Source organism: Macrotis lagotis, chromosome 3 (genome assembly GCF_037893015.1).
Source record: "Macrotis lagotis isolate mMagLag1 chromosome 3, bilby.v1.9.chrom.fasta, whole genome shotgun sequence".
NCBI classification, from domain to species: Eukaryota; Metazoa; Chordata; class Mammalia; order Peramelemorphia; family Peramelidae; genus Macrotis; species Macrotis lagotis.
In genome coordinates, this window is record NC_133660.1 from 135,502,025 (window position 1) to 135,574,113 (window position 72,089).

The 72,089-nt window shown below is 33.9% G+C and overlaps 1 long non-coding RNA gene across 1 annotated transcript; it reads left to right on the forward strand.

The window, feature by feature from the left end:
• Positions 1 to 23,090: 23,090 nt before the first annotated feature.
• On the forward strand, positions 23,091 to 59,798 carry LOC141516251 (uncharacterized). Its single transcript, XR_012476651.1, has 3 exons — positions 23,091 to 23,688; positions 24,616 to 24,719; positions 59,727 to 59,798. It is a non-coding gene; the product is annotated as an uncharacterized LOC141516251 (long non-coding RNA).
• The last annotated feature ends 12,291 nt before the right edge of the window (positions 59,799 to 72,089 follow it).

The following is a 72,089-nucleotide window of genomic DNA, read 5'->3' on the forward strand; positions in this document are numbered from 1 at the left end:
TTTGTTTTGTCATCATTTTTTAAATCATTTTCAGTTATGTACAACTCTTCAGGACTTGTTTCAGGATTATCTGCACCAAAATACTGGAGCAATTTGCCAACACTTTTTTGCTTTTCAGTTCATTTTATAAAGGAGGAAGTGAGGGGCGTCTAGGTGGTGCAGTGGATAGAGCACTGGTCCTGAAGTCAGGAGTACCTGAGTTCAAATATGGTCTCAGACACTTGGGCAAGCCACTTAACCCCATTGCCTTGCAAAAAAAAAAATGAAGAATTTAGGCAAACAGGATTAAGTGACTTGGCCAGTTTCACAAATCTAGTAAGTGCCTGAGGCTAGAGTTGAAATAAAGCCTTCCATACTCCATGTCTGATAATCTCTGTTCCCTGAACCACCTAGGTGCTCACTTAAAATGTGTCATCTGAATAATTTTAAGCAATTGATTTTTTTGAGTACTATAATTCCATCTATAAATTAAGAATTTTGAAAAACTTAAAAGATCCTCAACTCTAATCCTCTCTAAATTTTGTGATAGTTATGGAGTATAACTTTTTCCCCCCTCCTTTATTTGCATGCCTGGTCAGTGCTAATGTAAATTAACTAATTACATGGACACTGGCTTAATAAGTTTGACAATCTCAAACTTGCAAATCTGGACATATAGATTCCTCTGACATTTTAGGAAGATAAGGGGGAAGTAAAATTTAAAGTGTCTCATAATCTTTCCATTTTTGTTTCTATGTATACAAATTCAAAATAATAGCAAAATAAAACAATTAATAACTCATATGTTCAATTGTCTTTATCAAAAGAAAACAAGAAAGACTTGTTTAGAAGACCATTTGTGGTCTAATGGTCAAAAATGGGATGATATATCTAAGAGTCACATAGGCTAGGCAAGGATAACATGACTGTAGTCTACAACACTGGAAGTGATGGCATAGCAATGGCTTCATTTTCAATATAAAATTAGAGAAGACATCTGAAATAGAGGGGAAAATTCGTTTTATGAACATTTTTATATTTTTTCTAAAGTGAGCAATTGCATTTTTTGTTGTAAAAATCTTAATGCTATATTTTGATTCATATTATTTTTAGTTTGTTCTTGTGAGATCACCTACTAGCAGGGTGGCCCTGGGTATTTCATTTAGTCTTTTTTGGCTTCAGTTATCAATAAAATGAAGAAGTAAATATCATCTACCTCACAAGGTTGTGATGAGAATCAAATGATTAAAATGAATGAAGCACTTTATGACCTTCACAATTTTCTTTTTGTCAAGTGTGGTGGTGATGATGATGATGATGACAACTATGATAACTTAATCTGATTGTCACATGTGCAAGATTCATCCATATATCAGTTTACTTCAATAAAATCTTTTTTAATGGAATAGTTTTGTAACTAACATTATAGAAGCACAGAACAAAATGTAAACATATAAGGTTAAATACCATGACATTATGCATTGTAAATAATTTGATTATTAGCAAAATATTGGGTTTAGACCTTTTTCAAAAAACATATATATATATGTATATATATATAATATGAATAATTTTTACCTTTGACTAAATTGATAGATGTCTGTTTTCCAAAAGAAGAAAGTTTCAAATTTGATTATGCACAAGAAAAAAATGTTCCCATTATCAAAATTCTTAACCAACTTGTTAAAATTCATAGAAAAATTTCCCTTCTTCCTAGATGATAGAATATATTAAACTAATTGGCCAAGTAAATGGATTTTCAAAATGTGTAGTGTAGGCAAATGTGAAAAAGATTCTTCCACTTTCCTTTATTTGCATGGAAAATTTGTCCTAAAGGGTAAACACATGCAAAGACAATGAAAGATTATAGGAAAATAAGGTATCAGGCATTTTAAATATACTTGTCATAATTACTTGCCTACATAACAATTTTAGGTGTTTTATATCTGTTTTTATTTTAAAATAAAGTCTTAAGTATCCTTAGAGGGGCTGGGTACAAATTGTTTATGATGTGATGATACATATAACCCTTGAGAATTGTATTTCTATTGGGACAGTTTAAGGAAATATACTTGGCTAGAGGTTGGAGGTATAAATTTACTGTGATGGGATGATACTTTTAGTTCTTGAGGATTGTATTCTATTCAGACATTTCAACAGGAGTAGACTTGGACAGAAGGATTGGGATTAAAATAAAAATTGATTATATGATGAAGCTTTTGGCTCTTGAGAATTGTCTTTCAAATGCAACATTTGAGCACAGCATACTTGGAAAGTGAGTATGGGTATGAAGTGATTATGATGTGATGATGACACTTATAATCCTTGAGAATTATACTTCTATTTAAAGTAGACTTACAAAAGGTATGGGTACAGGACAAGAATAAAACAATCAAGACAAGAGAAAAAAAAGATTATAGTGGGAGAAGGAGGAGGCACTGAAGAAAAATAATGGCACATAAAAAGGCCCAAAAGATCTATTATATTTGTGGGAAAGGGGAGAAGCAGGAAATATGATCTTAACTCTCAAGAGATTTGGCTCAAAGAGAGAATTATATACCTTTCTGATTAGGCTTAAAAATTTTTCTTACCCAAAGTGAAGTAGGATGAGAAAGGGGAAAGAAAGGGGGAGGATCTAATAAAAATGAGGGGAAAGTAACTGTAACATAAGTAAAAAAGTAAAAGCAAAAGCTGAAAAGGAGAGAAAAGGGAACGGGGTTGATAGACAGGAAGGCAGATTGAGGGAGGGAGTAGTTAGAAGCAAAACACTGTTGATGAGGTTTAAGCGAAAAGAGACTGAACAATACAAATGGGAAGATAGGATGGGGAGAAATACAGAATTAGTAATAGTGATACCTTAAATCAATTAAGAGAACATAGGATTTTCTATCAGCCAGATCTATGGTGAGGGGAGGAGTTTATGACCAAAGCAGATAGAAAATATTATAAATTACAAAATGGATAATTTTAACTTTATTAAATTAAAATGTTTTTGCACAAATAAAATTGCCACCAAGATTAGAAGAAATGCAGAAAGCTAGAAAACAATTTTCACTATTCGTGGGACTGTGAACTGATTCAACCACCATGGAGTACAATTTGGAACTATGTCAAAGGGTATCAATAAAACTGTGCATATCCTTTGATCTAGCAATAGAACTATGAGATTTATCTTCCAAAGACATCATAAAAACAAGGAAAAAACACTACATGTGCAAAATATTTATAGCAACTCCTTTTTTGTAGGGCCAAATAATTGGAAATTAAGGGATGATCATTAACAAGGGAATGACTAAACAAGTTATGGTATATAAATGTGATAGAGTACTATTATTCTTTAAGAATTCCCGAGTGGGGTGCAGGATTTAGACACAAAGAATGACACCATAGATAAATTAATAGACCAAGAAATACTATATCTATCAGACATATGGAAATGGCATAAATTTATGACCAAAGAAGAATTAGAGCACATTATAAATTGAAGAATGAATGTTTTGATGATATTAAATTAAAAAGGCTTTGCACTAATAAAATCAATGCTGCCAGAATTAGAAGGAAAGCAGAAAGCTGGGAAATAATCTTCACAACTAGAAGCCCTTATAAAGATCTCATTTCTGGGGCGGCTAGGTGGTATAGTGGATAAAGCACCTGCCCTGGAGTCGGGAGTACTTGGGTTCAAATCAGGTCTCAGACACTTAATAATTTCCTAGCTGTGTGGCCTTGGGCAAGCCACTTAACCCTGTTTGCCTTGCAAAAAAAACCTAAAAAAATCTCATTTTTAAAAAAATATAGAGAATTGCATCAAATTTATAAGGTCACAAGTTATTCCCCAATTGATAAATAGTCGAAGGATATGAACAGACAGTTTTCAAATGAAGAAATTAGAACTATATATAATCATATGAAAAATGCTCCAAATCATTTTTGATTAGAGAAATGAAAATTAAAACAACAATGTGGTATCCTTTCACACCTATTAGATTAGCTCAGATGAGTAAAAGGGATCAATGCTGGAGAGGTTGTAGGGAGATTAGGACATTGATGGATTGTTATGAATGGAGTTATGAATAGGTCCAACTTTTCTGGAGAGCAATGTGGAATTATGCTCAAAGAGCAATAAAACACTTTGACCCAGCAATTTTAATTCTAGGTCTACATCCAGAAATTTTATGAAAAAGGGAAATGTCCCACATGCACCTCTTTTTGGTAGTAGTTAAAGAATTGGAAATTGAGGGGAATGCCCATAAATTCCCCAATTTATGGATAAACAAGTTAAGTACATGAATACTATGCGATACTATTATTCTATAAGAAACCATAAATGGTGGACTCTAGAGAAATATGGAATGATTTGTTGATCTAATGCTGAGCAAAGGGAGGAGAACCAAGAGAAAATGTACACATCAAAAACAACATTGTGAGATGAACAACCATTATGGATGGAAGTAGCTCCTCTCAGTAGTTCAGAGAGAGCTAGGACAATTGCATTAGACTAGCTCATCTGAAGGAAGAAAAACAAAACAAAACACACACACACAAAACAATCCTTTGAATCTGATGAACACTTTATAAAAATTATTACTTATGCATCTCTTTACCTTAACCTAATTTCTCATATCAAAAATAACTAATCTGTAAACATGCTTATCAAAAGTATGCATGTAAAATATGAACTTGACTTTGGTACTGAGGGGATGTGGTTGGAAAGGGAGGGTGGAAGGAAATTTTGTAACTTGAAAACATGCATGTGCAAATGGATTTAAAAAATAAATGAATGAATGAATGAATGAATGAATAGATAAAATAAATTTTTAAAAATTAAAAAAGATAATCATAATTGGATGAACTTTTGAAAAAAGTTGCCTGAACTGATGCTGAGTGAAGTGAGCAGAACCAGGAGAACATTGTATACATTAACAGCAACAATGTGTAGTGATTAGAGACACATGAAACTCCTCTGAGTGGTTCAGTGGTGAAGGAGAATCCTGCTAGATGTCTTAAGGAAAATGCTATCTCATCCACATCTAGTCACATGGAGTGTGAATGAAGAATAAAGCATTGTATGTTCATTTTTAAAACGTCTTTGATAGTTTTTCTTTCCTTCTCTAGGTCCCCCTCCCACCCCTTAGTGCTAATTCTTCTTTGAAAACATAACTAATATGGAAACACAATTGTACAAATACAACCTATATCACTTTTGTTCATTACTATGGGGAGGGAGGAAGAGAGAAGATCATAGAAATATATGAAACTCAAAAGTTTGCAAAACAATGAATGCTCAAATCTATTTTGCAAGTTATTAGGTAAAAAAGAAAATAAGATAAAATAAAATATAAGCTTATATTCTTTGCTTCAGATAAAAAAAATTATGAATTTTCAAATAGAACAATTTTAGAGCATTCTTATAAAATTCTCTAAAATTCTTTTCACTTTTTAGTGACTAAGGACAATTGTAATAATTAATATATGAAACTAGATAATCTATTATTATTATTTTATCACTATAATCACTATAGACTTCCTTTTGTGGGTTTTAGGGTGGATAACTGTATTGGTACCATATTTGCCTGCAAAGAGCAGAATGATCACTTGGGGTATAAACTACTGTGATATGAAATCCATTTTCTGAATTCAATAGTAAACTACCTTGCACAAGGGCTATTATATCACATATCACTCTTTAAGAGTTTGTTACTGCACTTTTAGGCCAAGATCCCTGCTACCATATTGTCAAGCTCGATAACAGTATATCTCAAACATGTAATTTTGTAATTGTATATAGTGAATGCAAATAAAAACAAAGATTTGTTATATAGGTACTTTTATCTTATCTACTTATTCATGAATGTCTAAACACACCAATGAAAATGGTAATACTAAAATATACACATTTGACTATACAGTCTGGCATATGCACTGACAACTGATTTCTTACTGATGAATTATTCATGGAATCCAAATGCTAATTTATACATTGAAAAGGAGAAAAATGTAACTGTCTTGCATAAATCTTTATTTATGGACAGAAACCTAAAAAAGATTTATAATTGTTAGATTATGAAAAGGTTCTATGGAATGATATATTAACTTATAACCTTACCTTTCACTAGAGAAGCTTTGCGATGTTATATAAATCATCCAACATATCCATTGGAAGAAATCTCAAGGGAGTCATATTGTGCACAATGCAAGGAAATGGTCTAGATGACCTGATAGAGCTCCTGTCCAGCCTAAAGGAGATTGTGATTCATTCAGTTAGTGAGTAGTTGTTTTCCTATAGTAAGGCATTTCAATGTATGGTAGTTCTATTTAAAAATAATTAGATGGTAATTTGAAATATTGTGGAAAATCTGTATCAAAGACCCATAAATCAAAAAAAAAGTTTAGAAATTTTTCCCATTTGTCATTAATAATTCAACATAAGTGGTAAATATGGTGAAAATCTCTTAGGAGGAAAAAATTATTATTTGACAGTCATTACGGCAGGTGGCCTTCAAGAGCAAATTCTTAATGCCATCTATTACAAAATCTATGCTAAAACTTCTCTGTTTTAAGATTTTCTTCCTTTAAAATCTGGTCTCCTTGGGAAGATTTTTCTCTATTCTACAAGGCAACATTTTTTGCTTCTTCCTTTTTGTTTAATCAATATGTTTGGAGTAAATACAAATTTTATATACTATATATCTATAGCTATTATACACAGCTATATATGTTCATATATAATATACTATATATTCTTTAAAATGAATTATTTGAAAGTCATGAGCTACGAAGATTTCTTTTCTACCATGGATGTATTCTTCATGTTACTCATACTCTGCATCAGTTTCCAGTCCTTAAGTCAGAGAGGAAAAAAAGGGCTATATGTATTGGACTATATGAGAAAGGATGATAGTTTTGTTTCTTAGTGAATGGAAACCAAATAGCTCTCCAAAATGTAAACCCTACAATGCCTTCTATAGTTCAAGAATCTGCAGAGTTCAGAAATTTTATTTTTCCCAAGGAAAAAATATTCCCCTGAGATGTGTCCAGCGCTGGATTCTTTGAGGTATGAGACCATTCAAAGGTCACAATAAGGTGGTTTATTGTATCCACTTTGGAGCTATGTTTCCTTTTACATAGAAGAATGAAAATTATTTTTTTTCTTTTTTCTCAACATATTCCTTGCATCCCTCCAATCTCCTTCATCTTTCTTGTTTTGCTATCTTCTCATTTTTCTTTACTTTACTTTTTTGCTTTAGAGGCCAATAAAAGTTGTGAATTGAAACAATGTTTTGGTTTCTACAGGTGAGGGCATATGTATTTTTTTATATTATAATCAGGCAAAATAGATTAACCATTTAAACATAACATTCCAAAGTTCCAAATAACAAATATGTCTGCATTAATGACTAAGCAGAATTAACTTCAGTTTTATTAATTCATAGATTGTGTGTGGACTTAAGCAGCTTTTTTTCTCCTAGCCCAATATAGGAAAATATCTTCCTTTTTTTAGACCACTCTAGGGTAAAAATAATTTGTTCCTTTCCATTTAAAATTAATGAAACATTTCTAAATACATCCAAATATTTCTAAGAAGGACTAGTTACATAAATTTTAGAGTGCTAGACTTTTTGTCATCAAGACCTGATTATGAAATCTGCCATAGTCACTACCTGTTTGCTTCTATCATTAATTTTCCCAGCCTCAGTTTCCTAAATTGAAAAATGGGAATAATAGTATCAGATTGTAGTGAAGACTTCCAGTCATGAGAAGTCAGGTAATGATTAAGGTCTCCTGGATTTCCCTCAGGAGTAATATGAAATAAGCCTCTTAATAGAATTCAAATCCACAAAATCCAGAGCACAACAAAGGAGAAGAACATCTACTACCAAGGTCTGTCTCAAGGGAATGAGGCTGAGCTAGAGACAGAGAGATCTGGACTAAACTAAGGACAACTGTGGAAACTTTTGGCTTTGGAATAAGGCATGATAGCTCCAGTGAGGATGGAGGGAGAACTCCAGCATGGCTATACATCAATCCAGTCAGCTCTGCCAGCCTGGATGACCAGGGTGGAGTCCTCATGTTTCCAGGTAAACCCCCTGCATCCCTGTGAATAAAAGGAACTTTTCCCAGAAGAAACAGTAACAACCTTCCCACCCCCACCCCTATCCCTAGGATCAAGTGTGGGCAGCAGATCAATTTCAGTACTGAGTGAATAATAACATTAGCTACATAGGCATAGGGTCCAGCTCATATTGTTCAAAGGTAATTCATACACTGCTTCTCCCCTCACCCATCTAAGGCATAGAGAGTAGGCAAAAAATCAAGGTTACCGAGAAAGGCTCTACCTTCCCAAGTGCTTGGCCTACTTGGAGTTAATAAACCCAGGAAAAAAAGCCTCTAGGGTTTTCAAAATCAAAGGTCTGTGAACCAGCCCCTCCCCCAACACAAGCTCTCAAGAAAATGATGTTTAAAACTACAGTTGGGAAATGTAAAATTCTTTCAAGACTAGAATTGATCAATTGAAAAATGTAAATGAAGAAAATTCTTCTTTAAAAAAATAATGGAATCTGTAGAAACTAGTGACTTCATGAGACAACATGAAGTTGTTAAACAAAAAAAAATACTGAAAAAAATAGAAGACATAAAATACCTCATCAAAAAATATAGTCACACACAGAGAACAGATCCAGGAGAGATAACTTAAAGAATCATTGGGATTCCTGAACATGTTGAAGATCAAATCTTGGTCTCAATATTTCAAGATATTTTGAAGGAAAATTGCCCTGATATCATGGAACCAGAAGACAAAATATTTATTGAAAGAATACATTGATCCCCTCCTAAAAGGGATCTCGAAATGAAAACATCAAGGAATATAGTGGTCAAATTTCAGAATTATCAGATCAAAGAGAATATCCTACAAGCAGCCAGAAAGAAAAAAAAATAGTTACTGAAGAACCACAGTAAGGATTACACAGGACCTGGGTACATTAACATTAAAGTATCGAAGGGCCTGGAATACAATATTTTAAAGAGCAAGGGAGCTTGGAATGGAGTCAAGAATTCACTCTCCTCCAAAACTGAGTCTTCTTTTTTCAGGGGAAACAGATGGACATTTAGAGAAATCTTTTCTGAAGAAAAAACCAGAGCTAAACAGAAAAATTGTACATCCAATAGGAGACTCAATAGATGCATGAAAAGGTAAAAAAAATCAATCTAACAGAAAAAAATGTGCTATCCAATAAAATGAAACTGGCTATGTTTGCACTTGGTAGGAAGATTCTTATAACACTTGAGAGTTTTAACTGTATTAAAAAGAATATATTTATCCAGAAATAATGGACACTCATGACTTCTCTGTGACTCAATGATTTAAAAAATCATCTACTCCATCCAATCGCCTCCATCCTCCCTTATCTTTACTGTCTCCCCCTCTTTTAAGGAGACAGTAAAGATAAGGGAGGATGGAGGCGATTGGATGGAGTAAATCTCATTACATGAGGAGATACATAGGACCTATTGCAATAGACAGGTAGAAGGGAGGAGGGGGAAAAACTGCCTGAATCTTTCTCTCATCAGAGAAATGTCTAAATCCTCTATTTTGGTCTAAGTTATGAGGTATTGGTCTAATCCAAGTTTCTGACATACTAACTTCCAATTTTCTCAACAGTTTTTAATGAAGACAGAATTTTTATTTCAATAACTAGACATTTTGAGTGTATCAAACAGCAGATTCCTATAATCAATTGCTGCTATTGCACCTCCTAGACTATTCCACTGATCCAACACACTGTTTATTAGGCAATACCAGACAGTTTTGATGACTGATGTTTTATAATATAATTTCAGATGTGGTAGGGCTATGCCACCTTCCTTTGCACTGTTTTTCATTAGATCCTTGGAAATTCTCAACTTTTTAATTCTCCATATGAATTTACTTACAATTGTTTTCTAAATCATTAAAGAAATTTTTTTTTGGAATTTTGATTGGTAGGACCCTAAATAAGTAGGTTAATTTTGGTAGAATTGTCATATTTATTTTATTAGCTTGACCTCTCCAGGAGCACTTGATATTTGCCCAGTAATTTAAATCTTATTTTATTTGTGTGAAAAGTGTTAGATAATTGTTTTCAAAATGTTCTGAGTCTGTCTTGGCAGGTAGACTCCCAAGTATTTTATTATTTTATATTTTCTGAAGTTGCTTTGAATGAGATTTCTCTTTCTAGCTCTCTCAATTGCATCTAATGATATATATATATATATATATATATATATATATGTATATATATATATGCATATATATATATAAATCTTGAGGACTTATGAGGGTTTATTTTATATTCTGTGACAGCTAAATTTGCTAATTATTTCTAGTAGTTTTGTAGATGATTTTTTGCAATTATAGAGATATACCATATTGTCATCTGCAAAGAGTGAGAGTTGTGACTTTTCCTTCCCAATTCTAATTCCTTCAATTTATTTTGCTTCTCTTATTACTGAAGCTAAAATTTCTAATAAAATATTGAATTATAGTGGTGATAATGGGCATCCTTGTTTCTCCTTAATCTTTTTGGGAATGCTTCTCATCTGTCACCATTGCATATAATGCTTGATGATGATTTCAGATAGATATTGCTTATTATTCTAAGGAACAATCCATTTGGTCCTACACTCTCTAGTGTTTTAGTAGGAATGGGTGCTGTATTTTGTCAAAATCTTTTTGCAGCAACTATTGATATAATCATATGATTTCTGATAGGTTTGTTGTTGATATAATTAATTATAATAACATTTTTGCTAATATTGAACCAACCCTGCATCCCTGGGATAAATCCTACTTGATCATACTGTATTATCCTAGTGATAACTTGTTGTAGTCCTTTTGCTGAGATTTTATTTAAGATTTTTGCATCTATTTTCACCATGGAGATAGTTCTATGGTTTTCTTTCTCTGTTTTAACTCTTCCTGGTTTATGTATCAGCACGTATTGGTGTCAGAGAAAGAGTTAGGCAGAGTTCCATCTTCACCTATTTCCAAAGAAAAATTTTCACATAGAAACAGCTGTTCCTTAAATGTTTGATAGAATTCAGCTGGGAATCCATCTGACCCTGGAGATTTTTGCATAGGGAATTCAATAATGGGTTGTTGTATTTCTTTTTCTGAGATAGGGTAATTTAGGTATTTAATTTCCTCTTCATTAACCTGGGCACCTTACATTTTTAGAAATAATCATTCTTTTCACTTGCATTATCAAATTTATTGGCATAGAGTTGGGCAAAATAACTCTGTATTACTACTTTAATTTTCTCTTCATTGGTGGTGAGATCCCCATTTTCATTTATGATACTAGCAATTTGGTTTTCTTCTTTCATTTTTTAAACAAATTAACCAGAGGTTTATTGGAATTTTCATAAAACCAAATCTAGGGTTTTTTTATTACTTCAATATTGTTGCTTCTGATTTTATTAATTTCTCCTTTAATTTTTAGAATTTCTTATTTGGTATTTAATTGGGGGTTTTTAATTTGTTCTTTCTCTAATTGTTTTAGTTGTATATTTAGTTCATTTATTTCTTCTTTCTCTAATTTATTCATGCAAATACTTAAAGATATAATATATACCCTGAGAGTTGCCTTGGCTATATACCATAAGTTTTGGTATGTTGTTGCATCATTGTTGTTATCTAGAATGGTATAATGAATTTGTTGTTTGATCCACTTTTTCTTTAAAATGAGGTTATTTAGTTTCCAGTTAGTTTTGGGTCTAAATCTCCCTGGCCTATTATTGTGAGATTTATTGCATTATGATTTGAGAGAGATATATATTCACTACTTCTGCCTTTCTGAAATTTATTATTAAGTTTTTATACTCTAGTACATGGTCAATTTTTGTGTAAATGCCATGTACTGCAGGAAAAACATATATTCCTTTTTATCCCCTTTCAGTTTCCTCCATAAGTCTATCATGTCTAGGTTTTCTAACAACCTATTTATCTCCTTAACTTCCTTCTTGATTATTTTATGGTTAGATTTATCTAAATTTGAGAGTGGGAGATTGAGGTTTCCCTCCAGTAGAGTTTTGCAGTCTATGTGTTCCTGTAACTCCTTCAACTTTTCCTCTAAGAATTTTGATGCTATCCCATTGGTTGCATGCATATTCAGTCCTGAAATTACTTTATTATCTATGGTACCTTTTAGGTATAGTATAGGAGGGTATATTTTCTTTCCTTATTTCTTTTAATATTATTTTTGTACTTGCTTTGTCTGAGATAAGGATTGCTACCCCTGCTTCTTTTCCACTTAAGCCGAAGGAAAATATATTTTGATCCAACCTTTTATCTTTACTCTATATGTATCTCTCTGCTTCAAATGAGTTTCTTGTAAACAGCATATTGTAGGATTCTGGTTTTTAATCCACTATGCTTTTTACTTACATTTTAAGGGAGAGTTCATCACATTTTCATTCAAAATTATAATTACTAACTCTTTATCACCCTTCCTGCTATCTTTCCTCTGTTTGTAGTTTCCCCCTTTCCCCCTTTATCCATATTCCCAAGTATTTTGTTTATTAATACCACCACCTTCAGTGTCTTTGTCCTCCTATATCAACCGCCTCCCCTTTCTTTCCCCTTTTCCTTTGCCCCTTCTTCCTTCCCTTTCTTCTGTTAGTTCCCTTTTCCTCCCCTCCCCTTTCCCCCTTTTAATACATGAAAGGAAATATAAATTTCTTATCTCAACTGACTTTATGTATGTTAACTTTAATCCAAATCCGATGAGAGTAAGATTCAGACATATCTCACCTTCTCTCTTCTTCCCCTCTGTTGTACTAGGTCCTTTGTACCTCTTAATATATTGAGATTTACCCCCATTCAATGTCATCCACCATCCTGTCTCTTTACTGTCCCTATTAGGAGGTACTGATTTTAAATCATGCTATCCGAGTCATAGAAATGTCATGAGTATCCATCACTTCTGGCTAAGTACATTCTTTCTAATAGAGTTATAAGTCTTGAGAATTTTTAGAGTCTTTCTCCCAGGTATCAATATAGCCAGTTTCATGTTTTTGGATAAGTTTTTTGTCTTTAACCTTTTTTCCCCTTTTCATGTGTCTCTTGAGTCTCTTCTTTGAAGTTCAGATTTTATATTCAGATCTGATCTTTTCATCAAGAAAAGTTGGAAGTCTCCTATTTCATTAAATGTACATCTTTCCTCCAGGAAGGGAAGGCTCATTTTTTCCACATAGTGAATTTTTTACTGGATTCCAAGCTCCCCTGCTTGTCAAAATATTGCATTCTGGGCCCTTTGGTCCCTTAATGCTTATGCTGCCAGGTCCTGTGTAATCTTTACTGTGGCTCCTTGATTTCTAAATTGTTTCTTTCTGGCTGCTTGCAGTATTTTCTCTTCTATCTGATAGTTCTGGAATTTGACCACAATATTCCTTGACATTTTCATTTTGGGATCCCTTTCTGGAAGGGATCGATATATTCTTTCTTTCTTTTTTTTCCTCTCAAGTCAATGGGATTAAGTGGATTGCCCAAGGCCACAGAGCTAGGTAATTATTAAGTGTCTGAGGCCAGATTTGAACTGAGGTACTCCTGACTCCAGGGCCAGTGGTCTATCCAGTATGCCACATAGCTGTCCCTGATATGTTCGTTCAGTAGATATTTTGCCTTATGGTTTTATGATGTCAGGGTAATTTTTCATCACCAAATTCTGCAATCTTAATTCTGCAATCTTTCACTTTCATATTTCAGGGAGCCCAATGATTCTTAAGTTATCCCTTCAAGTTCTGTTCTCAAGGTCAGTGGTATTGCCGATGAGGTATTTTTCATTTTCATTTATTTTTTTAAGTTTTTAAATTTATTTTTTAAATTTTTGTTTAACAGATTCTTGTTGGCTCAGGAAGTCATTAGTTTTCATAGACTCCATTCTTTTTTTAGAGAAAAATTTTCTTCATCTACCTTTGGCAACTCCTTTGCCAATTGTTCAGTTCTATTTCTGAAACAGTTTTCCATTTGACCAACTGAGATTTTGAGAGTATTATTTTCTTTTTGCATTTGTCCCATTGTATTTTCCAAGCGTGTGTTTTCTTGTTGCAAGGTGTTGATTTCCTCTCCCAAATTTTCCAATTGATTTTTAAACTCCTTCTTGATTTCTTCAAAGTAGTCTTTCTGTGCTGGAGATCATATCGCATTCTCCTCATAGTTTCTAGATCTCTCTGTTAGGGTCTTTTACTTCTAGGTCATTTCCTCTGGCCAAGAAGTTTAGTGTTGAGATCCCTGTATGCTTTCCCTGATGAGTTTAATAACTCTCAAGTGGGCTGGCCAGTATGGGTTGCTAGAGGCTTTACTCACTGGGCTGATTAACTCCAAGTGGGTCAACAAGTAGGAGATGCTGATTGCTTTCTCAGGAGTGTCTTTAACCTTGATTTGAGACCCTTTACCTTGGTCTGGAGGGTATGAATGGTTCTGCTGAATACTTTTATCCTTGAACAATGTGGGATATGCTCTGGTACAAGGTAATTACTCTCCCTATTCAGCTGAGGGATATATGCTGCACAGGCCTGGGGGGAGGGGAGCTGTTTCTGTATTTGTTGTGGGAAGAGGACTCTGCTGTAGTGAAAGAATGGACTCTGAGGTTCTCCAGATCAGAGAAGACCAGTGGATTGATGTCTGCAACTATCTACACTAGAACTTGCCCTTCAGCTCTAACAGAGTACCCCAGACTGTCAATCCCATAACCAATGCCTCCCTGCCCCAGTTAGCTCTTAGACTGGTCCCAGTCTCATGCCTTCCTGGAAGACTCTCTGCTCTCTATCTCCCAGCTCTCCTATGGTCCAGGAAGACAGACCTTGAGGTAGATGTTCTTCTCCTAGTTTCTTTTTCTGGGTTTTGTTGATTGAATTGCTATTAATAAGATTGCTTCATATTATATATGAGGGAAGATCTGGAGATTTTGGCACAATGCCTGTCTTCTCTCAGCTGGAAGTAGTTTGCTAACATTTTAAAACATACTAGAGCTATCCATGTATACCATGATGGTGTTCGATATTCAGTGGAATCATTCAACATCAGTCAAAAAGGTAATCAAAATAGGTTTTCTTTAATTGAATTATGATACTTATTGATACAAGTTGGAAATGTAAAATTTTTAAAAATGCAGATAAACCTATATCCCCAAAAGATTATTCTAAAACAATTGAAAAATGAACAACAAAAATGCTATGAATGGATTTAGTTTTGTTAGCAAGGTAGACATTCAAAAAACAAAAGACAAAACTTCAAAGGTTCTCACTTTGGTCAAACCAAATCAATCTCGGTCATTTCTGAGGGAACAAGGAAGTGATCATCACTATTCCCAATTTGCTTTTCAACAATTATCCCAGGACCATTTCTAGAAACTTAGACAAAAAGAGAATTGATTTTGGAGTGAGAGGTCCTTGGTTTAAATTCTGGCACTGCCACTTGCATAACTGATGATTTGTTAATCTCTCTCTAAGCTTGAATTTCATCTGTAAAATGAGGTAGAGAGACTTCATGGGCCTTATATCTAATGAGAAGTTCCAATTTAATACTAGATAGTCATGAATGAAGGACACATCTCCTGATTACTGCAACTATATTTCCTATGTTTAAATAACATCTAACAATCAAAAAATAGTTTAGAATGATAAGGTCATAATTCATTTTTCTTATAATTTGCAAATTGATAGACAAACAAAAGTTTAGAATTTATTAATATTATAATTTAAGTAATTCACATTTCCACACAAGGGCTCTTGATGTGGGTAGTACCCATGCATTTCAAATTTTAGTTTGAAATCATCACAACAAAGATTACCTGATGTTTAAGAATTATGGCTTATCATGAGCATACAATTTAGTACTGTTACATTTTATAACACATGTACAATTTCTTGTTAAATGTTTCTTCCACGAAGCAGAATGTTTCTCAGCTGGTATCTGTCTATAAATCATGGTTATCTAGACTCCATTTCCAGCCATTTTCAGAGTTATCTATAAAATAAACCTCCTGTGAAGTCTGTCTAGATCAATGTGATTCACTACATGAATCCCTAATGAAGTATAAATAAATTTGATGTTAATATTTATGTATATCAAACCTTTGGTAAAATTTTACTGGAGATATGATAAAAATAACAACTTAAATAGATATTCCTCTAATCCCCAAACAGTCTTTTATTTACAGATTTATAGAGCACTGGAATCAGATTGACACATAGTCAATATCAACACATTTCATTGCATTGTCTGCTTCTAATGGATTTGTTCCTAGAAAGTTTATTTACTAATAGAACTAAAATTGAAGTAGAGGAAACAATTTTCAAGATATCCTTCTTATATCCTCAAGGTTACCATAATGTTTAGATAGTTCAGAATCTCTTCTATTATATGTTGTGCTTGCAGCTTGCAAATAGCATTCCAAACAAAACTCAAAGATTTCCATTTAGCTTCTGTGAGAATATTAGAAAGATCAATTTTATTGAAAAAAGTAACCAAAAATCAGCAAAAAAAAGATTTTCTTAACATCTTTGAAATATCTCTGTCTTTATTTCTTTCTTTCATGGTTAAACAGTTTTAAACATAAAGACTCCCTATGCCAAAATTTGCATTCAAATTAATGTAACTTCCCTGACATGTCAAAAGATTTGAAAGATTAATTTTAAACTCTGTTATGCTTTAAACCAAAGCTAGTTTATAAAATGGCAGCTGAAAAAGAAAGCAATTTACTTTGGAGTTAAAGAAAAAATAAACTTCCTGAATTGTTTTAAAAAAAGCTAAAATGAATTTGGGTATGAAGACTGAATGATCACTTGTTAGCGGTATAATAGCAGGATTGCACAATTGTTTATGGGTTGTTTCTAAGAAAACTCTAAGATCGTTTGCAATACTTAGATTTGGGAAATTTAGGCATATTTCAATTTATTGCACATCATTTTATTTTGCCTCACAGATATTGTATTTTTACATTTTTTGGTATTTTATTTTCCTTTTTTATGCAAAGATGAGTTTCAGCATTCACTATTAAAGCCTTGAGTTTTGAATTCTCTCCTTTCTTCAAACTCCAATGCCCCTCATTGATAAAGCAAGTTTTTTGATATAAGTTAAAAACATATAGACATGAACAAACATTATCACAAAAGTCCCAGAGGATCTAGGTGGCACAGTGAAGAGAACACTGGCATTAGGGTCAGGAGGTCCTGAGTTCAAATCCAACCTCAGATACTCAACACTTACTAGTTGTCTGATGTTGGACACGTCATTTAATCCTGATTGCCTGCCTCAAATTCAGGGCCATCTCCCATCACTCTGATTCATATCTGGCCACTGGACCCAGATGGCTCTGGAGGAGAAAGTGAGTTGGTTCCTTATCATCGAACCCTCTCCCTCAAATCCACTTCATGTGCTTGTCATGGCATTACCTCCCTGATGTCATGGTCTTCTTGAAGAAGCATAAGCATCATCCAGCTCCCCCTTCCCCCCCACAAAAGAGGAATCTCAAGAAAAATAAACTAAAAAAATATGTTTCAATCATTAGTCACACACCATTAGTTCTGTCTTTGGGGTGGATATTTCTTTATCAAAAGTCCTACAGAATTGGCTCAGCCTTGCTGAGAAAGGCTGTCATTCAAATCTGATCATTCTATATTAGTGCTATTACTTTTTTATATAGTACATTTTTCCATTGCCATGTTCATGTAAGCTTTTTTACTGAGAGCATTCTGTCCATCATTTCTTATAATAGAAGAGCATTTCATCTTAATCACATACAATTTATTCAGTCATTCCCTAACTGATGGGCATCTTCATAATTTCTGCTTCCATACACCAGAAAAGAGCAATAATATACAAATATAGGTCCTTTTTCCTCGTATTTTTCATTTCTTCTGGAATATACGCCTAGTAGTGACATTGATAGATCAAAGGGTAGGTAAGGTTTTGTAGCCCTTTGGTAGAATTTTTGAATGCTTTCACAACTCTCCAATGATATACTGTCTCATTTTTCCAATATTTCCTCTAACATTTGTAATTTTCTCTTTCGGTACTATTAGCCAATCCAAAAGGTATAAGGTAATGCTTCATAATTATTTCAACCCACAATTCTCCTGTCAAAAGTGGGCTAGAAAATTAAAAAAAATGATTTAAGTAGCTTGCATTGATAAACTCATATGAAAACTGCTCATATCTTTTGATCATTTATACATTGGAAAATGGTACTTATTTTTTATAAATATGACTCTGTTTTCTCTTTGAGAAATGAGGTCTTCATCAGAGAAAATTGTTTCAATATTTTTTCCAATAGTTGCTGCTGCTAACAGTATTTTCCTCCATCCTATTCTCCCACCCCAATTTATTATATTCTCTCTCTCTTTTTACCCCATTCCTCCTCAAAATTGTTTTTTATCTGACTACTTCCTGCTATAATTTCTTTTCCCTTCTATCACCTACTCCCACCCTCTTTCTCCCATAACTTTACTCCTTTCCTCCAAGGTAACATATATTTCTGTACCCAGTTAAATATGTATATTATTTCCTCTCTGAGTCAATTCTGAAGAGAGTAAGGCTCTCTCACTCCCCTCCCCCTTCCACTCCACTGCAAAAGCTTTTTCTTACCCCATTCTACCTCCCCCTTTTCTTTTCTCCTAGTACATTCTTTTCTCAGCTATTAACTTCATATTTTTAATTTATCTCTTCAAGTTCAAGTTCTTGTGTCTTGTCTATATATGATCCTTGAAACTTCTCTAATAAATGATAAAATTCATACAAGTTCAATTCAACATAATTAAGTCTCATGATTTGAGTTTTCTATTTCAACTTCACATAAATCTTGGGCAACTAGGTGGTGAATTGGATAGAGCCTCAGACACTTGCCACTTACTAGCTGTGTGACCCTGGTCAAGTCATTTAACCCTGATTACCTGATATTCACAGTTGTCCTGATTCATATCTGGCCACCTGACCCAAATGACTTCAGAGGAGAATTCAATTCATGTTTTTGTCTTAACATCATCTCACTGATGTCAAGGTTTTGGAGAGTGAAGGACGAAACATCATCACATGAATCTTGTTCAGGTCATTTCATCAGGAAAGTTTGAAAGTCTCTATTTCATCAAATTTCCAACTTTTTTCCTTGAAAGAGTATGTTCAGTTTTGCTGTATAGTTGTTTCTTGCAATCCAAGCTGTTTTCCCTTCTGGAATATCAAATTCCAAGCCATAAGACTCCTTAAGTTAGAAATTGCTAAATTGTGTATTATACAGACTTCACAATATTTCAATTGTTTCTTTTTGGCTAATTGTAGTATTTTCTCCTTGAATTGATACCTCTGAAATTTTGACTATAACATTTATGGCAGTTTTCATTCTGGCATGACTTTCAGGGGTTTCTTTGAATTTCTGTATTTAGCCTCTGCTTCTGAAATATCATCGCTGATAATTTCTTGAAAAAATCATACCTAGGCTATTTTTTGATCATTGCTTTTAGGTAGTCCAACAATTTTGAAATTATCTCTTCTGGATCTGTTTTCCCGGTCACTTGTTTTTCTAATTATATATTTCACTTTTCATTCCAATGGTTTGTTTCATTGTTTCTGGATTTCTCACAAAGTCATTAGTAGCCCTTTACTCCATTCTATATTTTAAGCAATTATTTTCTTCATTGATCTTTTGGATCTCCTTTTCCATTTGCTCAATACTTAAGGCATTTTTGATCATCTTTTTTTTTCCATTTGGCTTAGGCTGGTTTTAGGATATTTTTTTCAATAATTTTGTTTTCCCTTTATCAATCTGCTGACTCAGTTTTTTTGACTTTCTCATATCACTCACATTTCTTTTCCAAATTTTCCTCTACCTCCCTTATTTGATTTTTAAAATCCTTTTTGAGTGCTTCTGTAGCCTGAGCCCAATTCATATTTTTTCTTGGAAGCTTTGGATGTAGAAGCTTTGACTTTGTTATCTTCTGCACACATATTTTGATCTTCCATAAGACCATAGTAAGTGTCTATAGTTGGATTTTCTTCTTCTGTTGTCTATGTCTTGATTTTAACTCTTTGTTAAGTTGGAGGCTCTGCTTCCAGGGTGGAAGACATACTTGGTAAGATTTTGAGGGTTTTGCAGCTATTTTTCAATTACTCTAGGTACCTGAAAGTTTTCAATTCTTCCAAGGTCTTATGAGAAATTATGACTACTCTCTTGGCCAGTGCTCTGTTCTGTGGGTAACACAAACATTCTTTTCTGACTTGAAACTGTGAGAAGAGAATCTGCTCCACTGTGGCAGTGAGCTCTGTTATGTTTCCCTTTCTTTTTATGGGTAATGGAGCCCCAGTCTTTGTTCCAGATCTGAGTATGAGCAAAGCAACAGAGTCTTGCCTCAGTGATAGCAAAGAGTTCCCTGTAATCTCCATCCAATCCCTTACCCTCAATGGGCTGAGAGCTCCTGAAACTAAATCAGTGACTCCAGAGGCCTGTTCCTCTGCTCAGATTTGTGCTTCAATCTCAGTCCTGTGTGGCAGAGATCTCCTGCTTACCTTTCAAATTATCCTTGCCTATCTTGGGGCTGAGAGCTTTGAAAAGCCACCACCATTGCTATTGACCCAGTCACTCAACTTCTTGACCCTGGATAGCTGCAGCTATTTCACTCTGATGCAGCTCACTCTGGTTTCCTCTCACACCCTGGTGCAGCAGATCCTTTCTGCAGATCTTCCAATCTTGGACCGGAAAATTTTTTAGCTCAGTCTGTTGGTGAATTCTGTCACTTTTATTTTCTTAGAGTCATTATTTAAAAGTAGTCGAGTGGTTTAGGGGAGAACTTGGGAAAATTCTTGTCTTTCCTCCACCATCTTGACTCCTATTCATTGGAATTTCCATTTTTTCAAATTTGAAAATATGTTTACACCATTCATCGAATAAGTCTATCAGTGGCATTTTTCCAACAGCATGTGCTCACATTATGATCCTCTGTCACATTTTGGTAATTCTAACCATATTTCCAATTTTTTCATTATTGTATTTGTTTGCGTGATCTTTGATCAGTTATCTTTGATGTGATACTTGTAATTGTGTTGGGGCTCCATAAAGTGACCTGGTATAAGATGATTTATTAATTGAAAAATGTGCATATTTTGAATTCTCTAACAACTGGCTGATCATTTCTACTACCTTAGACATGATATATTGAAATTAAATCAGTTAACAACATTACAAAACACTCTAAGTATTCCAGTAAAGGGGGTGCTAGGTGAGACAGTGGATAGAGCACTGCTGCAGGAGTCAAGAGGACCTAAGTACAAATAGCACCTCAAACATTTAATAATTACCTAGCTATGTGACCTTGGGCAAGTCACTTAACCCCATTGCCTTACAAAAAACAAACAAAAATGCATTCCAGTAAAAAGATGAATCAATAAAAGGAATTAACTGTTTTCTTCATTTAATAATTTGCCAGAGCCAATTCAACTTTCTGCAGCCACCACCCTGAGCAGAGCAGCCATCAAACATCAAAACAAAACTCTAATAGCAAAAGAATTATGATTTGCTGAGGGCTCAGATAATAGAATTTTTTAGCAATTAAACATTTTAAGCAAGTTACATACATTATTTTAGACATAATATTAATGTACTCTTCATAGACTATAGTGTAGTTATGGACATAACTTTAATATGTACTAGGAAACTAAAAAGAATCATGTTGGTCACATTATTGTGGTATTTATTATAGTGCTCTGAAACTAAACTTGCAATATCTCTAAGGAATCTGTATGTGTTTTCTTAAATTTTGTGCAATTACTTAGAGAAAGTTTGTTAGTATGACTTGGATTAATTGCTATTCCCACAGCACAGTCAATATAACAGGCATGGGACTAGAATAGAGACAATGATATGTTGATCTCATACACTAAATGCAGAGAAATGTTTCCATTATTTAACTCCTTCCCAAAGTATAAATAAATTATCTTTGATGGAATAAGAGGATAGTTTATCATGAGCTAGCTCCAGATTTACTGTATGACTGTTGATTACTTTTAAAAAATCATCACATTCTCTAAAGTAAGTTGACTCAGATGAGCTCTGAGGAATGTGATCCCTGGAAGGAAAGAAAATACATAGCTCTGGAGGATGATGCAGAACTTGATAGATCACTCTGTGTTTTTTTGGTAATTTCTTCATTTTAAAGCGACAGGAAGTGAGAGGGTATTAAGTAAAGATAACATATTCTAAATTCATTGATTCCTTGTTTTTTTGTCATCATCATCATCATCCATAACATCTTACAGTGAGAAAATTTACCCAATAGTAGATGCAATGATCAATAGGAGGGTAAGACAAAGCTCAGAGAGTCAATTCATTCAAAATAAGTTCTGTAAAATGAATCTCCTATTGGAGAAGAGAGTAGGGTATGAATTTAAATGACAATTATTCTTGATTTTTTGAGAGTTGAACTTTAAAGAGGAATAGGTTGAGATGAATCTAATTGAGGAACCAAGCCAGTAGAATTACAGGCAGACAAAAACTGCAAAAGGATCATGTGGTTTTGGGGTATTGAGAAATTGAAATTCCTAAAATAATTTATTCTGTTTTTCTCCATAACATTTTATTTTATTTTCATTTATTTATTTATGTGTCTTAAACAATGAGTGACTATAATAATGTTATTATTGGTTGCGTACATTTGTTTTCAAATATGTCCAACTCTTTCTGACCCCATTTAAGGGTTTGTTGACTTTGATTATTTTTTTTTTGTTAAAAATAATGGAAAGGTTTATCATTCCCTTCTCCAAATCATTTTACAGAAGAAGTAGAACTAAACAGGGTTAAATGAATTGCTCAGGGACACATGACTAGTAAATATTTGAGGCTGGACTTTAATACAGTTAGATGAGTCTTTATGACTCCAAATCCTGCACTCTATCCATTGTTATCATCTAGCATCCAAAATAATAACATACTAAAACATTTCTGTGATAGGGTTAAATGAAAAGTTTTTCATTTTTTAAGGATTTTTATAATTAAAAAGATACAGTAATAGTGTTTTTCCTTATTATTTTGGACCAATATATTGTGATGGTGATATAAACTACATCTGATAATGACCAGATTTACTCTCCATTCATATAACACTTGCAACATTCTTCATACTCTTTACTCATGATTAGAGCTAGTTTAACTGAACACATCTGACCATGGCATAGATGCAAAGGACTAAAGACATGTAATAGAAATAGTGTTAAACTCAAATACAAATGGATGCCTGTAGGCATAGAACTATATCTCACACTCTATACCAAGATAAGGTCAACATGATTTAAATACAAAGAGTGATAACATAAGCCATACCTTATGATTTAAATAAACGGTAATACCTAGCTCTTTTAAGAGAACAAGGAATGACTGGCATTCTTCTATGTCAATGGCCTAGCCAAGGCTGCTTGGCTATTCTTTTCTCTCTCTCTCTCTCTCTCTCTCTCTCTCTCTCTCTCTCTCTCTCTCACACACACACACACACACACACACACACACACACACCCCTTTCCTATGTCTTGTAACTTTTTAAATAAATTTTTGTTTTATTTTCACCCATGCTTTCCCAGTTTGAATAATGAGTCCTCACAGGCAGAACTGAACCCAGGTAGCCAGCAGCTACATTTTGATGACCAACAACGGAATTCTCTCTGCCCAGAGTGGGAAATTGGATCGAGCTCCATAGGTGAGAAGCACACCACCATTTTCCTAAGTCCTAGATTTTTAGGAAAGTAGGAAAATTACTGGACCTCTATCCCTCCTTCTGTGTTTATCTTTTTCTGGAAAATGGAAAAAGGTTGAGTTTGTGGGTTGTCGGCAAAACTGAACCCACGTGGTGTTTGGCAGTAGTACTGGTATGGTGGTTTGGGCCTGACCTGTTTTCAGACCTATAAATTGATGAGAATTAAAAATATGGAAGAAAATCTGGTACTAATACTCCTCCCCCAGCTGTGTACTTGCTCCTTGGAAGGAATTAGATTTGACAAAAGCAAAACATCTGAGATCCTAGAAATTATCTTTGGGTGAAACTCTCTCTCTCTCTCTCTCCCTCCCTCCCTCTCTTCTCTCTCCTCTCTCTTCTCTCTCTTCTCTCTCTCTCTCATTCTCTTCCCCCCCCTTGCAGAGGGAGGGAAGGAGGGAGAAGGGAAATCTTCCTTTTTTAGCTAATAACTAATTTCTATAATAGAGTAACTGTGTTGGAACTTAATAAATATATGCGTACACATGAGTATTTAAACATTGATGGGACATTTTCACACCTCTCTACTGCTCTGGAGAGGTGGGAAAATGTTTCCACATTCTGAGATCTGGTACTGGTCAGGGTTTCAATATCAGCTTGGTAAATTTGATACTAACGAGTTGTGTCTGTATGTGTGTGTAATTCAGATCTGAAATAGTTACAGTTCCCTGAGTTAAATGTTACTCCTTTTAGTTTGGTTTTGAGTTTAATTGCTTAAAAAGGTTTAATTTTAAGGAATGAATGATGTTGGGATCAGAGCCTATCCACTTATAACATTTTAAAGTTTTTAAGTGACAAAGTTTGAAATGATTTCAACTGTGAACTAAGTTTTTGTTGACCTAATATATTAACTGAAGGCTGTATTCAATTTAGGTTAATGAAGACTTTAAAGATTTGTCCCTACCCTCAAGAAGCTTTGAAAAAATTGCCATAGGAAAAGGTCACCACCTTGTTTAAAAAGAAACTGAGAGCTAAATGTGAGTAATTTAGTCACCTAAATTTTGTAACAAATCTTGAGAATTTATATGTGCTATTAAGAAGGAAAATATAATTGGAAATTTGGGAATATTGAATCATATATATATATATATATATATATATATATACACTGATTTCTTTTGGGAAAGACATATTGTACTAAATCTTGTAATCTGATTTGTTTTGATGTTAAATAGATATATTATGACCAATCTCACAAGGTCTTTTGTTGGTAAAGGAAGAAAGTTGTAATCTTTGTCTCATCATCTATCATCATGTTTATGAAAGGGAATATAATGTATTTATCAGTTATGTGATATTCTCTTGTCCCTTCAAAGAAATGCTATTTAAATGTTGTAATATTAAAGCATGGAATTAATATGTAATTGTTTATAAGGGATGGTAAGCGAAATAATACAAATTATGACACCCCCCCCTTCCTGGGATAAATCTGTGGATTCATGCATAATAGCTTATGTTGTTAATTGACTAGAGTGCCTGGTTGTTTTTACTATTTTATTATATTGGAATTAATAACATATGTTAGAAATTTAAAGATACCTAAGATGTTTTATTGGTTTTAAAGAATTCTGAAAGTAATAATTTGTATTTTAAAGATGGCTAGTAGTTAAAAGTTTATGTATAGATATTTCTAGCCATATAAGTAAACTTGGATGAAACTGGTTGTTTACTTTGAGGGAAAAGCACCTATGTAACATGAGGAATATAAAATGATGATGATAATTTGAGATTTTTCCCTGTGGCAATCTCTAGCTAATTGTTACATGAGATGTATGGAGATGATGGGCAACCTTCTAGCCAGAAGGGGATGTTTAGGTCTTTTAAACCTAGTTAATAACTAAATGGATCCATTGTAAAAAAAAAAAGTTGATTTTGAAAAAAGTATGAATTAGGATTATTTTTACATCTCAAAATCTGTTTAATGCATTCTATTTACAGTACTGTCCTTAGCCACATGAGAAACAATTGAATTATGATCTTTTTCCTGTATCTCTTATACCAAATTACAGCCTGGCACACTCTTGGTTCTCCTTAGTGCTCAAGCCACCTGAAGCTCTGGTTATAGTTAATTGCTATATTACCAGATATTGATCTGTCTGGTATCAGGTATGATAAAAGAGAAAGATAATATGCCAATGAAGCCATTTAGTTTGATGTTCAGATGGAGTAAGTGACCTTTTCAAAGAATGACTCTAGCCTCAACTAGGGTAGGATTCTTTTAAACGTTCCCTCACCCTACCCATTGAAGAAAATATTGTCTGTAGGCTTTCATAAGGGAACATGTCCTCCTGTCCCTCTCTTCTCTGAAATAGCAAATTGCCATGATTATTCCAGGTGCATAATAATTAAGTTTGAGAGTGAACCAGTGGATCAGGATAATGCCTATTGGCATACTTAATAGCTTTAAAGGAGAGGTCCATTCTTCAATTAGAATTTTTGTTCATTCTAAAAGCTAAAATAGAAAATTTTCTTCCAAATTACTTTTTGGACATGTTTGAAATGCCTTTTCAGTACATTTGTTTATAGTACTTTTGAACTTTTGTTTACAACTTATGCAGCAGCCATCAATGAATCTGTTATGTCGGAACCCATGTTCTTATCAAAGGTATTTTGATACTGCCTTAGGATTATAAAGTATTTGCCCCTTATAGACCTTCTAGGTTTTCCTAATTATTAGACCTCTTTTAAATAGCCCTTTCTTCAAGTAAATGTCCTTCAATTGGAAAAACACTGTACAACTAACAGCAACATGCAGGTGATGGTCAACCTTGATAGACTTCCTCATTCCATCAGTGCAAAAGTTAGGGTCAAATTGGGGCTGTCTGTGATGAAGAATACCATCTGTATCCAGAGAAAGAACTGTGGAGTTTGAACAAAGAACAAGGACTATTACCTTTAAATTAGAAAAACAAAACTGATATCTTATTGTCTGATCTGGCTATCTCTTATACTTTAAGTTTCTTCCTTAAGGATATGATTTCCCTCTTATCACATTCAATTTGGATCATTGTATACCATGGAAACAATGTTAAGACTGGCAAATTGTCTTCTGTGGGGGGTGGGGGGGAGGGTAGATCAGAGGAAAAATTGTAAAACTCAAAATAAATAAAATCTTTTATAAAATAAAAATTCCTTTTCTGTCTTTTTTGCTTGCTCAATTTTTTCCCCTTGAGTTTTGTTCCTCTTAGCTGTATAGTTCCAAGACCAGTCTCTGCGGGATACCAACCATCTGTGCCAGCCAATCATTCCTTGGTGCCTGCCTCAATGAAGCACTCAATGTAATACTTTCATCTCTAAATGGACTCTGAAAGGCCCAGAAGATTCTGGTGCTAAAATGATTGAGGGGGGAATGATACAGGGGAAGATGAAGAGAATTTGAATGTAACCAAGAATTTGGGTAGAGATGTAAATTGACTATTCAGATGTAAATTGACTATTCAGAAGTAAATTGACTTGAAGTGTAGAAGAATAATTGTAATCTTGGATGGGCACCCTCCCCATTCTTAAATTACCATTGTTTAATGTAAAATTTGTATCCTGATCTCCTTGGGGTTTACCCTGAAGAGAGTTCAGCTTATGCCCTTTGGATGAGAGGTAAGACATAAAAATCTGAGCTGGACTCCAGTTCAGGGCTGGCAGTCTTCTCTTACAATGGTGCAGCTAAGGCTCCTTTGCTGTTCTTTTATCTCTTTCTCTCTCTCTCTCTCTAGTCCTTCCTATGTCTTGCAACTTTTTTAATAAATTTTTGCTTTATCTTCAAAAGAAAATGAGAGTAAGGAATAGATTATCTGATAAATATATGGAAAGAGGATGAATTAATGACTAAACAATAGATAGAAAACATTACAAAATACAAAGCAGATAAATTTGTTACATTAAATTCAAAAGGATTTGCACAAAGAAAATCAATGCAGCCAAGATAAGAAGGAAAACGGAAAATTAGGAAATAATTTTTGCAATCAGTGTTTCTGATAGAGGGCTCATTTTTAAAAAAAAGAACTGAGCAAAATTTATAATAGTCATTTTCCACTTTATTAATGCTCAAACGATATAAGTAAGCAATTTTCAGATGAAACTAAAGCCATCTATAGTGATAAAATGTTTTAAATAACTAGTGATTTAGTGAAATGCAAATTGTACCAACTCTAAGATACTACATCATATCCATCAGATTAGCTAGTATGACAGAATAAGAAAAAAGATAAATATTGGGGGGACTATAAGAAAACTGGAACACTAATATATGATTAATTAAGTTGTATACTATTCCAACCATTCTGGAGAGCAATTTGTAACTATGCCAAAAAGCTATAGAACTCTGTGTGCCCTTTGATCAAGCAATATAACCAATTGGTTCATATTTCAAAGAGGTAATGAAAACAATTGTAGCAGATCTTTTTGTTGTGGAAAAGAATTGGAAATTGATAGAATGCCCATGAATTGGGGAATGACTGAGCAAGTTGTGATCTATTAATGTGATGGAATATTACAACACTATAAGAAATTATGATTGGAAAGATTTCTGAAAAATCTAGAAAGTGAAATCAACTCATCCTGAATGAAGTAAGGAGAAATAGAAGATTATTTTATACAATAGTAAAAACATTAAATGTATATCAACTATGATAGATCTAGTTTTCAGCAATACAGTGATCAAAGACAATTTCAAAGCTTGTAATGGAAAATGACATCCACATTGACAAAAAGAGCTATGGAGCCTGACTGCAGATCAAAGTACACTATTTTAATTTTTTAAATTTGTTATTTTTCCCTTTCATGTGACTTTTCTCTTTTTTCTGATTTTTTATTTCACAATATGACCAATATGAAAATATGTTTAACAAGTTTGCATATGTATAACATATCAGATTGCTTGTTGTATTGGGGAAGGGGGAAGAGGAAAAAGGGAAAAAATTCAGAATTCAAATCTTATAAAAATCAATGTTGAAAACTATGTTATTAGAAGTAATAAAATACTTTTATTTGAAAAAAAAGAAATCCATGTTTAAGGGATGCATACTGACTTAGGAAACCACAAATTAGCACTATCTATATTACACTGGATTTTTACTTTCTTAAATATTTTGCTTTTAAATTATAGTCTATTATGGTTCTGACTGAATATGGTAAGCTTGTAGCAGTGAGTCTGACACCTCTAATTCAGAACATTTCAACATTGTTATAACTGACTTGTAGTGCTTGCTAGAGCACCTAAAACTACCAAGGAATTAATTAATTATTAAGGCTTAGGGCTTTATAGATAGTTATCTTTGCAATCTTAGAAATAACTTCCAATTTTACTTAGTTTAATAATATTTTTTGTAGTTTTTCTTTTTTCAAATTTTTAAAATCTATTTTCATCCATATGCACATGCACATTTTTAAGTTACAAAATTTACTTCCATCTTCCCTTCTCACTCCCCATATATATTTTGATAACCATGGTTACAGATTAGTTATTTTTGGTATGAGGAATTAGGATTAAGGGAAAGAGATACATGAAATAATTTTTATAAAGTGCTCATCAGATTCTGAAGGGTAGGTTGTTATTGTTGTTGTTGTGTGTGTGTGTGTGTGTGTGTGTGTGTGTGTGTGTGTGTGTTTTGTCTTTCTTCCTCTGGATGGGGATAGCATAATCCATAGCCAGTGTAATGTAGTTTTCCTAGCTCTCTGGACTGATGAAAGGAGTTGCATCCATCAAGGTTGTTCATTTTATAATGTTGTTGAAGTATACATTTTTCTCTTGCCTCTACTCCCTTCATTCAGCATCAGATCACAGAAGTCATTGCATGTTTCTCTAGAGTCCAACCATCTATGTTTTCTTATAGAACAATAATGTTTTAAATATTCATGTATCATACCTTATTTATCCATTCCCCAATTGATGGACAACCCCTCAATTTCCAATTCTTTGCCACTACTAAAAGAGCTGCTATGAATATTTTGGAACATGGAGGACTTTTCCCTTTTTTATATTTTCTTCTGAATATAGACTTAGAATTGGGATTGCTGGGTCAGAATATGAACAATTTTATTGATCTTTGAGCATAGTTCTATATTGCTCTTCGGAAAGGTTGGATCCATTCACAGTTCCACCAGCAATGACATCAATTTCCCTATCCTCCCACAACTTCTCCAACATTGATCATTTTCCCTTTTTCTCATCTTGACCAGTCAGATAGTTGTGAGATAATATCTCATTGTTGTTTTAATCTGAATTTCTCTAATCAATAGATTTTGAGTATTTTTTCATATGATTATATATAACTTTAATTTCTTCATTTCAAAACTGTCAGTTCATATCCTTTGACCATTTATCAATTAGGAAATTAATTTAACAATCTAAGAAAATGAAATATGCAAAAGGGGATTAACAAATCCTTTAATGAAATCCTTCATCTCTCCTATATACTCATGTGTTATATAAAAAAATAGGCTGAGAGTTTTAAAATCATATACAAGACAATTCTAGATTGGAATATTTTTTACCCTAGAAAGAAATTTTAGGGAATATAGCCCATCAAGGAATATTAACCATTTTATGAACAAAAATGAACACTTTGCTGATTATGAATGTATGAAGCACACTGAATTTCAATAAAGAGAACATGCTTTAGAGCTATTTAAATCTATTTACAATGAAGGTAAGTCTTTAGGCAGGCATGTCTAATGAAGACCTCATGGTCTAGTTCATTCAGCTGTGTCTTGTGCATAATCCTACAAACCACAGCCAAAGTGGTCTGAGAGAGACTTTTTCCTATCCTCTTTCCATATAAAGTTGTTGACAAATTCCCTATCAGTGACCATCATCTTGAAAACAGTGATTTATCCTAAGTCTTTAGTTGTTGGGGTTTTTTGTTTATTTGTTTATTTCTTATGTAAATTGAAAGGCTTAGACTAGATATTCCTCTAATGTTCCTTCATGATTCAAATTGATGCACATTCATAAGGTGATTTAAAACCCTCTTCTAGTAACAAATTACCTTTCTGAGATGTTATTCTTTATTTTTAAGTAAAGAAACAGACTCTGATTGGCAAATGACTCACTTTATACACATAGTTTGTATCTTTGGTGACATTGAAACCCAAGTGTCTCAGTTTCAAAGTGAGAATACTACATATATATATATATATACATATATATATATATATATATGTATACATGTATACATTATGGAAATTTGGGTAAATGCATTGAATTTTAAAAAAATAAGGGTATTTTCATTTTTGAAGGGTTTTAAAATTTATACATGAGCTTTTAAAGATCAAAAAATAATTTATCATGTATATAGAGACTTGTAAGCTTACCTCTCTGATGATCCTTTTAGCCTTCCTTTTTTTTCTTGGTCTTGCTATGATGATAAAATGGAGTAATGCTCTGTTAAGTGGAGATTACTTTCACCTATAAAAGAATTTCTCCAGTTCTTTGCCTCTTTCTATTCAATGAATGCTGTTTGATAATGTATCAACTGGCGTGCTATTTTAGATACTACCATTGCCTCATTTAAAGAGAACATTTAAATGTTATCTCATCACCAAGATGATAGAACACTTAGAAACAATGCAATGAGCTTCCTCCCACCAATTTCTAATAGATCTAGAAAATGTGCCAAATTAAATGTCAATTGAAAACTAGAAAAATTATAATTCATCCTTTTTTATAGACTTGTTCAGAGTGGGGAGTTATATAGACATTGGAGACTGTATGGACCAGGAATGTGCTACATTATACACTCAAACTCCCAAACTTATCCCAAGAAAGAGGAGTTTTCATGTGCAACCTGGGTACTCCTAGACCTTCAATTTGGATGGGCAAGAAGGAGACTTTCTGGATAGTGATGTTCAGGTTACAGAGGCTCTGGACCATATATCAAGAATTTGGTTCAGACTGTTGGAGCAAATCAGAGACTTATTTATAATGTCTAGCCTAGCCTATAGAGGGAAAGAACCAATAACAAAACAACCAAAAATGGGGGGGGATACCTGAACAAAGGGGAGCCTATAATTCTTCCACAGAAACCCAATAAAACTTGTCCATTGACTCATAGATACAAAGTTCAGTAGCAAACTACTCATGTTTAGACCCAGTTCTGGGTAAGGGACTTGCAGGACTTAAACACTTATGTGAGGGTAACACTTAGACCACTTCTTTCTTTTCTGCATTATGATCCCTTGGTTACCTCTATGTTGTTATCACCGGACCTGATACTGTGATAACAGCAGTAGCATTGAGAGCTCTCAGCTCAGAGACAGAAAGAGAATTGGAAAACTCATCAGAAAGATATTATAAGGCTGCCTCTGGACCCAAAACTTGTTGCTTTTTGGTGACCTCATTGCTCAATTGTGGGTCACATTTCTGGTGTGGAGATGAATGTTTCTATTTGGTCACAAGGGAGCAACAACTCTGTTCAGTTCCTGAGCAGAGAGGAGCACTAGAACTTGTGCTTAACTGTAGAGGAACAAGGAACCTGGTCACAAACCAGAGTCCAAGATATAAAAGGTTTCTTCTTATAACTGTAAGGGAGCATAGATTGTTTATGACTAAAGATGAGAGAGCAGCACAAGAGAACAGTAACCATACCTCTCCCTGAATCACACCACCTAGGATACAACAAAATACCTTTGGAGAGAACTAACTTTGAAAAAATTCAAGTGAAAATTGAAACATTACTTACCTGCCTCCAAGTAAGCAGAACCCAACTTTAACATAAAAATTCCAAGTTAAATATATAGTCTAGAGGAAAAGTGAGGAAACAACATAAATGAAACTGAGCACTACTATGTATTATGGTGACAGGAGGAATAAAGATACTCGGAAGAAGATGATGTTAAAACAGCTATAAGCAAAATTTCAAAGAAGAATGTAAATTCAATAAAAGAGCAACCAGAATTTTTGGAGGAATTAAAAATATTTTCCAAATCAAAAGTGGCAGGGAAAAGCATTAGATAAAGAAATGAAAGTAATGGAAGTAAATAATGAAAAGACAATAGTTTGTGATAAAAATTGTGAAGAAAATAACACCTTAAAAAAAAAAACCAGAATATACCTAATGGAAAAAAGAGGTGCAAAATGACATAGCCGAAATTACCTAAAAAAGCAGAAATGCCAAACTGAAAAAGAATTACAAAAGTGATCTCTCTATACTGCTGCCTTTAGTCTGACTTCCTTTTTGTCTCTTCTCAGATTCTCATATCCCCTTCCTTCCCTTCCCTAATATATTGTTGGGTTAAGATAGGCTTGAATGTTCAACTGTCAACATATGTCTATATGTTTCTCTGTGTGTATGCCACATTCACTCTTGTTAAACTTTATTTATTTCCATCCATATGTACATGGATATTTCCAAGTACAAAATTTTCCTCCACCCTCCTATCCTACCATTCTCCCCTCAGCAAAGAATAGTCAAGTTAGAATTTTACATATATATTTTATTAATATAGTTATAAATTCATAATTTTGGCATGAGGAATTAGGATTAAAGGATATGCATAAGATAATTTTTATAAATTATTCATCAGATTTTGAAGGGTTGTTTTGTTTTCTGTATGTTTTGTTTTATCTTCCTCTGGTTGGGGATAATAAAGTTCTTAACCAGTCAAATACAATTATCCTAGCTCTCTGGATTGTAGAGAGGAACGGCTTCCATCAAGGTTTTTCATCTCATAATGTTGTTATTGATGCATACATTGTTCTCTTGGTTCTATTACGTTCACTCAGCATCAGATCCCTAAAGTCATTCCAAAGTTCTATAGAGTCCAACCATTTATGGTTTCTTATAGAACAGTAGTATTCCATCATATTCATATACCCCAATGTTTTTAGCCATTTGACAATTGATGGGCATCCCCTCAAATTCTAATTCTTTGCCACATAAAGAGCTGCTATGAATATTTTGGATCACATAGAGCTTTTCCCATTTTTTTTTAAATAATTTCTTCTGGGTAAAGACCAGGAATTCAAATTGCTGGGTCAAAGGGTATGAACAGTTTTATTGCTCATTGGACATAATTCCATATTGCTCTCTAGAAAGGTTAGATCCATTCACAATTCTACCAATGATGCATCAATGTCCCAATCCTCCCACAACCTCTCCAACATTGATCATCTTCTCTTTTTCTAATCTTGGTTAGTCTAATAGGTGTGAGATAATACCTCATTTTCATTTTTATATACATTTCTCTAATAAATAGTGATTTGGAGCGTTTTTTCATATGGTTATATATAACTTTAATTTCTTCTTTTGGGAACTGTCTGTTCACATCCTTTGACCATTTATCAATTGGGTAATGACTCATATATACTCTTGAAATCAGTTTTGAGGAGATTTAGGCTTTATCCACTATCATGTTCACCATTTCCACCACCAATGTAAAATCTTTTCCTTGAATTCTTTAGCATTAGATAATTCCCCTTAGTATTATTTCCTTAGTCATTTCTCTCAACACATTCCTTTTTCACTTCTACTAATTCTTAGATCATCCCAAAATGATCAACTCCTATCCATGTCTTCTTTTTTTTTTTTAGGATTTTTGCAAGGCAAATGGGTTTAAGTGGCTTGCCTAAGGCCACACAGTTAGGTAATTATTACGTAATTACTAATTACATAATTACTGGGCCACCTAGCCTATCCCCATGTCTTCTTAAATTCCTGTTGACTGACCTAATAGTAATATTGCTCATAGAAACTATGAATTTGATAAAATTATTCCTCAAAGGATATGAATAGACAGTTTTCAAATGAAGAAATTAAAGTTACATATAATTAGGAGCAGCTAGGTGGATGGATGGCTAGGTGGCTTAATGGATAAAACACCGGCCTTGGAGTCAGGAGTACCTGGGTTCAAATCCGTTCTCAGACAATTAATAATTACCTAGCTGTGTGGCCTTGGGCAAGCCACTTAACCCCATTTGCCTTGCAAAAACCTAAAGAAAATACATAAATGAAGTTACATATAATTATGTGAAAAATGCTCGAAATCAATATTGATAAAATAATTCTATAAAAAATGAAATTTGGCAAATGAAAACTAATAACTGCATGGAAGATTAAGAAACAGTGAAGATATGAATGTAAATCAATCATTTTGGGATGATCTGAAAAAATAGTGAAGAGATGAGAAAGGAATGGAGAGAAGCGACAAAAGAAAGGAAGAATGGGGGGGACTATTTAATGAAAAAAATAATTCAAGGAAAAGCCTTTATATTGGAGGTGGAAATGCTGAACCTATTAGTGGACAAAGCTTAAATTTCTTCTCGAAACTGATTCAAAGAGTGTATGCGAGTATATTCTTATTTCTCCACTACGATGTACTCTATTTTCTCTCTCCTTCACTCTGACTCTGCTGTAGGGTAGCTGAGTGGCGCAGCAGACAGATCTCTGGTCCTGGGGCCAAGAAGCCCTGAGCCCCATACACCCCTTATGCCCAGAATCCACCTGGCCCTGTGGTCCTGGGCAGGCTTTCCAATCCCAGCCCCTTGCAAGAAGTAAGAAGGAAAATGTGTTATATCTGGTCACTATCCCCCGATGGTCCATCCTCTCCTCCTTTATTTACGTCCACACCCATTCCCCCTGCTCCCCACTGCTTCTTACTCCAGATGTCTATACCCCATTGAGTATATTTGCTGTTTCCTCTCCTAGCCTTCTCTGATGAGGGCAAAGGTTCCCTTATTCCCCCTTGCCTCCGCACTTCCATATCATTGCAATAGCTCATTGTAATAAAAAAAAAATCTTATGTGAGATATCTTGGACTATTCCCCCTCTCCTTTTTCTTTCTCCCATTCCATTTCCCTTTTTTTTCTATTGACTCCATTTTTACACCATATTTTATCTTCGAATTCAGCTTTCTCCTGTGCTTGAACTATAAAAGCTCTCTCTACCTGCTCTGTTAACTAAGAAGATTCATATGAGTATTATCAGTGTCATTTTTCTATGCAGGAATGCATGCAGTTCATCATCATTAAGTCCCTCATATTCCGACCCCTCTCCTCCCATCTCCATGCTTCACCTGAGTCCGGTATCTGAAGATCAAACCTTATGTTCAGCTCTGGCCATTCCAAAAGGAACTTTTGAAATTCCCCTGGTTCATTGAAAGTCCATCTTTTTCCCTGGAAGAGGACATTCAGCCTGCTGGGTAGTTCATTCTTGCCTGCATTCTAAGCTCTTTTGCCTTCTGGTATATTGTATTCCAAGCCCTAGGAGCTTCCAATGTAGCTGCTGCTAAGTCCTGTGTGATCCTGACTGCAGCTCCACGATATTTGAACTGTGTTCTTCTGGCTGCTTGTAATATTTTCTCTTTGACTTGGGAGTTCTGGAACTTGGCTATAATATTCCTAGTGGTTTTTTTTTGGGATCTCTTTCTCTGGGGGATCGGTAGATTCTCTCCATTTCTATTTTGCCCTCTGCTTCTAGAATATCAGGGCAATTTTCCTGTAGTAATTCTTTGAAAATGATGTCAAGGCTCTTTTCCTGATCATGACTTTCAGGTATTCCACTAATTTTTAAATTATCTTCCCTAAGTCTGTTTTTCATATCAGTTGTTTTTTTCAATGAGATATTTCACATTTTCTTCTAATTTTTCATTTTTTTTGAAGTATTGATTCCTGATTTTTGTTAAATTCATCAATCTCCCTGAATTCTATTCTTTGTCTGAAGGATTTGTTCTCCTCAGAGAGTTTTCTTAATTTCTTTTTCCATCTGGCCAATTTTGTTTTTTAAAGCATTCTTCTCCTCAATAACTTTTTGAACTGTTTTATCCATTTGACCTAAGCTGGTTTTTAGCATGCTATTTTCTTCAGCATTTTTTTGGATTTCCTTGACTAAGCTGCTGAATTCATTTTCATGTTTTTCCTGCATCTCTCTCCTTTCTTTTCCCAGTTTTTTTCCAACTCCCTCATTTGATTTTCAAAGTCTTTTTTGAGGTCTGTCATAGCCTGAGCCCAATTTCTGTTTTTCTTGGAGTCTTTAGATGCAGGAGCTTGTGCTTCCTCATCTTCAGACTGAGTACTTTGATCCTTCTTGTGCTTATATGCAAAATATTTCTCAATGGCCTTCCTCTTGTTTCTCTGCTTGCTCATTTTCCATCCTTGGCCTGGTTTTGGGGTGCTTGCTGAGCTTTTAGCACACTCCCACAGGGGTCTCAGTGTGTGAGGCTCTGTCCTCCCTCCTGGTCTGTGAATGACCATAAGCACCTCCCTCTGCCATGGGGCTGAGGTAGGGGGGGCCCTGCTGTTCTATGGGGGGGCCTAGACTGTGATCAGGATCTGAATGTGGGCAGAGCCCCAGAGTCCTGTTCCAGAGGCAGTGGACAGAGCTTGGTAGTCTCTCTTCACTCCCCTCCCTCAGCTCAATGGGCTCATGCCCTGGGGGCTCCTGCTTACCAGCTCTGCCTGCTTCTGTTTCCTGGATCAGGGCTGGGGAAAGACCATGCTGCTAGCTGTGTGCCCTGAGGGCTGGGTTCCATGTGCTCACTCTGGCAGAGGTCCCCCACTGTTCCCCCACTTTGTGCCCGGTGCTCCTCGGGGTGCACCTCAGGAAACTCCCCGGCTGCTGTGAGCTGAGATTCCCAGTGCCCTGGGGCTGCCTCCAGTAGGCTGAAGTTCTTTGGCTCTGGTGGGCCACCCCTCTGGCCGGCTGCCCCTCTGAACCCGGGGAGCAGAGCCTTTCTGCTCTTTTCCAGGTTACCTTGAGTAGGAGAACTGCCTCACTGCGTCCCTTTGTGGGTTCTGTCTCTCGAAAGTTTAGTTAGAGTCCTTAGCTGATGAATTTTATCAGAGAGCTCCTAAGACTCAATCCCTTCTTGTCATCATCTTGGCTCCACCCCCCTAGAATTTATAACTCTTTTCTTTTCTTTCTGTGGAAAATTGCACTTCAACCAATAAAGTTATCCCATTCATATCATAAATTTCCTTATCATGATTTTTATATTTTGCATGTTGGCATAAGAAATTAGGAATTTTGAGGGAGTTTTGTGGAAGCTGTAGATAACAAATGTAATCCTGAAGAGACCATAGAGCCTTTGATCAAATACTTAACTCATATATTATAATGAGGTACTGAATACACCTAATAAAAGGACTTCTCTGGTATCTAGGTAGGATCAAAAATATTTACTCAGATTTAGAATTGAGGGTGTCACACCCTGAACTGCTCTGATTTGGAAGATATATATATTTCACTCTGATTCAATTCATTTAAGTCTTCTTAAATTTTAGAGAAGTAATACTGAAGAATGCTAGCTTCCTCCTAATAATTAATGTACTAAATAAAAAAGAATATGATGCCTTTTTCTGGCATGACTAGTGTCATATTTTATTTTGCCTCATAGAATATGTGTTAAAAAACTTGAAAATTTTTTTGTTTGTTTTTTTATTATTGTTTTTCTTCTCTTTTCAATGTGTTTTGAAGGTCGATGATATAGAAAAAGTCTTCTAATTAAAAAAAATCTATTTAAAACAATATGAACATATATTTTTTACCCACTTAGTCTTTGGAGTTTTACATATCTTTTAGTTCAATGTTGTCTTGGGTTTTTGCTGTTTGTAATGAACTTTCCATTTCCATAAATGAAAGAATTACAGATTATTACAAATCACATTGAATTCAACTTTTAAATCATGACTTTTCATAATGAGAGTGCAACATTAATATTTAATTGTGATAAACTCTATTTATTTTGAAATAATATTTTTGTTAACTTTCCATGATTTAATCTTCCATATATTGATTAGTTCATAATCATTACCAAATAGTTTTTTGAAAGGCAAAAAATGGATTTTCTAACAGAAGAGTATGACTAGATTTTAAAGAAAACTACTTTTTAAAAGAATATTGAGTTGTTCATTTTACTCCTACCAGAATATGCTATCATTTTTTTTCCTGATATATACTACCAAGCATAGCCTGGAGCTATCAGGGCTAGAAGTTATGTTGAACTTCTTATGTCCCTCAAGATACCTTCCTTTTGATTCACTGCTTTCATTAATTTCTGTTTTCAAACAAAGCACTTCCCTTTAATACAATTTATTTTTACTTCTTTGACTATAAAGGGATACAACTCCTTCACAGTCAGACAGTGGTTGCTTTGGAACTTACATTACAATTAGATTTTTTCCTATTTGTTTTTCATCCAGTATAAAAAGATTTTTAAAGGTATGTGTTGATCATTTTGAATATCCAGATGACTCTGGTAATATAGTTGACCATACTAAATGCCTCTTTTGCATATTGCTCTAAACAGTGATAGAAAAATAGTTTAGATGTCGATTAAAGTGACACAATCTATACCTCAATACTCAAAAAAGTATTTTTACCTCCATTTATTTAGTCTTGGGTGAAGTTGAATCTAAGATAGATTGATAGAAAGCTATAAGGGGTCTGTTGATTATGAAAATGTAATTACAAATTGTTTAGACTTTTCCAAGAGATATAAAAATGAGGTTTACTGCATATTTTAGAAAAAAACTAATTTTGATCATTTCCAGTATAGTTGGGAGAATATAATTTTTCATTTATGAAAAAATATTATTGATATTTTACTATTTATATTGTAGTTGTATTCAAAGAAAACTTTTAGCCATGGTATTTTTCATAAAATTTAATGTACATTAAAAGAAATAGTCAGTATTATCATGAATCAGTTATTTAAGTGATAGAATGACTTTATTACCATGCAATAATTAAACTGATTATTTATTGATTATATAAGTTGATTTTATTGAATAGTATATTGCCTTTCACAACACACTATATGTTATCACATTTATCCTCAATGCAACTCTGAGATGTAGTTGTTATTATAATCCACATTTGATAGATGAGGAAATGAATGCAGAAGAGACATAGTGAGGAACATCAGAAGCAGCATATGATACTCAACCTTTTTTATCACACTCTTTGTATAACTATTCCACTTACAAGAGCCATTTAAAAAAATTTTCATTCTTTATTTTTTTAATTTATTTTTTATTCTCATTTTGTACAAATGTTTTTCTTTACATTAATAAAATATACTTGTTTACAAGTAAACAAAATACCCCTCCCCCATTGAATATAGATAGACTTGCTTGGGCAAAAAAGTAAAGGGGGGAGAAAAAAAATTAAAATTAAAAAAAATAGTAATAATTGTAGGTATGGCCAGGTGGTGCAATGGACGAAGCATCAGCCCTGGAGCCATGAGCACCCGAGTCCATATCCAGCCTCGTAAACCCAATAATGATCCAGCCATGTGACATGCAAGCCACGGGATCCCCACTGCCCTGCAAAAACCAAAAAGAAGGAAAAAAAAGACCCAAAATAAATAAAATAGTAATAATAGTAGGGGTGGCTTGGTGACAGACAAAGCATTGGCCCTTGAGCCAGGAGCACCTGGGTCCAAATCCTGCCCCAGATGCCCAATGATCACCCTGCTATGTGGCCCCACCCAGCCCCACTAGCCCTGCACCCTCCCCCAAATAATAATAACAAAAAATGTGTTTCAGTCTTTGTTCCAACACCATCAACTCTGTCGTGAGTGGAGCACATTCTTTATGATAAGTCCATCACAGAAGTTACTTCCATATTTTTCCAACATTGCCATTGCTGATCACAACTCCCTCCTTTCTTATTTCTCCACTACCATGTACTATATTTTCTCTCTCCTTTCACTCTGACTTTGCTGTAGGGTTGCTGAGTGGCGCAGCAGACAGATCCATGGCCCTGGGGCCAAGAAGCCCTGAGGCCCCATACCACCCCTTAGGCCCAGAATCCACCTGGCCCTATGGTCCTGGGCAGGTCTTCCAATCCCAGCCCCTTGCAAGAAGTAAAAAAAAGAAAATGTGTTATATCTGACCACTGTCCCCCCCCATGGTCCATCCTCTCCTTCTTTATTTACATCCCCACCTGTTCCCCCTGCTCCCCCCTCCTTCTTACTCCAGTTGTCTATACCCCATTGAGTATATTTGCTGTTTCCTCTCCTAGCCATCTCTGATGAGAGCAAAGGTTCCCTCATTCCCCCTTGCCTCCCCCCTTCTATATCATTGCAATAGCTCATTGTAATAAAAAAAAATCTTATTATGTGAAATAGCTTGGACTATTCCCCCTCTCCTTTTTCTTTCTCCCATTCCATTTCCCTTTTTTTCTTATTAACTCCATTCTTACACCATATTTTATCTTCGAATTCAGCTTTCTCCTGTGCTTCAACTATAAAAGCTCCCTCTACGTGCTAAATTAACTGAGATGGTTCATATGAATATTATCAGTATCATTTTTCTATACATGCAGTTCATCCTCATTAAGTCCCTCATATTTCCCCCCTCTCCTCCCATCTCCATGCTTCACCTGAGTCCTGTATCTGAAGATCAAAACTTATGTTCAGCTCTGGCCATTCCAAAAGGAACTTTTGAAATTCCCCTGGTTCATTGAAAGTCCATCTTTTTCCCTGAAAGAGGATATTCAGCCTTGCTGGGTAGTTCATTCTTGCCTGCATTCTAAGATCTCTTGCCTTCCGGTATATTGTTTTCCAAGCCCTAGGAGCTTCCAATGTAGCTGCTGCTAAGTCCTGTGTGATCCTGATTGCAGCTCCATGATATTTGAACTGTGTCCTTCTGGCTGCTTGTAATATTTTCTCTTTGACTTTGGAGTTCTGGAACTTGGCTATAATATTCCTGGGGGTTGGTTTTTTGTGATCTCTTTCTTGGGGGGATCGGTGGATTCTCTCCATTTCTATTTTTCCCTCTTCTTCTAGAATAACAGGGCAATTTTCCTGTAGTAATTCTTTGAAAATGATGTCAAGGCTCTTTACCTGATCATGACTTTCAGGTATTCCAATAATTTTCAAATTATCTTTCCTAAGTCTGTTTTCCATATAAGTTGTTTTTTCAATGAGATATTTCACATTTTCTTCTAATTTTTCATTTTTTTTGGTTTTGAAGTATTGATTCCTGATTTCTGGTAAATTCATCAATCTCTCTGAATTCTAGTCTTTGTCTGAAGGATTTATTCTCCTCAGAGAGTTTTCTTATCTCTTTTTCCATCTGGCCAATTTTGCTTTTTAAGGCATTCTTCTCCTCAATAACTTTTTTAAGCTGTTTTATCCATTTGACCTAAGCTGGTTTTTTAGCATGCTATATTCTTCAGCATTTTTTTGGATTTCCTTGACTAAGCTGCTGAATTCATTTTCATGTTTTTCCTGCATCTCTCTCCTTTCTTTTCCCAGTTTTTCTTCTAACTCCCTCATTTGATTTTCAAAGTCTTTTTTGAGCTCTATCATAGCCTATGCCCAATTTCTGTTTTTCTTGGAGTCTTTAGATACAGGAGCTTGTGCTTCCTCATCTTCAGACTGAGTATTTTGAACCTTCTTGGGCTCATTTGCAAAATATTTCTCAATGGTCTTCCGCTTGTTTCTTTTTTTGTTCATTTTCCCAGCCTAAACCTGTTTTTTGGGGTTGCTTCCTGAGGTTTTGGGACACTACCATAAGGGTCTCAGTGTGTGAGGTTCTGTCCTCCCTCCTGGTCTGTGAATGACCATAAGCGCCCCCCTCTGCCATGGGGCTGAGGTGGGGGGAGCCCTGCTGTTCTATGGGGGGGCCTTGACTGCGATCAGGATCTGAATGTGGTCAGAGCTCCAGAGTCTTATTCTAGGGGCAGAGGACAGAGCTCTGCAGTCTCTCTCTCTCTCCTCACTCCCCTCTCTCAGCTCAATGGGCTCATGCCCTGGGGACTCCTGCTTACCAGCTCTGCCTGCTTCTGTTTCCTGGATCAGGGCTGGGTTCCACGCACTCGCTCTGGCAGAGGTCCCCCACTGTTCCCCCACTTTGTGCCCGGTGCTCCCCAGGGTGCAGCTCAGGAGACCCCCCCCCCTGCTGTGAGCTGAGGCTCCCAGAGCCCTTCTGCTGCCTCCGGGAGGCTGAAGTTCTTTGGCTCTGGTGGGCCACCCCTCTGGCTGGCCGCCCCTCCGACCCCGGGGAGCAGAGCCTTTCTGCTCTTTTCCAGGTTACCTTGAGTAGGAGAACTGCCTCACTGGGTCCCTTTGTGGGTTCTGTCTCTCAAAAGTTTAGTTAGAGTCCTTAGTTTATGAGTTTTTATCAGAGAGCTCCTAAGACTAGATCCCTTCATGTCGACCATCTTGGCTCCGCTCCATTTTCATTTTTTCTCCATTGTCTTTTGACTGTTCCTTTCCTTACCAATTCATCTGCGAAATTTGCTTCAGTTTATTTTAAATAATGAACTCCCTCCTTTTCATTTGTCCTTATCACACTCCACCTTGATGTCTTTTCCTACTATTTATTGCTTCATCCTTGTGTCACAAAATGAGGCAGCCTTTCACTTTGCCAAGGAATTTGCTTTGATCAACATGTGATTCCATTGCATTGTCTTTTCAAGGAAATTGCCCCCTCTGTCATCCTCACTTTCTCACTTACCCTGAAACTTTCCCAATTGCTAAATGCTTCCCTACCCTAGAGGCATGCCCATCTCTCCCACATCTTCAAAAAAAATGAACCAAAAAACCGCAAACCACAAATAATAGCTATCATCTCATAGTTCTCTTTACTTTTGTGGCTAAGCAGACTGAGAATTCTGTCTACAATAGATGCCCCCATTTCCTCTCTTCTCCTTCTTTTCTCTAATCTTAAGACCTCATCATTCACTTCAAATTGCTCTCCACAAAGTCACTGTCAATCTGTAAATTGCCAAATAGAATAGTCTTGTTCTCAGTTCTTCTCTTTCTTGACCTCCCTGCAGTCTTTCACAATGATGCATTCAGGCTTCCCTCCAATATTTTTTCTCTTTATATTTTTGTGACATTATTCTCCTCCTAGTTGTCCTCCTATCTATCTTACTCTTCCTTCTCACTCTCTTTTGCTGGGTCCTCTGCCACGTCAAGCTTGTTAACTGATAATATTTTTCAGGGTTCTACTCTGAACCCTTTTCTCTTTTGGTCCCTATTTTCCTTGAAGATCTAATAAGTTTCCATGGATTTTATTATTATCTCTTATGTTAAGATTCCCTCCAGCATCACATCTATAGCTACCCATCAGGAATGTATAAGGGATGTCGCATAAAGATCTTAAAGCCACTATGTCCAAAATCGGACATTTTCATTCCTCCATTCCCAAATAAAAGTCCAGTTTCTACCTGGAGTTTTCCTTATTTTCTTTTTCTCTCAGTTAATTATTTCCAGTGTAAGCTGTTTTCACAAAGTTTTTTGAATTTTATCTCTCCCATTATATTGTGACATTCTCGAATTCAGATTGCCTTTTTTCCCTTTGCATTCCCATCACTTCACAAGGAGCCTGACACATAGTAGACACTTAATAAATGTGAAAAAATTGTTTATAAATAATTCACTACAATATTTGTCTTTATTTTATTTTAATTCACAGACACATATATTTATGAAATTAAAAAATAATCATGAAGTTATTGCTCATGATTATAGTAGATACCACACAGATACAAATAAAATCTATGATATAATTCTACTATCATGAAACTTTATGTTGTCTTGAGCAAATAATCTAACCACCCTTTGAACTAACAATGCTAAAGTTTTTGTGTTTACTGTAACAACCTACTCCATACTAATTATAAGACAGAAATGGTGAGAAAATATTTTGTGATTCATTTTATGATATATAATCTTAAATATGTTTGATGTGACATTAAACAATATTGTGCAATAACAAATTTATTTAAACATTACCTCAGATTATTTAAATCATTAAAGATATTGGTACTTTAGTATTAGATGAAAGGGATTAATAGGGATTACTATTTCAGAAAGATATTGAATAAATTATTTTATCTGTCAAATGCTAATTTATTTATTGAAATACAAGCATCTATATTTCATTAAAGGGAATTGTATATGATGAGAAGCAAAGTTATGTAATAAGATCAGATTTATAAATTAATTTATGATTTACAAAGAATATTTTATTTATTATGTAGGTAATTACACACATCATTGAAAGCAAAATCAAAAAATATATTTATTATATCTCTCCTTCCCATTACAAAAGTCTCCATGATTATAAATATAGTATATTAATGCAAAATCCAAAAATATATTTATTATACCTCTCCTCCCCATTACCAAACTCTCCATGATTATAAATATAGTATGTTTATATAAATATAAAATGCCTGATGATCTAACAATCATAAACAGTAAGTTTGAATGTTTATAGAATATCCACCTCTAACTATAAATATAACCTAAAATATTTTCAAATTTATATAATAAAATAATGACTAATTGGTAAAAGAATCTTTGAACTTCTCAAACTATAATTAAATTTGGTGTGCATTTCTTCTATCTTTTTTAACGAGCAACTTTCCACAAGAAGATTCTATAAAAATAGCTGTATTTTTTATATCCAAGTGAAAGACAAATTAAAGACTAGATTGTTATATAATTTGTGTTACTGAATTATATGCACTGTTGCTTTCCAATTAGTTTAAATAAAGGATATCTGGAAAGAAGAGAACTTTAAGAAAAGGGTAAAAATATTATATTCATTTATTCACTTTTATTTACCAGGTAGCAAAAGGCAGTGTGTTTTCTTTTCTTTTTTTTTTTTTAAACAGACCCCAAAGGAGGATTCTTTGAGTTGAATAGGGCAATGGAAAGACTTTGTCACACCGGTCTCACATTGATTATCATTCTTCAAGAAATTCTATAATAGAAATTGAGCTCTGGCTCATTAGTGTCTCAGAGTGAAGCAGCAGTGTTATACTATCTCTGAATATCACTCCATTCACATAGTTCTCTTTCCATCAGTCGACTTTGTTGCCTTTAGAAGGCAATCTTCTGTTCTATTCTTTTCTTGTCCATTCAGTGTAACAATATCTTATGATTTATCTTACAAATAAGGCAATGCTATTCTCCACCTGGATCTGCCTCTCACATTGCTTTCTTCAGTACAAGGGAATATAAATTGATTTCCTGCCAAATAGACTACCTCTGCCTGGAAGGGTTGGGAGCATTTGAGGATGGCACTGGTGTCCTGTGATTTTCCTGAAGAAAAGAATGTTGTTTGGAATGTATTTTTGTTGTGAAGATTGAATAGGTAAAGGTGTTGTAGCTATCTATTCACAGATGACAAGCTCAGAAGTTAAGACTTTTAAAAGGAACAGACTTATTCTATAGCCCCTGGGCTAGTAGAAGTTCTAAGGAAGTTTACAAAACTATAAAGTGAGTATTTAGGAGATTTTGCAAACCTATATGTATCTGAAACTGCCTGAGTTCATTGTGGACATATTTAAATCTCAGTCCTTTTCAAGCAATTTTGATGATTATAGTTATCATAAGGAAACTGGTCAGAGTACTAAACAAACGGTTCATATCTACTTAAAATATGTGATTATAATATACAACTACTATATATCCATTTCATATAATAATGCAATAGTCATGTCTGTACTATTATCAGGTAAGAGTCTGCAAAAATTAATTGCCTATTTTTTCTAATATTTTGCATTGATTAGAAATTAATTGTCCTTAAATGTTTAATTGAATTCTCTTGTAAAAACATCAGACTGAGGAGATTTTTCTTAAAAGCTTTTTGATGGCCTGTTCCATTTCTTTTTTCTGAAATGGGCTTATTTAAGTATTTTATTTTCTCTTGTGTGAATCTGGGAAGTTTACATTTTTATAAATAGCCATCCGTATCATTTATATTATCAGATTTGTTGGCTGGCAGTTGGATGAAATGACATCAGATTATTACTTTAATTTCTTCTTCATTGGTAGTGTGTTATCCCTTTTCATCTTTGATACTAATGATTTGTGTTTTTTCTTTCTTTCTTTTTCAATAAGATTAACCAAATATCTATTTTCATAAATCAACTCCAGGTTTTATTTACCAGATCAATAGTTTTCTTAATTTCAATTTTATTAATATCTTCTTTGATTTTTAGGATTTCAAATTTTGGTAAGTAATTGCTTTGTTAAAAAAATTTGTTCTTTCTCTAGCTTTTTTTGGTTGCAAATAAAATCTGAACTCATTTTTCTCTATTTTGTTCATGTGAGCATTTAGAAATATAAAATTTCTCTTTATGATTGTTTTGGCTGCATTCCACAGGTTTTGTTATACTATCTCATCACTGTCATTGTCTAAGATGAAATTGATAATTATTTCTATGACTTGTTATTTGATTCACCCATTCATTAAAATTAGACTATTTTTCAAATTAATTTTAGTATATCTTTTAATAGTGCTTTATTACATGCATTTTTATTGCATCAGATCTGTAAAGAAACATTTAAAATTTCTGCTTTTCTACATTTGATTGTCAGTTTTTATGCCCTAATAGATGGTCAATTTTTGTATATATGCCATGTAGCACAGAGAAGAAAGAAAGAGCCTTTTTATCCAGATTCAGTTTTCTTCAGACCTCAATTCAAGAAGTCTATCATAGCTAACTTTTCTAAAATTCTATTATCTTCTAAACTTGCTTCTTATTTATTTTCTGTTTTGATTTATCTAATTCTAAGACAGAGAGGCTGAGATCTCCCATTACCATAATTTTATTGTCTGTATTTCTTTAACTCATTTAGCTTATCCTCTAAGAATTTCAGTGCTATACCATGTAAGGCATATATGCTTAATAATGCTTATGATATTTTAAGAAGATGTAGTTTACTTCCTTATCACTTTTAATTAGATAGATTTTTGCTTTGCTTTGTATGAGGTCAGGTTTGCTACCCCTGATTTTTTTTTTTACTTCCCCAGAAGCAATATATAAATCATATCCTTAAGGAAGAAAAATAAACTATAAAATAGTAAAATTACATAATAATCTAACGTGACATTATAGATAGCCCAAAACTCTTCCTGGTTTTTGCACAGATTGAGTAAGTCCATCAAGGATGTCCATCACCCCCATGTTGCTGTTAGAGTGTAAGTTGTTTGTCTGGTTCTGCTCATCTTGCTCAGCATCAGTTCATGCAAATCCTTCCATGCTTCCCTGATTTCCCATTCCTCCTGGTTTCTAATAGAACAATAGTGTTCCATGACATACATATAAGACAATTTTTTAAGCCATTCTCCAATTGAAGAACATTCACTTAATTTCCAATTTTTTTGACATCACAAACAGGGCTGCTATAATTATTTTTTGTACAAGTGATGTTTTTACCCTTTTGCACAAACCCTTCAAGGTAATGACCCAGTAGGGGTATTGCTGGGTGAAAGGATAGGCTACCCTTTGGGCATAATCTGAAATTACTCTCCAGAAAGGTTGGATGAGTTCACAACTCCACTAAAAATGGATTAGTCCCAGATATTTCATCCATCCCTTCACCATTGATTATTGTGCTTTCTGGTCAGATTGACCAGCCTGAGAGGTGTGAGGTGACATCTCAGAGAAGAAGCATGATATATTTTTCTCTAAACTTTTACCTTTATCATATGTGTATCCTTTTGATTCACATATGTTTCTTGTAAATGCCATATCATATATTTTTGCCTTTTAATCCACATTTCTATCTGCTTCCGTTTTATGGGAGAGTTCATTCCATTCACATTCATTATTATGATTATTAACTCTGTATTTCCCTCCATCCTATTTTGCCCTCTATTTGTACTGTTCTTTGTCCTTTCCCCTTATCCCTCCTTACCAATATTTTGTTTCTGACTTCTTTCTCAATTTGCCCCTCTTCTTTCAACTGTCTTCCCTTTTCTTCCCTCTTTTCCTTTTTATGTTTTTAACTTTACCTTTATGTTTAATTTTAATTTCTCCCTCCCTATTATGAGCCGTCTTTTTCTTTCTTTTTCTGCCCCCCCCACTTCCCCATAGGACAAGATGAATTTCTATACACAATTGGAAGTGTATGTTATTCCTTGTTTTAGTCAGATCTGTTGAGAGTAAGATTTGTTCAGTGCTCATGTACTCCATTATTTCCCTTTACTATTACTATTACTATTGTGTTATTATTTAATCCTCAAATGCCTCCACCTTCTTCTCCTCATGGTATATTTATTTTTCATGTTTTAATTATTCTATACCTGTCTTACCCTCTATCAAAGTGTACTCCTTTTAAATGTCATATTAGAAGTTCATATTATAAAAGACTATAAGTATCATGATCAATTTACACCCACACTTTCTGTCTAAGTATGTTTCTGCCAACTCCAATTTTCAAACTCATCATCATGAGCTTTATAAAGCATCATCATTTCATCATTAATTTATATCCAAACCCCTTTCTAAGGATTCTCCTCTTAGCTATCCTAAGAGAAATACAATTATCAAGAGTTACAATTGTTGTCTTTGTGTGGAGGGATGCAAGACAGATACAGTAGTGTTAATGACTATTTTTTTCCATTTACCTTTCACACATCACTTGAGAATTGGGTTCATTGTTCAAATTGTCTGTTAAAATCTGCACTTCTTATCAGATTGGTTTAAAATTACTCTATTTCATTGAAAATGTATCTTTTCCCCCCTGAAAGAATATGTTGAATTTTGCAGGGTAGTTGATTCTTGGTTGTTAATGCAAAATACTTTGCCCTCTCTAATGTAATTTTACAGGTGATTTGATAATTTAATATTAAAGCTGATGCAGCCTGTGTAATACAGGATATGCCTCCTTATTTAATTTGGTTATTTGCAGTGTTTTGTCCTTTAGCTGAGAATTCAGAAATTTGGCTACAATATTCCTTGGGGTATTTATGTAAGTGTGTCTTTCTTGGTGATCGATGGATTATTTCAAAGAATATTTTGTCATCTTGTTCTAAGATATTAGAACAGTTTTCCATGATAATTTCCTATAACATATTGCTCAAATTCTTTTTCTGATTATGCCTTTCAGGTAGACTGTTAATTCATAAAATATCTCTCCTGGATGTACTTTCCAGATTGGTCATTTTTTCCTTCAAGGTACTTTACATTTTCTGCTATTTCTACAGCATTTGCTTTTTCTTTGATGAAATTTTGATTTCTCATAGTCAACAGTTGCCACTTCTACAATTTTAATTTTTAGGGTTCTGTTTTTCTCACTTTGCTTTTGTCTTTTCTTTAACAGTTGATCAATTTTACTTTTTTAAATAAGTCAATTGATTTAAGTGATTAGTTGATTCAAGGTCACACAGCTCTTATGTATCAATTGTCTGAAGTCAGATGTGAACTTAGATTCTTTTGATTCCAGGGTCAGTTTTCTATCTCTGCACCCCACTATTTGCCTAATTTTATTTTACAGGAGTTGATTTCCATTTTTTTTCCATTTGGTCAATTTTTGCTTTTAAAGGTTTTGCTTTCTTCACTCATTTTTTTCATAATTTTCCTCTCCTGGCAAAGATGGCAGTGAGAAGACAGGCACTGTGTTAAAGTCTCCTGATCTTCCCTCATAAATAATATGAAACAAACCTTTTTGGCAGAAATCCTATCTGAAAAAAAAAACAGAAAGAGAAGCTGGGAGAAGAACATCTACCTCAAGGATTATCTTCTGGGATTGTGGGTGAACCCAGGAGCAGAAGGCATACTCTGGTGGGAGCACAGGACAGGGTGAGAGCCTGAGAGCAGAACTTGACTGATCTACCACAGGGGAGGAGGCCAACTAGGGAGCAGAGGAATTGATGATGGCACTGACTGTCTGGAGCTTGTAGGCAGTGCAGGAGAGTTGCAGACATCAAGCCTTGGGTTCCTCTGGTCTGGAGGAACTCAGAGTCCATAACTTCATTTCATCTGAAGCCTCTTCCCAGAACAAACAATTACAGGCAACCTCTGTCCCAGGCTCAGGTATGAGCAGTAGAGTTCCCTTAGTTATAAATAGGGAGAAAAATTACCTTGCCTTACGGCAAAGTCCACCATTGTTCAAAGATAAAAGCATTCAGCACTTTAGCCACCCCCTCCAGGCCAAGGGAGAAGGCCTCAAATTAAGGTCACAGATACTCCAGAAAAAGCAAGCAGTATCACCTACTGGCTGGCCAACATGAAATTATTAAAACTAGTAACTAAAGCCTCTATGGTTCCCAACACCAAACATCTGGGAACCAATCCCATCCCAACACAAGGTCTTAGGAAAATGAAGAAAGGCCAGTGGATAGGAGAGTCCATAGAAAAGTTCCTTAGAAGGAAAAACAACCCTAACTCAGAGTGACCTAGAATCCTCTATGGAGAATATCATCTAGTCTCCAGCACAGAAAGACTTCCTTGAAGAAATCAGGAATGAGTTTAAAAATCAATTGGAAAATTTGGGAGAGAAAATTAACACCTTGCAGCAAGAAAACAAATCCTTGGAAAATACAATTAGACAAATACAAAATAAGAATAATTCTCTCAGATCCTCAATTGAGCAAATGAAAGAAGAAAATAATTCTCTCAAAACCTCAATTGGTCAAATGGAAAATCTTATAAAAGTAGAATTGACCAATTTTAAAAGGAGTTGCAAAAGGTAAATATTAACTAAAAAAATGAAGTCTGTGGAAACTAATCACTTCATGAGACAGCAAGACATTGTTAAACAAACCCCCAAAATCAAAAACACTGAATAAAATGTAAGGTCCCTCATCAGCAAAACCACTGAACTTAAAAGAATAGATCAAAAAATGGACAACTTGAGAATTATTGGTCTTCCTGAAACTATAGAAGAGAAAATAAAGCCTGAACTTAATTTTACAGGATTTAGTGATGGAAAAATATGCTTATGTCATGGAAAGAGAGGGCAAAACAATTATTGAAAGAATACATCGAACACTTCCAGAAAGAGATCCTAAAATGAAAACGCCAAGGGATATTATTGACAAATTCCAGAACTATCAGATAAAAGAGAAAATCAGATAAAAAAGAAAGAAACAATTTAGACACCAAGGAGCAACAGTAAGGATTATGCAGGACCAGACTGCATCAACATCAAGGAATTGAAGGGCCTGGAATGTGATATTCTGAAGAGCAAGGGAGCTTGGAATACAGTCAAGAATCCACTACCCAGCAAAGCTGAGCCATCTCTTCCACAGGAAAAGATGGACATTTAACGAAATGGGAGACCTCCAAAATTTCCTGATGAAAAGACCAGAGCTAAACAGAAAATTTGACTAGAAACAGTAGGCTCAAGAGACACAGGAAAAGGAAAAAAAAGGGTAAATAAAAACAAAACTGCTATGCAATAAGATGAAAGAGAAAGATTCACATAACTCTTGAGCATTGTAAAACTATTAGAGAGAAAAAGGGGAAAAACACAATCAGAAGCAAGATAGCTTGGAGGGCAATAAAGAGTTAGTAATTATAACTTTGTGGATGGGATGAACTCTCCCTTAAAATGTAAGCAAACAGCAGAGTGGATTAAAAACCAGAATCCTACAATATGCTGCTTACAAGAAACTCATTTGAAGTAGAGGGATATGTATAAAGGTAAAAGGTGTAGCAAAATATATTTTGTATCAACTGAAGTGAAAAAAGTCAGGGTACAATCCTTATCTCAGACAAACAGACATTATAAAAAGAGACAAGGAAGGAAGCTAAATTTTCCTAAAAGATACTGTAGACAATAAAGAAATTTCAATACTAAATATGTATGCACCCAATGGTATAGCAGCCAAATTTTTAGAGGAGAAGTTGAAAGAGCTACAGGAAAACATAGACAGCAAAGCTCTACTAATGGGAAACCTCAACCTTCCACTCTCAGATTTAGATAAATCTAATCATAATATAAATAAGGAAGTTAAGGAGGTAAGCAGATTGTTAGAAAACCTAGATATGAAGATGTATGGAGGAAATTGAATGGGGATAGATTGGAATATACTTTTTTATCCTGCAGTACATGACACTTACACAAAAACTGACCATGTACTAGGTCATAAAAACCCAATAATGAATTGCATAAAGGCATAAATAGTGAATGCATCTTTCTCAGATCATAATGCAAATAAAAATCATATACAATATTGGGCCGGGGGAAAATAGAATCAAAACGATTTGAAACTAAATAACCTCATTTTAAGAAATGAGTGCCTCAAACAACAAATTAAGAATGAATTAATTATTTCCTCCTAGATAATGACAATACCTATGTTATTCATTCAAGGTGACTATCACAGGATATGTTATATCTTTAAATGCTTACATGAATAAATTACAGAAAGAGGAAATCAATGAACTAAATATACAACTAAAACTTAGAGAAAGAACAAATTAAAAACCCCCAATTAAATAACCAAATTAGAAATTCTAAAAATTAAAGGGGAAATTAATAACATGGAAAGCAAGAAAACTATTGTCCTAATAAATAAAACCAAAGATTTGGTTTTATGAAATAAGAACAATAAAATTGATAAACCTCTGGCCAATTTTTTAAAACAAGAAAGAAATCCAAATTGCTAGTATAATAAATTAGAAAGGTGAGCTCACTACCAATGAGGAGGAAATTAAAATAATTCAAAATTATTTTGCCCAATCCTATGCTAATAAATTTGACAATCTAAATGAAATGCATGACTATTTACAAAAATTTGAGTTGCTCAGATTAAATGAAGAGGAATTAAAATACCTAAATCACCCTTTCTCAGGAAAAGAAATTGAACAAGCCAGATTGAACTCCCTAAGATAAAATCTCCATCCAGGGTCAGATAAATTCCCAAGTGAATTCTTTTTTCCCTAGGCAATGGGGTTAAGTGGCTTCCCTATGGCCACACAAGTAGGTAATTATTAAGTGTCTGAGGCCAGATTTCAACTCAAGTACTCCTGACTCCAGGGCCATTGCTCTATCCTCTGTGCAACCTAGCCACCCCCCCCACCAAGTGAATTCTATCAAACATTTATGGAACAATTAGTTCCAATTCTATATAAACTCTTTGGAAAAATTGGTGAAAATAGCACTCTGCCTAATTCTTTCTAGGACAACAACATGGTTATAATACCTAAACCAAGAAAATTTAAAACTGAAAAAGAAAATTATAGACCTATCTCCCTGAATATAGATGCAAAAATATTATATACAATATTAGGAGAATGATTACAACAAGTAATCATTCAGAAAATACACTAGGAGTAAGAAGGATTTATCCCAGGGATGCAGGGTTTGTTCAATATTAGGATAATGGTTAGGTTTAGAAATCATATGATTATATTAGTAGATGCTGAAAAAGTTTTTGACCAAATTGAGCACCCATTCTTACTAAAAACACTAGAGAGTGTAAGAATATTTGGAATGTTCCTTAGAATAATAAGCAGTACCTATCTGAAACCATCAACAAGCATTGTATGCAACAGGGATAGTCTAGAGGCATTCCGCAGTAAGATCAGCAGTAAAACAAGGGTACCCATTATCATTACTGCTTTTCAATACCATATTAGAAATGCTAGCTTTGGCAATAGGAGAAGAAAAAGAAATTGTAGTAGAATTAGAAGAGACAAAACTCTCACTCTTTGCAGATGACATGATGGAATAACTAGGGAATCCCAAAAAAATCATCTTAAAAACAACCAGAAATAATTAGCAACTTTAGTAAAGTCACAGAATATAAAATACACCCTCAAAAATACACATTTCTATATATGACTAGCAAGATGCAGTAGAAAGAGCTAGGAGAAATCCCATTCAAAGTAACCTCAGACACTATAAAATTCTTGTGAGTCTACCTGCCAAGACAGACTCAAAAACTTTTTTTAAAATAGTTACAAAAGACTTCTCACATAAACAAAATCTGATTTAAATAACTGGGCCAACATGAACTGCTCATGGATTGGTCAAGTTAATATAATAAAAATGCCAATTCTAGCAAAACTAAACTAACTGTTTAGGGTGCTGCCATTCAAAATTCCAAAAATATTACTTTAATGTGTTAGAAAGGTGTAATTAAATTCACATGGAGAAATAAAATTCAATTATTTCCATGGATTCAATGAAAAACAGTGCAAAAAAGGTGAATTAGCCTTACCAGATTAAAAATTATATTATAAAGCATCAGTCCTCAAAACTATCTGGTATTAGCTAAGAAATAGAGTGGTAGATAGTGGAATAGACTAGGTACAATAGCAGGAAATGATCATAATAATAATAATGTGCTGTTTGATAGCCTAGAGTCCAGCTATCTGGATAAAATTCTCCCTTTGGGGGTGGCTAGGTATCGCAGTGGATAGAGTACTGTCCCTGGAGTCAGGAGGACAGGAGTGCAAATCCGGCTTCAGACACTTAATAACTAGCTGTGTAGCCTTGGGCAAGACGCTTAACCCCATTGTCTTGCAAAAACTAAAAAAAAAAAATCTCCCTTACATAAAAATTATTGGGAAAATTAGAAGTTAGTATGGAAGAAACTTAGATTAGGCCAACACCTCACGCCATATACCAAGATAAGATTTAAACTGATATAGGATCTAGACATAAATACCAATATTATAAGCAAACTAGAAGATCAAGGAGTAGTTTAACCTGTCAAATCTATGGAAAAGGAAGCAATTTCTGACCAAGAAAGAGATGGAGGAAATCATTAAATACAAACTAGATAATTTTATTACATTAAATTTAAAAGGGCTTAGCACAGACAAAAACTACTGTAATCAAGATCAAAAGAAAGGTAATAAATTGGGAAACAATTTTTACAACTAGTATTTCTGACAAAGGACTCATGTCTAAAATATACAGAGAACTGAGTTAATTAAAAAAAAAAAAGCCCTAACAAATTGACAAATCTTCAAAGGATATGCAAAAGCAATTTATAGATGAGGAAATCAAAACTATCTATACTCATATGCAAAATTGCTCTAAATCATTACTTATTAGAGAAATGCAAATTAAAGCATCTCTGAGGTACACTTCATACCTCTCAGACTGGCCAATACTACCAGAAAGGGCAATGATTAATGTTGGAAAGGATGTGGGAAATCTGGGACATGAATGCATTTTTTTATGGAGCTGGGAACTCATTCCACCCTTTTTGGAGATTGGTTTGTAATTGAGCCAAAAGGGCAACAAAAATGTGCATATCCTTTGATCCAGCAATACCACTACTGTGTCTATACCCTGAAGAGATTTTGAAAAAAAAGCAAAACATCACTTATATACAAAAATATTCATAACAGCCCTATTTGTGGTGGCAAAGAATTGGAAATTAAGTAAATGTCCTTCATTTGAGAAATTGCTTTAACAAATTTTATTATATGTATGTCATGGAACACTGTTGTTCTATTAGAAACCTGGAGGGATGGGAATTCAGGGAAGGTTGGATGGATTTGCATGACCTGATGATGAATGAGATGAGCAGAACCAGAATAAAACATTGTACACATGGGGGTGATGATCAACCTTGATAAACTTGCTCATTCCATCAGTGCAACAATCATGGACAATTTTGGGGTCTGTGATGGAGAATACAATCTATATCCAGAGAAAGAATTATGGAGTTTAAATAAAGACCAAAGACTATAACCTTTAACCTAGGAAAAAAATTCTTATCTTATTATTTAATTTAGCGATCTCTTATATTTTACTTTTCTTCCTTAAGTATATGATTTCTCTCACATTGCATTCACCTTAGATCAATGTATACCATCAAATGATTTAAACACTAACAGATTGCCTTCTGTGGGGGTGGCAAGAGGGAAGCAAGATTAGGGGAAAAATTGTAAAACTCAAAATAAATAAAATCTTTCTAAAAAAGTAGCACCAGGGGAAAGATAATTCTTTGTATGACTCATTTATTTTTCTTCTTTCTCTTTTGGCTTTTAAAATTATTTTCTGACCTCTTCCAGGAGGTCTTTTTGGATTTGAGACCAATTTACAAACCTCTTTGGGGCTTCACAAGTAGGTATTTTGTCACTGCTTTCGACTTCTCAAATGACATTATTTGCCACTTTCTATGGTTAACACTTTTTCCCTTTTATTTCTTGACTTTTTTTTATTCATTTTGATTATTGAACTCTCCTTTTGGGCAGTAGAGGTACAGTCCCAAACTTTTTGTGATGGCATTATGATAACCCAACCAAATTTAATCCGTTCCCAGGCTAGAACTTTGTCTTCCAAGCTGGGGCTGGGAACTCTCACCATTGGCCTATTGAACCAGGACCTGAAGTGAGCTTTGTCTAAGATCCCCGCCAGCTCTCCTGCCCATGCTGGACTATATAAACTTCACATGTGACAGACCTTTTGTAACATTCCTCCAAGATATCTCGACTTGCAAATTTCCTTCACTCTATTTTTTGTAGGTTCTCCTGCTTTAGAGTGTATTTAGAAGTTTAATTTAAAGTTTTTTTTGTTTTTTTTTTTCTGGAAAAGCTCCAGGAGTTTCCTAGTTTTGCACCAGAAGTCAACTTGCTCCTTTACAGAAGGGTCTGCAATGTATGCTATATCCCGGATATAACCACTCTTCTGTGTCTTTCGACTCTCCAGATGGACAAAGCTGCTTCATTGCTTTCCTCAAAATTAAGTAGTTTTATCAAACATCAACTTAAATTCTGGTATCTAAAAAACTACTTAGTTTTACTCCTTGGTCTGGAAATTGAGGCAGCATTAGTCTTTCAAGGAAAACCAAATCATCTAGGTCTTACATCTAAAAAACCTTTTTGGTCTCTTAAAGTAGATTTTTTTGTCCCTTAATTCCTAGAAGACAGGGCAAGGTTAACAAAAGTGTAAAAAAAGGAACCAATTACTAGAACTTAGCTGATAGAAATAATTCTATTATCAATCATTAGTCCACCTGTATATCAGGAAGTTCCTATGGTCCTAAGAAATGACTGGTTCAGTCACATTTAGAATGCAAGATTATCAAACTATCAGTTTAGCAAGCTTCATCTAATCTTGGAGAGAGAAATAGAGACAGAAACAATGAGATACAGACATACACAAACAAAAATGTAGATGGATAAATTCATATATGCAAGTAAAAAACATTGTCTCTTGTTAATCAATAGCTCTTTATTTAGAATTCCCAGCAATGAATTTCAAAGTCCTTAAAACAGTCATATGTAAATTAACTATTTGGAAATAATGAACTTCAGCCACCTTTACCATCTTTGCCTATGAAGGTCTGCTTTCACTTTGATCTTTTCAAAATTGACTAATTCTATCTTGCAAAATTTGTAGCTTGGTGGACTGATTTTTATTTCCTCAACTCAGAACTGTCTGTATTTCTTTCAAATTTTCTGTTTCTCCCCAAAATGTCCTTTTTTCTCCCTTTCATTAATTAAAAAGGTCACATACACAAGTAAAATGATTTTATCTCGCTTTTTTAAAAAAATTCAATTTTCTTTCTTTCTTAACATGAAATTATGATACATATTTTCATATGCCCATTTTCTTTAGCTCTTCCTTGATTAACATGCTATTCTCCTGTTTCTATTATTGATTTGTAACTTCTTTGGGCTATCTATTCTCTACAATGGATTTACTATAAAAGAGTATTTCAGATTTATGATTACTGAAAGATGAAAATCTTTTTTTTTTAGGTTTTTGGAAGGCAAGTGGGGTTAAGTGGCTTGCCCAAGCTAGGTAATTATTAAGTGTCTGAGGCTGGATTTGAACTCAGGTACTCCTGAGTCCAGAGCTGGTGCTCTATACACTGTACCACCTAGCCACCCCAGAAAGATGAAATTCTTAAAAGAGAATAAAAATGCTCTCTCCAGAAAAACAGAAACAGAACTTGTTTTGATAAGAGAAATTTCAAAAAGTATAGAGTTTACTAAAAGTAATTATCCCTCACAATAAGAGAAAAATGGAGATAACCTTTTGGATTACATTCCATTCCATGATTTCTTATAGGGTAAATGTAGTATTTGTGTGGGTTCAAACTACTTTTTCCTGTAATTTTTGACCCTACTTGTTTTTACTTTTCAGAAAGCAGTGAGTCTTACTCTGAAAGTTGGGGGAGACAGACAAAATCCCACAAAATAAAAATCTTCAATATTACATGAAGTGGTGCGGTACATGAATGTATTTAGCAGAGAAAGGTTATATTGTGATTTTATGTACAACTTTTAGAATATAAGTAAATTTATAAGGGATATGATATGACTAGTGTACAGCTAATCCAATTGGGAAACACCCTGCATGATAATATTCTCTCCCTGCAACCAGTTTAGTCTGATATAATCTTTTTTGATGAAGTTCTACTAACTCATTGTGATTATTGCTTCCTTTCATTATTATCAAATCATTCCTCTTTAATGTATGTACACTTTACCTTTTACATTAAGAAACTAACAAAAATAAAAATTAAAAACAGTAACAACAAAACTAAGAGTTTCAGGTCATTTAAAATTTTAAGCATAAGTGTAGGATACTTCCATTTTCTACAACTTTTTTTTTTTTACAATCTGAGTTTTGTCAGTTAATCTTCTCTGTAACCACATTGTTTTATTCATATAGTTTCCATTTTTGTTTCTGTTCAACACTATTTCTTCTTACATCTTTATAATATAATTCAGGAGATTTTCAAACCCCTTTGAGATGAGTTTCCTCTGCAAAATTTTAGATTTGTGAAATCTATTCATCTTTTTTTTCTTACCTCTTTGAAGTCTGTTTTGTAGAAACCTAGGTACCATACCTTGACTTTTCTCCTTTTTTTTTAAAATCATATACCTAATGTTGGTGTGATCACTCATTCCAAGGATTCACAAAATCCTCTACTTCAGTCACTTATGCTATTCTCTTGAGGAGAAGTTTTTCTTGATAAGAGTTTGTCATTAATATAGTAATATTGATATATTAATATATCATATATGCATTTAGTAAACCATGCTTTTGTCAGAAAGGTGGCAGAGTCAATAGATCATTGGGTATAGAGTTAGGAAGACAAGTTCAAATTCACCCTAGACAGTTATTTGGCCTCATTTTCTATCTGTTGCTTCAACTGTAAAATGAAGATATGGTTAGCACCTGTTTCCTAAGTTAGGTGTGAGAAATGAAATAATTATTGTAAAGAGCTTAGTGTACCTCTTACATTATGCTAGATAAATATTAAGCATTATTATTACTATTACTAGTATTATTAGAGGGAGTTCCCACAAATATTTGAATAATGTCCCCCACAGCTACAACGTATGATCTTCTTTTTCTTTTTTTCTTTTTTTTAGGTTTTTGCAAGGCAAATGGGTTTAAGCGGCTTGCCCAAGGCCACACAGCTAGGTAATTATTAAATGTCTGAGGCCGGATTTGAACCCAGGTACTCCTGACTCCAAGGAAGGTGCTCTGTCCACTATGTCACCTAGCCGCCCCCCCCCCCCGTCTGATCTTTTGACAAGTTTTGAATCTTTTTCTTGAACTCTTTGAATTTCTCCTTTTATTAGTATATTGTAAAGTATACCCTACAATTATATGACTTTTCGTGTTCTTTCTATTGATTGTTATGCAAAATCATGTTTCCCCACAAGGACTCTTAGATTCTGGGAATTTCTCACAAGGGCAAATCTACTTCTCTTCCTTATTCTACCCCTTCTCTCACAGGACCTAGCATGATGCTGAGCACATAGGAAATATTTAAGAAATTCTTGTTAATTGAATATTTAATGATGTTAGTCCTAAAGTTAAAGCTAATAATGTTCCTTTAGGGAATTTCAAGGAACAGGGACATTGGACATGGTATAATTATGAATTTAGAAGACAGTATATGGAGAAGTTAAGTACTATGTGAAGGGTCATTAAGTTATTTACACTAAATGATTTTCCTTAACTGTTTCAAGGGCAGAAACATGACATTTGCTTAAGACAGTTCTGTTTTATGGTTAATCTATTTTACACAGTTGAGTCTATAGATTATTTGGAATCTATAAATCTGTTTTCTATTAATGTTCAAACATATTAATTTCAAAATACATATTTAATGGTTTTTGTTTTCCAGTATTTACATGCCATTTTAAATCATATTATTTAAATACCAATATATACATCTGGAATTTTGCAAAATTATTACATTAAATAGGAATTTTGAGTCACTTAAAAAATGGAAGTCTTTTGAAACTTGTCTGCTTCCCCCCCTCAGTTTTACAATTCAGTACATGTTTGTGAAGTCTGTGAAGGAAATATTTGTGAACTGATATTGTATATATCCAAAGGGTAAATAGCTAAGTATATTTTTCTATATCTGTTTACAAGATTATTCAAAGTTGGTATTTTTAGAAACAGTCTTCATTGTATATGCTGTAGATTCCTCTCTGAAATATGAAATGGCTGTTTCCTGAATAGAATAAATTGTGTTTTTTTATAGTTTGCTATGCAGAAATATAATTTGATGAAAGCCTATCTACAGCTATTCTATAAAATTCATATAATAAACCAAAATATTTTTAAGTCTTGCAGTAAAATTTATTTAATGAACTGTCTAATCTTCACTCTGTGATGGAAGCTTGAAATGCACTATCTACATAAATCTGAAGAATATCAGCATTTTATGAATAAATACTATTAATATTTTAGTCTCAAAATGTACATTTATATTTCTTACAGCTATAGGGAGATATATATCTATATCATCTCTATCATCTTTCATTCTCTCTCTCTCTCTCTCTCTCTCTCTCTCTCTCTCTCTCTCTGTCTGTCTCTGTCTGTGTCTCTCCCCCTCTTTCTCTTTCTCATTTGCTCTCTCTCTCTCTCTCTTACTTTCTCTTTCTCTCTCAAACACACACACACACATACTTCTACTATATACATAATTTAATGTGTAGGTTATTATATTCACAAGATGGTATAGAGAGCAAAAGTTGAAAGGGGTCAAATGATCAAGATCACTCAAAAGCAAAGCAAAATTTGTAATGGTATAGAAGGTACAGATAATGATCATCAAATAGATATGTCAGCCAAAAACTATGACTGAAGCTTAGGAGAAAGGTAAAATCTAGGGTTTTTGGAATATGAACTTCTAGTTAAACTTTCTACATTACTAACTTGATTTTAGTACAAATAATTTTTCTGTAAATCTATTTTCTTTAAAAAAAAGTCAAAATCCCTTTAAACAATTTTAAGCTATTTATATATAAAATAAGTAATAAGTAGTAAATTTTGTTGGTTATTGTCCAATGATGATTAACTCTTATCCTCCCCCATTGCACATAATTTTTGAGGCAAGAGAAATATATGCTTCATTGGGGAAAAAACCCAGACTGAAATTATTTGTGTCTCACACCTTGAAAGTAGGGCAAGGAAATTTTGTCATGGGGGAGATATATCTGTTGCTGGTTTATTTTAATTTACGAGTGACTTTATTATTATGTCTTAATTGAATACTTTGTTATTTTGTTTAGGCCCCTTGCTTGGTCTAACAATAGAATCCCTTGAAGAATGGAGATTTGAGTTCTATCCCAAACTAATCATTTAAACCTCTATAGCTTAGAATTTCATGGGTGAGACTAAGAGCTTTGATTACATAAGGTTTTTTTTTTTATTTTTAGGTTTTTGCAAGGCAAGGGCGCTAAGTGGCTTGCCTAGGGCCACATAGCTAGGTAATTATTAAGTGTCTGAGGCTGGATTTAAACTCAGGTTCTCCTGACTCCAAGGCTAGTGCTCTATCCACTGTACCATCTGGCCACCCCCATAAGTTTTTTAAAATAAATAACAAATATAATGCTATTTTTCTCCACAAAATACTTTGATATATTATTGTTAGAATTTATGATCTTTTTCTATTTTGTTTTTCATATAAAAACATTCCTTTTTCTATTATCAAGCTTTATGTGTTGGCAGGAACATTAGTTTCAGAGAAACAGGGAATTCAATTAATTTGTACATGACTTAGGTGATTATTTTTCTTTAAACTTTTTCATGATTATTTTTAAAGCTAAAATTTTGTATCCCTGAGCAAAAAACAGAAAAAAAGAAAATCCAATAAATAAATTGTCTTTTTCATTTTATCAATTGAGCTTCAGACATATTTGTGGAATAGCTGGTGTTTCCCTTTCTTTTGATATGTGTATAGAAGCCTTTGAATTTTACAGACAGTAGAATACTAGCTTATCACACATGGCTAATTCTCTTTGTCCTGTTTTCCTAGAGATAGCAAATTAATTCTCCCAGTGAAGTATAAGGTAAATGCCAATATTTCTAAATACAAATAATGAAACCAAGTATAAGATTATAAAGCATTGCTACAATCCTTCCTTTGAAAACAAATTTAATGTTGGTGCATTAGACCACATTAGACACATAGGAGAATTCATTGTTCCATTTAACCAGATAGCATGCAATGAATGAATGAATGAATGAATGAAATGTCTCTAATTTAAGTCATTTTAAGTCTAAAAGATTCTTGAGTATAACATCTCCCATTACTACCCTTATTAAATTTATTTTCTTTCCAGAAAAGACTCAAAAAACTTTTAGCTAACAAACCCTTAAAGGATCTAAGAAAATTATCACAATAGAAAACATTCCATCTCCACCCCTATTTTTTATTCCTATTCCTTCTCTTCATTTACAAATTTCTTCACTTTTTTTGGTCTTTTTTTATCCTTCTATTTAGGTCTGCTTTTTAAAAGAAATTGCCATGACTGAGTTGAAAACCTAGGACTATTCTCTCCCTTTCTGTCTTTTTTTTTGGTTTCGTTTTGTTTCCAACCTTATTGGGCTGACTTGCAAGTCAGTTCACCTAATTTATAGGTAGATTTTCTCATTTGAGCACCAGTAACACTGTGAAAGAGATACTATTACCCATTCTTATTTAATTTATTTATTTTCAGCCATATGTACATGCATATTTCCAAGTTACAAAATTTTCTCCCACCTTCCCTTCCCACCCAACTTCTATCAGCAGGGAAGAGTCGGATTAACATTTTATATACATATTTTGTTAAATGTTTACAAATTAGTAGTTTTAGCATGAGTAATTAGGATTGAGGGAAAGATACACATAAGAGATAATTTTTATGAAGTAGTCATCAGATTTGGAATGGTTGTTCTTTTATGTTTGTTTTGTTTTTCTTCCTTTGGATGGGGATAACAGAGTCCTTAGCCAGTCCAATACAGTTGTCCTAGCTCTCTAGACTGCAGAAAGGAGCTGCTTCCATCAAGAATGTTCATCTCACGATGTTGTTATCGTTGATGTGTACCTTGATCTCTTGGTTTTATTCCCTTTGCTCAGCATCAGATCCCATAAGTCATTCCATATTTCTCTAGAGTCTGACCGTTTATGGTTTTTTTATAGAGTAATAGCATTTTCATAGTATTCATATCTTAACTTGTTTAGACATTTCCCAATTGATGGGCATCCCTCAACTTCCAGTTCTTTGCCACTATTACCATACTCATTTTACAGATGAGGAAACATGAGACTGAGAGATTATAACTAACTTCACCAAGGTGACACACAAGGACAATTGGAGACAGCTGAAGTTCAAACCCAAGATTTTCTGAATTTCCACTGATCATTCTATTAATTATACCAAAATGGCTCTAAATATTCATCTATATCATAAATAATTCCATGCCCTCTCATTTTATGGAATTCTTACTTTTGATTTTCTTTAAATCATACAAAATATGAATTTGTTACTTTATTTTGGCATTAGTCATTAAAAATATTTATAATATTTCATTTGATTCTTTGGACATTTTGAAGTATTTCACTGTCCCAATTTTATAGATGAGGAAACTGAGATACAATGATTTTTAATGTTTTCTGAAAGGACTTACTAAATATTAATTATTTGTACTCAATATTTCTTACTTCAAGTTTAGCACTGTATCTTATAGAAGTGAACTGACCTTTGATGATTTTCTCAATGTGATGAAGATTTTCTATGGTTCTTTTGGTATAGAATAGATCCAAATGTAATACTTGGGTGCCTATCAGTATTTTGCTTTCATTACAAAACTAGCCTACTGCATTTTTCCTTATACTTGATCTATATTACTCCTTATATGATACTCAGTTTAGTAATATGCTGCAAGCATTTGCACTTACCATTAATCTTTTTCTTTGTTTTTAATTTACCTGAAACTTTTATTTTCACAGAAAATAGTATTCTTTGATTAATAGCCATATAGCTTCTTTAGAAGAATATGGGAATTCCAAATGTGGACTTATTTGTAAAGGGATGGATCACAATTATTGAACATATTGAAGAGTTATTCAAATTGTAGCCTCATCTCTTCTTTAACCATCCAATTATCGGTCCATCTCATTGTCTATCAATAGCACCTGTATAATACCTATATAGTGATGGTATGAGCTTCTATCTGATGACATATTATAACTGGGGAAATGTTTCCTTTCTGATCACTTTGATGTTCCATCATATATGACTAGTTTGATAACTTTTGTAGGACTGTTAATATCATTGTAATGTTGGGAGGCAAAATGAACAAAGGTGAAATTTAATGAGATAAACAGGAGAAATTTTCACTACCAACTATAAATTACCAACTTTTTCCAGGCTTCACTTGACATTTTTATGGAAATCTACTTATTTCTCAAAATTATGTTCATTCCTAAACATGAGTAACAGATTCACTATTAACTTTTCTATTAAATTCTATTGTAAAGCTTTCAGTATTAATTACTTGTGCTTTTGAAATCACCAGGTTTCATGATAAATGCTTTTTTATTAATTATAAAATAAATCCAGGGTATAAATTAAATTCTTGTTGCTGGCATCTTAAAAATATCACTGTGAATAATAACCAAAGTATTCCACTTGAAATCTTTGTTCTAGTACTTAATATGTGGAGTGACACCTCAAAATTGACTTTAGCGTTTCATGCTTCCTTAGAGGTGACTTGAATTATTAAAAATTAAAATAGTAAAACTGAAAATAAAACTTTCGTATCTTATCAGATCAGACAGGCAAAGTGTGCAATGTATTGATGGGCTAAATGTCTTTAATCCTAGGATAACCTAGTTGAGTTTAGCGAAGCTCATCAATATTGGGCTAGCCATTGAGTGATAATTTTTTTCTTTTCCTATTTCATATGGAATATGTTATGATATTAACTGGTGAAAGAAATAGTTCCACAGAACATTGCGACATGAATTCAAATTAACTACAAATAGGTGCATGGTATTGTCTATAAACCTGGGGATAGGATGACAAAAACAGCAAATCCACTGCCCTCCATAAATTTGAATTTTACCTGGATGGATGCAGGGAAAACAATAACATATATATCTATATATCTATATCTATATCTATATCTAATCAATATCTATATATCTATCTCTCTATATATATATATAGAGAGAGAGAGAGAGACACACACACACACACACAGGATGGTGGCTGAAGAGAGATCTGTGCAGTATTCTAGAACTATATAAAGGAAGGGAAAACTATTTCTTCTGAAAAGCTGGAGCTCAAAAGAAGAAAATATATTTTCTTACAGGTAGTGAGTAAATTTATATGGATATAAAGTTTGCTCTGAATGTTCAGTGTTGAAAGAAGATAGAATAAAATCAGGGAAATTCAATTTAGCATTATATTTTGAATGAAGGGCAGTAACATACATTTAAAAATTAAACTATATTGGTACAGCTAGGTGATGCAGTGGATAGAGCATTGGCCCTGGAGTCAGGAGGACTTGAGTTCAAATCCAGCCTCAGACACCTAACATTTATCTAGCTGTATGACCCTAGGCAAGTCATTTAACCCCACTGCCTTACAAAAAGCAAAACAAACAAAAAAAGTGAACTAGACATTTAGGTTGTAGATTAAATAGATGAATCCTTTAAATCCTTTCAACTAAGGATAAGGAGTTTACATTCTATCCTACAAACAAAGCAGTACCATCAAAATTAGTTCATGAATTAAGTTATGATTTATTCTTCCTTCCTTCTTTCAATTGTTTATCAGAGGAGCTACATGAAAGTGTTTACTCTTTAGCAAGATAATCTTGGAAGATAATTAAAGCATATAATAGAGAAATATTAGGTAAAAGGAACTCTTTAGGGCAAAAGTAGTTCCTCTTCATGAGTGATGTCCTAGGAAAATGACAAATTGTTACAAATGTGGCAACAATAAATAACCTTTATTAAATTGATTGACTTTTCATTGAGAGGGGAGAGGAGTAAGGGAGAGAATTTAGAACCCAAAATTTAAAAAAAAAGAATGTTAAAATAGTTTTACATGTAATTGGAAAGTACTAAAATATTAAATAAAAGAAAATCAACAATGAATATTATAGACCATTATTGTAGAGAATCTTATCCTTTTTTTGTTCTGGGGATATCTTTCAGTATTTGGTGAAATCTATTTAACCCTGGTAATCATGTTTTTAAGTTAAAAAACAAAAAAAACCAAATAGAGCCTATGGCATCACAAAGGAAACAAATGAATAAAATAGTTATGAAAATAATATTTTTAAGTGAAACAGACCATAAGTCAAAAAGTCCTGTATTGGAAAGATTTCCCAATAGGATGAAATAAAAGACCACTAAAATCCCATATTTCCCCTGAAATTCTATTATAAGAAAATTTGCATATAACTTACATGGAGTCTCAGGGATGTTCTTGAAATAGCATTTGAATCCAAGAAAATGAAATATATAATTACACATTTCTCTATCCCTTCTACCTCTATTGCCATCCTCACCATACAAAGATCTGAGTGGGGAATGTGCTCATATGAGTATATGCAGCAGGTTCTGGGATTTATCTTTCCCAGTCCATTCCTGTCCCCAATTTAAATGATCTGTGAAAATGGATGAGAAGTTTATGAAAGAATGATTGAAGGATTGTCAGATGGGAGAAGGATTGTAATTATTCTGATTGACCCTAGAGAGCAACAACAGGGTTAATATATAGAAAATTAAAAGAGATCAACATAGTTTTGTTCCATGGTAATCAATTTGAGCTGTTCAAAAATGAAATGTGTTGCCTTGAGAAGTGATTGATTCTTCCTCCTTGGAGGCCTTCAAGAAAGTACCAAATGAATTTTTTCTGTTATGTAAGGGTAAAATGCATTCCAGCTTTAATTTTGAACTCTTATCATCCAATTTTGATTTTATCATGTATGATAGAAAGTAAATTTGGGAAACAAAAAAAAAAGAGTGGGTACAATAAAAAAAAAGAATTAAGGAAAAGGAGGAAAATTTTGGAACTTTTGCTTAAAGACAAAAGTAATTTTACTATCTCATTGCCTTGGCAATGATAAGAGCTTTTATAAGTCAGGGTGTTCAGAGGAGCCCTCTGACTCCTCGAGTCATGTCTGCACTCAGTGTTACAAGAATTTCATAAATATTTTGGTACTAAATTTCTGCCCAATGTCTTATCATGGCAATGATGAAAGCCTCAGTACTTTAATGATATACTAGCAGAGCATCAACTCTGCCAGGCTCGATATAACTATTTTTACTATGAGTTGAATGATAGATTAGATATACAGTCTGCAGAAAACATCTTATTTAATAGACTTCCACAAGCATTTTTTTAGTACCTACCATAAGTGAGACCCTTGGGGATGCAAAGATAAAAATAAATTGGTTTCTGAACTTAAGGAATTCAACCAAGAAATACACTCACAAAATACATGTAAATTAGAAAAGAAAGGGGCATTGACAAATGGAGAAGCAGATCAGGAAAGGCCTATTGAAAAAAAAGGTGATGCTACAACTGGACTTTGAAAAAAATAAAAAAAAAGAAACCACGGATTCTATGATGGTGAATTTGGAAAAGGTAATCACCAATTTGATTGGAAGGTGATTAATTTTTTATCCAAAGCAACTTTGGAAAGCTATTAAAATATGGAGGAGTTGATAGCTTCATAAGTAAAAAGAGATCTTAGGCTGAGAAAATTGAGAATCATAGCTCATTTAAAGGTTATAGAGTTCTTCTTTCTCTTAATATAATTTTTTTAATTTTCTTTGTCTTCTTGTAAGTGGTGATTTTGTGTTAATATATTGAGAAATTCCTGGATAGGGGCAAGAGATAATGTGATAATACTGCAAGTGTATATATATATTTACTTCAGGCCATGGAAATTTCTAACAAAAATGGCAAAAGTTATATATAGTACAAAATTTCCAAAGAATGCTTACCTGATTGAGCTTTTTCTGTATCCTATATAGAAGTCCATTGAAATGTGTTTATATCTCTAAAGAGAGAAAAGTCAGTGAAAATTTCTATACTAATGATTTTGACTCAATAAAAATTGAGCAACATTTATTAAGCAACTCTTATCTGATAGTTACTAAGGTCATAATGGCAAAAAACAAACTGACTCTGTCCTTAAGAGCTTATAGTAGATACCTCTGGGATCCATTGTTGTAGAGCTGTAGACTCTCCCTCTCCTGCATTGCTTGAACAATAGAACAAGAAAAACGCCCACTTTCAATGTCATTTCTGAAAGTCAGTCAACTACATTGGCCTAAATGAAGATAGTATGCTAGCCTGGAGAGTCTCTCAAGTTTCATTTAAATTTTATTATAGAAGAATTTTTATGACAATTTCTATAATTATCTTAAAAGAGTCACCTTGGGGTATCAGCGATTGTGGAAACTGCAGAGGACATAGCTTCTGTTGAAATGCATTGAAGATTAGTGGCTCTGTTTTAAAATCTTAGGTTGATTGTTCTAAAAAGGTTGAAAGTATGTACTCTGAAAATGGAAAAGAATGTCAGCACTAATCACCTCACTGCAACACATCCAAGAGGCTTTATGGAAAAGGCTGATATTTTTATTCACTGAATATTTTCAATGTAGCTTAAACTCAATTTTCTTAAACCACTTTGGAAGGTCAGCCATAAGTGAAAATTGCAAAAGTACTAATTACTTCAAGAACACAGCAGACAGCTTTTATCCTAACCCTGGGAAAAGGTCACAAACCAATTTTAATTTGCACCAAATATTAAAGAACTGTCTTGTCAGAGAAAGATATGGTGGAACAAGTTATTTTCAGATATAGCAGAGCTTCTCCAATCAAACTTCTGAGAAAAGTAGAAATTGTTGTATCTAAGTCAAGGTCTACAAACACTGCCATAAAGAAGAGCTTTAACTTTCTCTCATTTGGAAGTAGGAGACAAGATTCTATGAAATACCACATCTAAGTAGGAAATGGAAAAAAAGATGGAAAATATTTTATAAATATTGTAAGCATTTTTAATTAATAGATAAGTTTATTTGCATCTATTTTACTGAATAATATTCTCTCCGGATTCTAGAAAATAATACCAAACTCTCTTTTACTTTCTGAAAGTCCACTACAAGAACAAATTTCTAGAATGTTTAAGATATACAGAGTAAATTTAATTTTTTCCTTTTTCACTTGTTTAATCTTCAGGATTTTGTGGCAGCTAGGTGGTGTAGTAGATCAAGCACTGGCCTTGGAATCAGGAGGACCTGAGTTCAAATTCAGGCTCAGACACTTAATAATTACCAAGTTGTGTGACCTTGGGCAAGTCACTTAACCCCATTGCCTAGCAAAATAAAACAAAAAACACAATCTTCAGGCTTTAACTGAGAGCTGGTTCCCTTCTATTGAGACAAGCCCCTTAACCACTCTTATTAGGACTGACTGCACTTTCAAGATGGTGGCATGAAGCTAGCATACTTCCAGATCTTTTCCCTTCTGAATGTTAAATAAAACCTCTCCATAGACATTAAAGATACAAATCCCACCAAAAAAATAAAAAAAGAACAAAGGAAGCTCTCAACTCTAGTCATCATGCATACACTTCAGTGAAGGTCTATCTCTTGGGGGGAAAGGGGAAGGATAGTTCAACTAGGCAGGACACTAGGAAAGCCAGTGGGAAGCTTCTAACCATAGTACAGCCCGGGTCCTGAGAACTAAACAGCAGCACAAGCTCAGGCAGCTGAAAAGCAGCCCAGGTACTGCCTTAACTAGATAGCAGACCAACAAGGAAGGTCCTAAACTCAGTCAAAATCTGAACCATGTGAAAGCTGGGACAACAGACAGGACTAAGTAGGGAAGAAAGTAATATCAACAATTGAGTGCATAGGAAACAATTTGGCAAGCAATAAGCCAGTAAACAGACTCCAACTCTAGCCAAAAAAAGATCTGAACTGTAGTCTCTGTGCCTTGGGATCAAAGCTCAAAATGAGCAAAAAATCCCCAAAAGAGTGCTAATCATAGAAAAGAATTATTCAGATATAGATGATGAAATTCCATCTCAGACAAAGAAAGGAGTGACAAATTACCTATATGGGAAGTTCCAAAGGAGTTTATGAATTGGACCCATATTAAAAATCTTAAGTAAAATCTTAAAAAAAAATTAAAAACCAAAGAAGAAAGGAAGAAGAAAATTGGAAAAATGAAATGAGAGCTCTGCAGAAGAATGACAGAAAAAATTGACTGAAGAAATCATCTCCTTTAAAAGTAAAATTAACAAACTGGCAAAAGAATTAAACTCATCAAAATCTAAACCCAACTGGAAAGGGAAAATAAATCATTTAAAAGTAAAATTACCCAACTGGAAAAGAAAACATTAAAACTAACTGAAGAATATAACCTTAAAAATTAGAATTGGTGAAATGAGAACTAATGACCTTATGAGACACCAAAATTGCATCACAAAACCAAAAGATTGAAAAAAATTGAAGAAAATATAAAGTACTTTTGGGAAAAACAAATGATCAGGAAAACAGACCCAGGAGAGAGAATTTGTGAATTATTGGTCTCCCTGAAAATCTAGATCAAAAAAAGAGCCTGGAAAATATCTTGCAGGAAATTAACATGGATAACCCTCCTAATATATTAGATAAAGAAGACAAATAGTCTTTAAAAGAATTCCCAAAACACCTACAGAAAGACCCCAGAATAAAAATTCCAAAGTCTCTCATAGCCAAAATCCAGAATTCTCAGCTAGAGGAGCCAATACTGCAAGCAGTAAAAAAAGAAGCAATTTAAATATACTGGAAGTCCATTCAGAACTTCACAGGACTTTTAAGTTTCAATATTAAAGGATCTGAGGGCCTGGATTACAAACAAGAATTATCTACTCTGGAAAAATTGGCATATTTTGTCAGGGAAAAGATAGATTCTCAGTGAAAAATAGGACTTCCAAAAGTTTCTGATTAAAAAAAACGAATTGAACAGAAAATTTGATCTTCAAATGCAAGACTCATGATATGCATAAAAAGGTAAATGGAAAGAGAAAAAAGAAAACACTAGTCAAGAACATTAAAATGTTATTGAAGAGATTGTACTTAGAGAATCTAAGTATAAGTGAGACATGAAGCTACGCTGATTATGAGGTAGTATTTCCTATAGAGACAGAGGGATGGAGAGAACTTAGAGACTCTATACATGATGAAATCTTGAAATGCTATTATTTAAATAGATATTTTATTTGAGGAGGATTGTGTAAAATAGGGACAAAAAGTGGGAGTGGCCTTAGAAGTTTTGGCCATAAATAGAAGTGATTTTTTAAAATAGATACTTTAGTTAGCAAGGGTTATAATGGCTGTAGTTGAAGTGATAAAAGAAGAGAGGGAGAAAGTACAACTGATATTTTATTTGGTGAGAGTTGTAAGGCTATGGTTGGAGTACTATAGAGAT